The 51,789-nt window shown below is 38.5% G+C and overlaps 3 protein-coding genes, 1 long non-coding RNA gene and 1 pseudogene across 9 annotated transcripts; 1 reads left to right on the top strand and 4 right to left on the bottom strand.

Moving 5' to 3' along the window:
- Positions 1-4,177: 4,177 nt before the first annotated feature.
- Positions 4,178-7,165, bottom strand: LOC113293290 (metal transporter Nramp3-like). Its single transcript, XM_026541981.1, has 4 exons — positions 6,424-7,165; positions 6,079-6,215; positions 5,343-5,995; positions 4,178-4,847 (listed from the first exon to the last, which is right to left on the bottom strand). The coding sequence occupies exons 1-4, from the start codon at positions 6,990-6,992 to the stop codon at positions 4,626-4,628; spliced, it is 1,581 nt and encodes a 526-aa protein (XP_026397766.1). The 5' UTR covers positions 6,993-7,165; the 3' UTR covers positions 4,178-4,625.
- Positions 7,166-8,460: 1,295 nt separating this feature from the next.
- On the bottom strand, positions 8,461-11,496 carry LOC113293298. 4 transcript variants are annotated; one of them, XR_003332205.1, is made up of 5 exons: positions 11,209-11,496; positions 10,361-10,645; positions 10,082-10,210; positions 8,927-9,181; positions 8,461-8,797 (listed from the first exon to the last, which is right to left on the bottom strand). It is a non-coding gene; the product is annotated as an uncharacterized LOC113293298 (long non-coding RNA). The 4 variants fall into 4 exon arrangements; XR_003332189.1 differs by having other exon boundaries at positions 10,361-11,496; XR_003332195.1 differs by having other exon boundaries at positions 10,082-10,194; positions 10,361-11,496.
- Positions 11,497-40,205: 28,709 nt separating this feature from the next.
- Positions 40,206-42,194, bottom strand: LOC113293281 (annotated as a pseudogene).
- Positions 42,195-43,184: 990 nt separating this feature from the next.
- On the bottom strand, positions 43,185-45,316 carry LOC113330937. Of its 3 annotated transcripts, none has more exons than XM_026577745.1 (8): positions 45,138-45,316; positions 44,824-45,053; positions 44,626-44,722; positions 44,437-44,511; positions 44,132-44,364; positions 43,976-44,045; positions 43,556-43,862; positions 43,185-43,482 (listed from the first exon to the last, which is right to left on the bottom strand). In XM_026577745.1, the coding sequence occupies exons 3-8, from the start codon at positions 44,690-44,692 to the stop codon at positions 43,401-43,403; spliced, it is 834 nt and encodes a 277-aa protein (XP_026433530.1). In that variant the 5' UTR covers positions 44,693-44,722; positions 44,824-45,053; positions 45,138-45,316; the 3' UTR covers positions 43,185-43,400. The 3 variants fall into 3 exon arrangements, with proteins under 3 accessions (XP_026433530.1, XP_026433515.1, XP_026433524.1); XM_026577730.1 differs by having other exon boundaries at positions 45,142-45,316; XM_026577739.1 differs by having other exon boundaries at positions 44,626-44,683; positions 45,142-45,316.
- A 635-nt stretch (positions 45,317-45,951) lies between these two features.
- Positions 45,952-50,053, top strand: LOC113347033 (agamous-like MADS-box protein AGL104). The gene is made up of 9 exons (XM_026590610.1): positions 45,952-46,136; positions 46,240-46,293; positions 46,434-46,449; positions 46,556-46,617; positions 46,750-46,792; positions 49,286-49,347; positions 49,440-49,539; positions 49,647-49,700; positions 49,812-50,053. The coding sequence occupies exons 1-9, from the start codon at positions 45,952-45,954 to the stop codon at positions 49,905-49,907; spliced, it is 672 nt and encodes a 223-aa protein (XP_026446395.1). The 3' UTR covers positions 49,908-50,053.
- The last annotated feature ends 1,736 nt before the right edge of the window (positions 50,054-51,789 follow it).

The following is a 51,789-nucleotide window of genomic DNA, read 5'->3' as shown; positions in this document are numbered from 1 at the left end:
TGGATTTCTCACGGTGTTACATGCACAGTCGTATAACATGAATTTTCAAATGTCTGATTTCTTACACACTTGTGAGTGATATTCACGTGTTCTTCTCAAATCGGGCGAGGGGAAGCCGAGCCACACCAAATCAAATCGAGACGGGGCGAGACGAAGCCGAGTTTTACCAAATCAAAAATATAGTTAAAAGAAAAAGATGCCCGGGTATAAAATCTAGTTAGTTTATTTATAGGAGAAATCTTCATTACTGCTCTCATCGCCATTCTTGTCCCTCCCTTGTCTCTGTATCTTCTAAAGATCCCTATATAATGTTATAAAAGTCCAAAAAAGAACCATAATAACAATTATCTTGGGCCGAAAGTTTCTCTCTCAATATGTCAGAAATTTTGGTTAGTCATTTCCAGGACCCCCACCTACGGAGTTGCTAGCCAAGGAATGGCTGGGGTTGCTCTAAATGATCCATGTTTCATACTGGCCTTCTGGGGTCTAGACGTAAACTCTAACCATAACTTACTGAGTGATACGCTGATGGTAGTTGAGTTGCTGAAGTGGTGTTCTCCATAACACTGTTTAGAATTCAATTTTATTCAACAATAATCAAAAAGAGTTTAATCAGTCCCTATTGCCGTATAACCTTTGTGTCGAAATGTTTGATCATAAGTGTGATTGCTATTAACTGGACCATACAAGAAAATTTGACAAAATTCAAAAATTAAACTCTTGCAACAAGATAAATGATGAATGAAACATTTGCTGCTGCAGCAAGGAATACTATTAAACCAAACCAAACAATAAGCATAGATATTTTAATCTTAAGCATGCAACTATGCAATAAGTACTAACTCAGCTTAAGCTATCAGTTAAATTGAGGAAGGAGATGGACAGGTTAGCATCTAGTCGAGGTAGCTCCACCGGAGAAAATAAAATAAAAATCTAGCCTACAGTTGTATTATCCTTTCCCAGCCGTCAAACCATTCACAATCCGGCGAGATTGGGAACCTTATGGACTCCTTGGTGTTTCGGTTGTAATAAAAAAAGCTGTCTGCACATTCAGATCGCAAGAAGATTAGATTTGTCCCGGTAAGAGCTTCAATTGAAAGATCTGGCTTCCCATTCCAGTGGGGAGGCATATCAATAACCTCTTCAGTCCACTTAATGTTACCATCTGCATCTTCCTGAATTGTCCATAGAGCAATATTTAGTTCCCATATCCAATCTAATACAGCTATGCCGGAACCGACGAAGTCAGGAATTGGAATAACTCTGAACTTTTCAGTAACAATTATCGAATCTCATTATATTTTCTAGTTCACCATCTTTATAATCCTGCCGGAACCGCCAATATAAACAACCATCTACATAAAAAGGGTCTTCACAATCTACAGCAATGGGTGGAGTTGCGTCGATTCTTCTCCATGTATTTTTCCCAACAGTAAAGACGTCAACAACTTGCTCTTTAGGTCTGTTTGATATCTTTTCACGCCAATCGTACTCATTCGAACCTGATATGCAGATGACTTTATGTTCATCACTCTGCGGATCAAATCCAAACGCAATGCTGCTGTATTTCCCTAGTTTCTTGTTAATTTCAATCCAAGGCGATGTTTCTCCGGTGATAGGATTATATATGAGAAATGCGTGAGGCATTTTCTCGGTAAAACATACCAAACCATTCACAATTTGTTTTGGTAAAAGATAACGTGAAAAGTGTCCACGATCTAGTACAAATCTGTTAATACTTACTAATCCTCTGTCAGGTGAAGCAATTTTGAACTCCAAAGTCCCTCCTTCCGAGCTGTATTGATGAGGTTCTATAACTCTCATAGACAGTAGTAGTCTATGATGACTGGTATCAATTCCTTCACGATGGAGTAAATCTTTCAAATATGTCCATCGCATATCTAGCTCTCTCCGTTTTTCTTCTTCACTCTTTTCCAACCACAACTCATGGCTCGATTCCACCCAATCCTCCCACCTCTGGTCTATCTCGGATTTCCTCCCTCCAGATCGAACTTTCATATCCCATTGGTGACGCGTTTTTGCGGTAACTTTGGATAATTGATGGGGGAAAGCCATTTTTACTAGAGGGAAAGCTGACTTTAGACTAGCTTATTTGATTTTGGGTGGAATTAAAATTAAACAATCGCCCATCCATAAGGACCATAACTAACCTCCAACGTCTCCCATTGCTCTGAATGTTCATTTTAGTTGAGCATTTTGCAGTCCAGATCATAATCATCTACAAATTTTAAAAGACGCTCCAATGGGAACCCACGGCCACACTCCATGCCATGGAGACTGGACAGAGTTTTTTATGTAATTGAAGAATACATGTCTCCAATTGGAACCACACTCCAACATAGAAAATTACTGTTTATTGCGAAAGAAATCAAACACAGATTGAAAATGAATTCTGGTACTTGCTCGCGTACCACTTTTTATTTCGCCAGTCGATCACAAAGAAGACAACTACAACGGTAATCGAAAAACATCAAAATATTAGATTCATGACTCAAAAGCCTTAATCAGTCATCAGAATTATTGGACGACGACCAAAGGGAGGAGTCCCTTAGTGATGAAAAATGGTGAGTTTGTCCGTCACAATATTTGTGCAGAGAACCTGAAATTGGTTTTCTGGAAATCACAATTTCATGAAATTAAACTCAAACTTGGGATCATCAATCAAATTGATTACAGATTTCAGTCAAACACCATTAAACAAACAGATTCACAGCTTAAAATTCTTTAAGATAGCCATCAAATTGATTGAAATCGATCAATTTCAATATCATTTTATTAAAAATCAGTTCCCTTTCATCGTCGGCCTTCAGTAATCTAGTGTTAACTCCGTTATGGTGGCAAAATCAGTTGGCATGAACACCTTAATAACCCTCTGTAGATTATTGAGAAAGATGAACTAAACACCTTGATATAATCCTTCACTCCAAGCTATTATAAAAACAACCAAAAGACCACCAAACACATTCTGAATACTGAGTATGCGACTAATCAGTTGGTTCTACGTTCTACATTTTGATGCAAACAAAAATTACTTTCCACATTTTAATCCAAAAAGTCACAACAACCAAAACTCAGTAGATTGTTGAGAAAGATACACGTATACCCCGTGTTCTTAGGAATCTTCTTTGCTCATCTATGGGACGCATGTTCATAGTTAACATTTCCTTGTTACATTACCTTCAGTTTTACAAGTTGGTTCCTTGTCTCCGGTTGACATTTTTTTTGTTTTTTTTTCCTTTTTGTCATCAACGCTGTGTTAGCCAAGAACAGGGGTCATTCCAGTTTAGAACATTTTGGAAATAATGGAAGAATTTTATTTTTAAATCCACCCAAAGTCAAACAAGCTAGATTAAAGTCAGCTTTTCCTTAGTAAATGTGGCTTTCCCCTGACAATTATCTAACTTTGGACCCGTCTTTCAGTAACGTTTCCAAATCACAAACGATCTCTTCGTTATTGAGATCTCTTCTATCTTCTACCACAGTACTGCTAAAGCAACGAGGAAACCCGAGTCCTTCCACAAAGTAGGAATTACCAACAAATCGAATATTAGGAGAAATCTTCGTCATAATTAATCTCATCGCCATTCTTCTTCTGCCTTCTATCTCTCCCTCTCCAGAACCCAAATAAAAAACGCCAGATAGAGAGACCTGGCCCGAAAGTTCCTCTCATGTACATGTGAAACGTTGGTTAGCCACTCGATCCTCCCAGGACCCCAGCTACGGAGTTGCTAGCCTGTGATGGTGGTGCCGGGACTGCACATCCCTATGTAGATTCGTTTGATGCTGTCTGCTGTATTTCGCAGCAGCATCAGCCATAGGTAAAAATTCTGAATTCCTACTAACATGTCTAACTGAATGCAGGAGTCTGCACGGGGAAAACTTGATAGCTGAAACATACCACTGCCAGTGCTCATTGCAACTGTTGGCTAAAATGTTTGATGATTTTGGTGCACAGTATAAATAAAAAAAACTGGACCTTACATATTGCAATCTGTGTTGGGAGGGAAAAACAAATGCTTCAACCGAACAATGGGTTTATGATTAAGTGACAACGGCTGCCATCCGCCATTGCTAATTAGTGGTTTATACCTCTGAATCTCGTGTCTGACCGTGACAAACTCGATAATCAAAATAAACCGCAGAAATGGCAACATAATGAAAACATTTCAAAGAGTGAAGTATTATTTTTATTACTAGCCTTTGAACCAACAGACTTGGCCTAACATTGGACTATTTTATACAACTCCTGCACCTAAAATTGTTACAGATATCCCTACATGGGAATTTTCCCAGATTTAAGTACTAGGGGGGTTTTCTACTATACTGTTATACAAGGAGAAAAGCAAAATGCATCAATCTTGCTACCTGAGGAAACACAGAGCAGTAATCAAGAGATGTGATTACCCAAATTCTGACCATATAAAAGCTTCTTCTGCAACAGAGCAAGACTAGCACCTCTGAGATTGAGATTCTGCCTATGGCATGCGAATAATCTTTTGCAGCAGACATTTGAGCAAAATTTTATTAAATATGACCTCCTTCAAATCTACATGTACAGTTGGGATACACAGCTTTTTTGCAATTTTGATGCTTGGAATTGGTTATCAGTTTCCAGTGACAACAGATCCTTTAGGCCAAATCGAGTTCAGCAATGTGGACACAGTATCAACTCTTGCAACAAGATAAATAATAAATGACGCGTATGCTGCTGTAATAACAAATACTATTAAACCAACTAACAGACCAGTCACTTCAGCACGGAAAAAATCCAGCAAAAGGTAAGCATTTATCACCATCACAAGAGCAGCCACAATCCATGCTGCCATCTATAACAAATAACCACCAGGCATAGATTAGCAATACTTCTCTGCAATTCAATCTATATTCTATAAGTATGCATATGTATTAGAAGGCTCTGCAGTTGATTAATTTCCAGGAAGTAGATTGTAATCCTACCCACAGATGGGCAGTAAAGTTCGAATAATTTTGAGCAAATACCCAACCTATTACAAAAAATAGAGATAAGCGAATATATTCCTCCAAAAATTTCTAACACACATGTTTTAAGGTTTGCTCAAAGAGATTATGAAATTAGTAGTTTGCTCTAGATGAAAATGATGTTGAATAAACTTCTATAATCAGGAGGGACTGTGATTAACTGCAAACAGTAATCGTCTTTCTGTACTTGGGTCTTACTGAAGTGAAACTATCACAAAACATAACACCCATATTCAAAGTACTGCAGGTACCACATAATTCTAACATCTCTTACTAAACAGTTATATGAGGAACCCAATATCAGAAAAGTGATAACAGCTTACCTTGGTTTTGGGGCCAATTTTAAAGGTGCCCATAATTTGCTCCTTTGAAACCAAGTATAGAAGTGGAATAACTGCAAATGGAATTTGAACAGACTGAAGAACATTAAGCCACTCATTCAGAACATCCAGAGAATCTTCGGAGCGGTTGAAAATAAGAGCAACAACTATCGTTGGGACGATTGCACAACTTCTTGTAATCAATGCCCTCAACCATTTCTTTAGACGGAGATTGAGAAAACCTCCCATAATAAACTGCCCCGCATAGGTTCCAGTCATGGTACTACTCTGCCCTGCAGCTAATAAACCTATAGCCCAGATGTAAAGAATTGGAAGAAGTCCTCCTCCATACTTCTCCTCCATATATTGCCCGGCATTTATCAGGCCAATGCTGTTGGCTTTATCTGTACCGTAAATCCCCTTTGCAAACACAGTTGTCACAAACAAATTGATAATGAAAGAAACCATGAGAGCAATAGTTGACTCAATTGTATAATAATTCATAGCTTCTTGAACCCGTCCTTTCTTTGTAGTATCGATTTTCCTTGACTGAACAAGTGCTGAATGCAAGAAGACATTATGAGGCATGATTACACAGCCCACAACACCCACCGCTTGCCGTATAGTTTTAGAGCTAAGTTTTGGAATCAAAATACCTACAATTCAGACCAAATTCACCTTCAGGTTGAAGCTTTCAGTTACAGAACAATAACAAAATAAGTTTATAGTGACACCATACCTATCAGAAGTTCTTTTCCACTAGGCTTTGTTTCACCAAACATCCATGCAAATGAAATTGCCATAGTTCCAATAAGTACAGCAAAAACAGCTTCTAATTTCCTCACTCCATAGTTCTCAAGAAACAAGAAGATGAAACTGTTCATAACAACAAACAAAATTCAGATATTAAAATTATATTTTAAACCAAAACAGCAAAATAAAAAGTCCAAAATTAAATTCTGGCAATACCCTTTACAAGAAAACAACAAACAGTTGTAGACAAAAACCCTAACTTGGCCAGAATACAACCATAACCAATCAAATAAGCTGAATCATAGAAATAATAGAGGGGATTTTTGTTTACCAATCAATTGCAGTGATGAGAACACCAGCCCAGAGAGGCAAATATCCATTACTCAAAATCTTAATAGCAATAGCACTACCAATAACCTCTTGAATATCAGCCCCAATTAGCGCCAATTCAGCCATTCCCCATAACAAAAAACTTGCCCATCTAGGATATTCTTCTCTACAATGTTCTGCTAAATGTTTCCCTGTTGCAACACCAAGTCTTGCTGATAATAACTGTATCAATAACCCCATAACTGTAGCCCACAACAATAACCACAGTAATGTATAACCAGCAATAGCTCCAGCCTGTAGATCTCCTTCTAAATTCCCTGGATCCAAAAACCCAATACTCATTAAAAACCCAGGTCCCGTGAATAACCATAATTTCTTCCATGAAAATGGTGGTGTCACAGAATAATCTTCGAATTCTAATGATTCTCTATCTTCAATTGCAATAACAACTTTCTCACTTGTTTCGTATGCTCTCTCTTGTTTTTCATCCTCTGGTTCTGGTATTGGCTCCTCCCTTAATAACAAACTATCTTCCTCATCTTCTCTACTCACTTCTCTAGGAGGAGCCATTAATGATGTTTCTGTATCAGAATGAGAGACAATTCGTTCGTTTTTTAACTGTAAAAAATTCCCTCCTCCCTCTGTTTTTCTCTCTGAAAAACAAGAACAGAGGATCTAATACTTATCCTACGGTGGTGGTAGACTCCTCCTTGTCTTTATTGAAAGAAAAGCGTCTTCGTATTTAAGTCCATTCTTTATCAACTTTTTATATCAGAAATGCCAATGTTCTTTCCACACTACTGATCTTATCATAATTAAAATACTCCCTAAAATAGCATTTCAATTGGACGGTCCATATCAAATCAATCAGGGGAATGGTGTTTTACAAATGGATCCACGTGGGATTGCAAGATGAAAGTGGAACATGAGTAGACTTGTGAAGTGATCGTGGTTGCACGAGTCATGTTGGGGTAAGAAACAAGATTTTTTAGGGCGAAGATGTTATGCCAATTATGGTAAGTTATTTAAGTAAATTAGATGTGGGCACATAGGGATGAGAAGAAAGAAGATCATGCGATTAATACGGTTTTGTTGTTTCAAGTTGGAAACTACGCGGAAAGTGTGGATTTCGTTTTCTGGACCATTACGATTGTGGAGGTATGGACGGGTATTAGTGATATTTTGGCCCACTACTAGTGTACGAAACGAATTGATGGTGTTGCTGTTTCACAAAGAAGACGTAGCCAGGAAGGGAACACACATTTAGACAAAGATACAAGTAGAAACTTAATAAAATTTGATGGATGGAGGGCGACAGTAATGGAAAGGGAAGGGGAATAATACCCTAATCTTATTTTAGAGAATGGTGATGATGATGGTGGATAATGAGGACATGCTTTGGGGTTTGTTAGACACTTTGTCATTTTTATGATAAATTTTTCTTGTTATTGAAAAGTAGTCTGTTGTTGCCATTCTTTTGGGTACTTTGGAGAAGTGGCATGCTTTGTGCAATGATGTTAATAGATGGTAATCTTATTCGTTTCACACAAAATTAGTTGCTTACTCACAAGTTGAATGTCAATTGTCGGGCGTCATTCATATGCATCCTTTTATTACTGGTGAAGTGAGGCTGGTGAGTGATGAGGTAGTAATTCAATGCCTGACGAGTGACGAGCAAAACAAGCGGGCATTAAATTATTTTAGTTAATAAAAGACAGTATTTACAAGTGAGATATCACATAGATCGACTTTCTTTTTTATTAGAAAAAAATAAGGTAAAACACGTTACGTTACCGAGAGATTACATTCTCACTCTTGTAGATTATCGGTGAGTTACAATATTGACTGTTCTAGGAAACTTCATGCCATTCCTATCGTCTAGGGACTAGGGTGATGCTAGTAAGGAAAGATGGATATATGTTATCCCAAATTTTTGTTTGTGCGGTAGACAAATTCCTTTATTGGTGACTAGCAAAGACGCACGGCGATGCACCTGCCGGCTTTTCGTTCTGATACAAAACCTACAAAACATAAAGAGTAACAAACTAAAAAACTTATTTGCTAGTAGGCTTCTTAAGTATCCGTCTTCATACAAAGATTTTATGATGAAAATTGAAACATAAACAGTTTCTAATGAGCAAAATGATAAGGGACAGACTTCCAGTTTTGTATAGAATGCTTTGGGATATACAAAAGGAACTTAATAAATTTCACCGCACTTGATATCAATCGAACAGTGCAGCACTGGATGCACTTTGCTATTTACCCAAAGGCTCGAGATGCCTAAACTGGAAGAGTTCATTTCTTAACATTCACATCTTGTAGATCCCTGCTGTCGTCCTCCACTGGGAACATCAATGGTGTCATGAAGGTACCTTTATCATCAAAACTATCAAATGTCAGGAAAGATTTAACTTTTACACTATAATTAAGAGAGTACTGAAATTTATCTAAGTACAAGATTCTAGCTAAAGACCTGCAAAATATATTCGTTACTAATTTACCTTTTACCTTCAATGCGATAAGCATTACTCAGTTTGGTCAAGAAGTGCTAGTGTTTCGACTTCAGCTATTGAATTTCGTTTTACTTCATATGCAGCACGGCCCTGCTGTAAGTGACAATCTCTTTGCTTTCGGGATTGCCTTGCATATGTAGCACGACGCCGCTGTAAGTGAGCATCTCCTTGTTGAGATTGCCTTTCGATAATTCTTGGACTTCGACGTGGTTGGAAACCCAGAATCTTACCTTGTGAATCCATCTAAAAATCAAACCAAAGCAAAAAGAAAATTAAAATCTGTCATGAACAGGTGCGCAGAAGATTTTGCATAAAAAAATAAAACAAAAATATTAAGTTCTGTAATAAATCCTCAACAGTTTGTTGAAGATTTGTTGAGCTTCTAACAACATCCACTCTGAGCAATATTCAGTCATTTCTGATTAAAAGCAATAGATGAACGACTGAAATTGAATTCTAATTAGAAACTCTAGTTGTCTGTTGTCAATAATATAAACCTCCAAACACAGTTTTAACTTGAAACACTTGTTCTATTTTTAGACAATGAACCTATAAGCTTAGATTGCCTTCATGCGCATCTCAATATCCACATAACTTCTTTCATTAAATTTGATTTTTTTTAAAGAAATGGTTGGTAGACAAATTAAATAAGTAGACACTCTTCTTTCGTTATATTTGCAGCATATAACCTATGAGGGAAAGTCACATTTGTTTATGGATAAAGCTTCAGTACAGCTCAAATGATGACATATACATTCAGTATTATGAGTAAAATGTCATAGTGTTGCAACTAATGTATATATGCGAAACACATGCATACATCAAAACACGGTAACATTCAAAACACAGGGTACATTAGCATGCAAATTTGATCCGTACGTAAGCATCATTGATCAAGAGTTAGGTTATAATACAGAGTGTAAGCATTCATCACACTGTACAATGGAAAAGAGAATCCTCAAGTTAAGAAACCACTATTTCAAATGTAAGCTTTGTTTCTTTTTTGTTTCCTTGTAAGTTAAATTTAAGCTTCATGGAAGACAAAATATATTTCCCTGTAATTATGGCACAACACGTTGGTCATAATCGCTCCGATGATACCCTATGTTATAGAATATGTAAGCTTTGATAGATAGGGGATACCTTGATATTTCTTCACAAAAGTGGAGCATACAGCTGCCAACACCGGTCTGGGTTGGAGTCGGCCCGATTGGGTCATTACCAACGTGATTAGCAGCAGAACCCCAAAATCCAATCTTAAATATAGACCCCCTAACATGTGATTTGTGAGAATCAAAAAGTGTGGAAATTCCTAGCCAAACATTCACATGATTTGAAGAAAAAATATGACCCAAACTGCTCAAAACATACACAGCTAATATGCTAATAAGCAATGGAAAATTATACACAGCTGAAACATACCAGAACTTGTTGATGCTTCATGCTCATTTTTTGTTGGATGTGTATCTCGTGCTGCTGTTGGCATACGATAAGCGTCGAGTCGTTTTTGAAGAAGCTTTTGTCTTTCATTTTCCGTCATTGCTGCTCGTTTTGCCTTTTCAAAAATACGCCCATTCTTGAATCGAACATATCTTTGTTGTTATTGTTTCTTCCCAGCTTTCATGTCTTTCCGAGCTTGTATTCTAGGACTATGAATACCCTTTATTTGTAACAGAACCTGAGCTTGTAACTCATTTAATCTAACTGCTATAATTTTTCGAACAGTTAGTCCGCAGAACCAAAATATTGAAAACTGAAGCTCAACAATTGACAAAGGTAAAGGTGTAAGAAATCCATTAAGAAGGGGGAAAAGATTATTAAAATGCTAATGTTATATACTACCTCTTTACAAACTGATTCCTACATTGGCCGTTTTTCTAAAGGACGGTACAAGGGAACTTCAACTCAACCAAGTTGGGACATTGGGTACTATTACCTTTTTGCAAGTACATTGATCTATTGATGATGTTCCAAGCACATTACATTGCTTACTTAATGAATCTGGAATTTTGGTTTGTAATAAGAGTGGAGAAATACTGGTACCTCAATGTCAGATTGAATAGGATATCAGCAGCTGTAAACTTATCAACGAAATTTCACTTTAAAAATGTTTTTTCTATTAGGAAAACCAAAAAAAGTTGAAGCTTACAAATAATGGTGTCAGGAATTTCTTGAAAATTGTCAATCTAATTATTAAAATTAGTTAATCATCGAAAACCCATTCGAAATTTAAAGGTCAAGTTTCATGAAAATCCATTGAAGTCACTAACCTGCACCTGCAATTCTGTTCTCTTGTCTTTGATTTCTTTGATGTCGTTCTATGTGTGAAAACAAACAAACTCATTACTAATTGAACCCTAACGATCAAATGATTAACCGAAAAAGAGAATAGAAAGTACTCCAAACTTAATGGTACAATCAAGTGAATTTTGAAGCAGAACCCCTAAATCAGGTAAAGTAACTCGGAAAAGAGCAATTAAAGAGATTAGATCAGATATGGAAGGAGGGTGAATCAAGAGAGAGAGAGCTCAGTTCTGTACGAAGAAGAAAAAGAGAAAACGGAATTGGAAAAGAAGAAGTAGAGCGAGAGAGAAGAAGGAGAACGGAAATTAATCGCAAATATATGGTGAAGTTAAGGGTATTTTGGTAAAAAAGGAGGGCCACGTTTGAAAAATCCCCCTTTTCTTTATTATAGTAAGATTTACCGCCTCATCCGCCACCTTGTCCGCAGCCTGGTTTGCCTCCATGTAAATATGTGTAATTTTTGTATAGGGGATCTCAGCCATTAGGTTTTGGATTTCCTGAAGCATATCCTGGAGGTACCATGGAATGTTGTTCTGCTGGTTGGTTAGGAATTGTATCAGTGCCTGTGAGTCGGTTTCGAACCAGACCTTTGGCCACATTTGTTGTGCTGCTAATCTTGTTGCCACTAATAGCCCCCATGTTTCCGTTGTAATTGTTGATGTGACTTCTAATGGATTCGCCATTACCATAAGAACTTTTCCTGTGTTGTCTCTACAAATGCATCCTGCTCCTGCTGGTCCTGGGTTTCCTTTCGCTGCTTCATCGGTGTTTATCTTAATCCAGTTTGGTGGTGGTGCCTGCCATCCCATCCATATGGTTGTCGCTCGGTATTTTGTTGTAACTGGTTGTTGTGTTGTGTCGTGTCATCATTTGGATAGAGTGGTATGAGATTTTTATGCGCCTATTTGTATTAATTCTTCGAACATTGTCAAGATTATACTCACTACTTGTTCCGGTGTTTGCTTTATGTGCCAACAATTGGAATCAATAGCCCGGGTTACGTTCTTGGAATTTAAGGTATTCATAATTTTGCAGCGGGGGTATTTTTTCCTAAAGTTATTTGAGGTAATTCTGATCTCAAAGTTTAGTTTTTTTATCTATATTTGGTTGTTTGTGAACAATGGTTGATCCGAAAAAAACAGTTGATCTGATAGTAGAATATTCAGAGGCCACAAGTAAAGATAAAGAAACAAAAGAAAAAATACTTCATTCACATAGATGACAACTCAAGGTAGAAAAGTTTACGGAAACCAATAACTTTGGTTTATGGAGATCGAACGTAATGGAAGCTCTTGTTCATCTTGACCTAGAAGAAGCTCTATAAGGTCGGCCAGTAGAGATGACTGACAAGCAGTGGAACAAGATGAATAAATTATGTCTTGTTTCGATGATGTTTAGCAACGTCAGTAAGAGTTAATTATCAGCACGAGACTTCAGCTAAGGATATTTGGGAAAAGCTAGAGAAAGAATACCTTATGAAGAACGTGGCAAATAGGATACATCTTAAGAGAAATTTTTATCGCTATAACATGAAGAAGGGTGCCTCTCTAACTGAGCACCTAGATTCATATAATAAATTTCTTGCTAAGTTGGTTAACTACGATGAGACAATTTAGGACGACGAACAAGCTTCGTGTCTGATAAACTCTCTTCCTGAAAGGTATGACCAGTGATTAAGGCTTTAATGCATGATAAGATGACATACGCTGGGGTCACTACAACATTGAGTTGTGAGGAGTTCAGGAAAATGGACCGTGAAGACCTGTCAAGTGAAGCTAACAATGAATTGCTTCTTGCAAGAGGTCGTTCAATAGACATGAGAAAGAAGACTGATGATCATGGAAAAGTTAAAGGGCGTTCAAAGTCAAAAGCGCGTCTGCAGAAGGATGAATGTGCATGGTGTCATGACTTTGGCCATTGGGCTAAGGATTTGTTTTGGGGTAAAAACCGATTCTGCTGGGAATGGTAAATTTGGGTGTGCCGCCGAGAAACGAATCTAAAACCTAAACAAATGCACTGTACGGGATTACTTTAAATTCGAGAGATCAATATGTACAATTCTGGTCTAAACCAAGAAATGGTCGTTCCAGACTTGCTTCGGTCACAAAGTGGAGGAGAAGGGTTGATCTTAGGGAGGGAAGCGAAGAAGGTGTTGAGATCAAAATATTGAATTTTAAGGGTGTGGTTGTTTTATGACTTGTATCAGAATTTGGAACTGGCTTGCGGAATGTAAGCTATCAGTTCTTGGTGTTTTTTTGGATACTTATGTTATTAACCAAAACTCTGTTGTTGGTCGAAATAGGTTGATACCCTAATTATACAAGTCATTGAGCACCCCTGATCTCATAGGAAGTGGAGATAGTTAAGTAGTGGATAAGTGGGGTTGTAAAAGAGATCTACCGTCACGTTCCCATTGTGAGGGGAAACTGGTCAGCCTTACACTCACTATTCTCTTACTACTATTTAACCGTCCGCTCTTTCCTGACACTTTCTTATAATGGGCGCGTTGCATGCCGCACGCTGTAAACCGCCAGACCAATACCCTGATGAGTATCCCCCCAGTTTTGTGACATGTTTGATGTCTCGAGTGTTTCGTGGAAAAATGTGCAACAAGTTGCTGAGTGGGTCTAATATACAAGACCTAGTTATTCTGACCAATCGCGTGCAAGCTAGGCGGCATAATGGCATATTGGCGCCTGCATAGTGGCACAATGGCATAGTGGCGCTTGCATAGTGGCACAGTGGCAAACTGGCGCCTGCTAATGGCACAATGGAAAAGTGGCGCCTACCAATGGCACAATAGAAGAGTGACAAAGTGGCGCCTTCCAGTGGATGAGTGGAGAGGTGGCGCCTACCAGTGGTGTACTGGCACCTGCCAATGGCGTAGCGGCAAGGTGGCGCCTGCCAATAGCGTAGCGGCAAGGTGGCAAGGTGGTGCCTGCCAATGGCGCAGAGACAAGGTGGAAAGGTGGCGTCTGCCAATAACATAGTGGCAAAGTGGAGCCTGCTATATCTTGGCATATTGGTGTTAGATCCAAATATGGCTCAATTATATTTGCTCTAGTTTCCACATCGAACTTAATGCCTAGGTGATGCTATTTGGCGGCATAATGTCCCTGACCGAATTAGGGTTTGGCATGTCAAAACCCTAAATGGCGTGTGCGGCTATGTGGCGCGACGCCATCTTGGAAAGTCCGGCCTTGGTCGTTTTGATCAAGGAAATCATGGCAAGGCCATGACTAAAAATAGGGTTTCCTTTTGGTTTAACCAAAGACATTAAAACAAGAATTCTATTCTGATCAGGATAGCCTGATTAGAGTTTGAATATTACTCCATTAATGGTGAAGAGAGTATGAGCCAAATTGGACTATTTTAGGCCGTTTGATTAGATTTAGCTATAAAGTTATTTTGGCCACGCTAGGATTTGGCCATGGGTTTCAATGATCCTAAAACATCATACATGGATCTATTATGGCATTGGCCATGAACAAAGAGTGAGGTAGCACGCAGCTGTGCCATTGTGGCACGTTAGTATATCGCCTGCCGCGGGATGGCATGGCCTGCCAATTGGCGCACTGGAGTGATTTGGCAGGTTGTCTAGCCAATCGTCATGGCGCCTGCGATGATCACTAGGCGCGGTTTGGGATGGTTTGTAGGCAATCTTAGCACCTTGGCGCGGATTGCAGCAGCGGTGTTGGCACGTTGCTTGCGGAGGCATGGTGATGCCTATTTGGGCGCGTTAGGAGCGGCTAAGCTTAATAAATCAAGTGCCCAAATCGTGCGGCCGTGATTGTGTTTTTGGAGACTGGATTGGGCCGTCTAGATTAGGTTCCTAATAGAATTAGGCGCATCAACCAACCAACTTACAACTTTATTAAAAGTGTGTGTGGCGGGTTTTGAGCGATCTGATTGGTCGATGGCAAAAAGAAGGGGGGGCAAGCAACATGTGGCCGACCTCATTCCAAATGCGTGTGATTTAGAGCGACTTGATTGGTCGATGGGAAAGAGGGTCGGCAAGCAATGTGGGGCCGGCCTCATTCTAAATGTGTGTGGCGCATTTAGAGCGACCTGATTGGTCGATGGGAAAGAGGGTCGGCAAGCAATGTGGGGCCGGCCTCATTCTAAATGCGTGTGGCGAATTTAGAGCGACCTGTTTGGTCGATGGGAAAGAGGGCCAGCAAGCAATGTGGGGTCGGCCTCATTCTGAATGTGTATGGCGCATTTAGAGCAACCTGATTGGTCGATATAAAAAGAGGTTGGCAAGGGCAACATGGAGCGTGGCCAGCGGCCACATAAGGCGCCTGTTGAAGCGTACCGTCTAGTTATGTGGCGTGGCCGCGCCTCTTTTGTTTTCGCTCCCATTTGCCACAGTTCTTCTTTATTTCTTGTTTTTTGGTAGGACTTTGCTCCTACTAGCTTCATGGTGGATTAGTTCCCAGCTTATCTTGGTTTCGCCTCAACCAATAGGGTTCTAAATATTTGCACAAGGCGCAAAAAACCTAAAGTTTGCACATTAATTAGGCCGAAAACTTAAATCTTATGAGTTATCACAAAATTGAACAAATTTAACAAATTTCGTGTGTTAACACAAAATACTTTTATTCTCAGAGAGCAGCTAGCTCGTCTTCTGATTGAGCATTTTCATGCAGACCTTAATTTTGATACTTCGGGAAATTCATGCTACTCAACTACGAGTGAACACTAATTGTCATGTCATACCAATACTAAGGGTTCAGCTGGGGAACATAGCATAGTAAAATACTCAATAAACTATACACTAATGAGTAATGCAGGCGAGAGTTTACAGAATTTTTGGGATTGTTGCTACATGCACCATTCTGAATAAATATACTGAGTTGCTCAATACATGTGTGAGTAGAGAGGCTCGGACACTCATTATTTTTAAATGGCTCAATCCTTTTGCAGACGGCGCATTAAATACAGGGTTTTACAATTTTATCCCTGAACTAGAAACCACCATCAACATTAAGTCCCCTGCTTAGCACGTAGTAGTGACATTGTTGCGGGGTAAGCACTAGATGGTGACAGACGAAAATAAAATCGAAAAGGCGAGACATGTAGAGATTACCAGGAATAGTCTGATCGTCCTTTGGCAATAGGTATGAGCGGCTAGTGATCTTGGCGCGCTTCTAGTTCGGCCTTGAAGCGATGGTCTTGGCGCGCTACTTGCTCAGCCTTGGAGCGGTGGTCTTGGCGCGCTACTTGCTCGGACTTGGAGCGGTGCAGGTTGAGCGGATGGCTTGGCCACGGAGCGTTGCAGGTTGAACGTCTGGCTTGGCTACGGAGCGTTGGAGGTTGAGCGGCTGGCCTGGACACGAAGTATTGTAGGTTGAGTGGCTGGTGTTCCTCGTGCTGGCGCGCTGCTGGTTCGGTCATGGAGGTTGGTGCCATGGAGCGTTGGCGTCGCGGGCCTAACTGCCTTATTCCGTGCATGGTCCAAAAGGAAAACCCTCCTCTACTCGAATTCCAAAAGTGTTATGCATATAAAAGGGTGTGCTAACTTCCTCCCCTTTTATTATTCGCTCGTCTGCTTCTTGTGTTCATTTGCAGCAGCTCGATCATAAGCGTGCCAATCGTCAGCGGCAAGGTAAGTTCATCTTGTCTTCATATTTTAGCTGTGAGTGTAATATCCATGAGTAGTTGATCAAACTTGGACATTTAACTTGGTGTGAATGACTTTCTTTGTTAACGGCGTCAACGGCAACAAAGCAATCTCCAATAGTTATAATCAGCAGCAAGGCGAGCCAAGAGAACTCAAGGTAGGTGCTCTTTTCTATTTTGCGCATGTATCCACCCAACATGACCATCGATCTTCTCCAGAATGTGTAATAAGGTTCTGAATCCAGAAGAATGAGCATCTAACCTCTCCAGTGGATTTCAAAATTTACCAAAATCCATTGCACTCCTTGGATGGATGGATGAAATATATGCCGGCAATGATCATGTTAGGGCTAACCTTGGAGAGTGTAGCTGCGTTGTTGATTCGTGCTTGACTTTAAGTTATTCGGTGTCTGGACTGCGGAGTCGGTGTCTGGAAGGCTTATTCTTTCCTTTCTGATTGTGATGATGATATGCTGTGGATGCTTGTATGTTCGAAATTTTTCGGAGCCGTTGGGCGAAGTAGACGAGCTGAGAGGCGTTCAGTTGCCGACGTGCTGCTATCAAGTCTTCAAGAACTTCATTCCAAGCGACATCCTTTGAACCATCTTATGAATCTTGGACTATTGTATCGAATGGGATGCGATGAGCAGTCCCCAGTTACACTTTTGTCTGGTCATAGATTCGATGGTGTGGCCGGCTATGTGAATATCTATACGGCGTGCTTTTGGAGTCTTTGTTGCACGTGTATGGCTTCATGTTGATAAATTCTTGCGGCTCGTAAAGCTTCGACAGTGACGATGTTGACATCAAAAATAACCTGGTTGAGGGAAGTGAAGGAATCCCATGCTGGTAGTCCCCATGTGTAATTATCCTGAGCCTATTTTCTCATGGAAGATGTGTTTCTACTGCGTTCGCTGGTAAGGTGGTGACTGCGTTTAAACTTCTAAACCTGAAGGAGGATTCAGTCCCCAAGTGTAGCCTACTTTGATTGTATCACCTTGAATCTACGCCTATGGGATTTGATACAAGCTTATTGTACTCTCCTGGATGTGATGCTGGGATGCTTGGACATGGACGAAATATTCTGGATAACAAAGAGGTAGAAGTGAGAGAGTTATGTTGTTAATCGTGGCTCCCCTGTTTCTTCAAGAAAAATGTTTCAGCCGCGTCTATGGAGTTATCTCATGAATCTTTGATTTTTGTCGGGGATGGACTGCGATGAGCAGCCTCCAGTCACACTTCTCTTTAGTTACTGAAGTTGTTTTCTCTGAGTAGGCATGGGATCCGTCTCGGCCTTGTAAAGTGTTGCAGGCGCTTTCCAGATAGAGAGGTGATGATATCCTTACGCTACACCTTTGAAGAGTAGATAACCTTGTCGTGGCTATGACTTTTTTGGTTGACCGTGTCTTCTGAGCTTTGACAGTGAAGGGATTCCGTGTAGAGCCTCAATCCCCAAGTGTGGTTTACATGTTTTTATCTTGTATGGTCGGTGGGTTGACCATGATAAAGATATCATCATCTTGCATCCGTACTGGTGGCTCAATTACTTCTTCCATGTGAAACTAAAATATGGAGAAGTACGGATTACCTTCGTAGTGGTTGTTGCTATGGTGAAGCTCTGGATGGTATCAACAAACGAGCAGCAAAGGTTCTTGGCAGCAACTGTGATCAGAAGAGACTACATTTTTGTGGGAACAAAATAGGTTGGATGGAATTGCATGGGCGTCCATGGAAGAAAGGGGATTGGATGGGCGTGTAAGCGAGTAAAACTGTCCACGACCACAGCTTTGGCGGGATGGGATAAAAAAATTTCCACAACTACGAACCTTGGTTGGTTGCGATCACGATCCTTGACAGGGAGGAGTGTGGCGGCTACGACACGATCCTTGGCAGGAAGGAGTGGGGGATACCGACACGAACCTTGGCAGGAAGGAGTAGAGGCTACGGGACGATCCTTGGTAGGAAGGAGTGGCGTCTACGGGCATGAACCTTGGCAGGAAGGAGTGGCGTCTACGGGCACGATCTTTGGCAGGAAGGAGTGACGGCTACGGGCACGATCCTTGGCAGGAAGGAGTGGCGGCTACGGGCACGAACCTTGGCAGGAAGGAGTGGCGGATACGGGCATCAACCTTGGGAGGAAGGAGTGGCAGATATGGCACGATCCTTGGAAGGAAGGGATGGCGGCTATAGCACGATACGATCCTTGGAAGGAAGGAGTGGCGTGATTCCGCGGACTTTGGTAACACACAAGGATTTGCTCAGATATTATGGCCCAAAAGAAGGATTCCTCCTTTTAATATAACTCGTGCCTGTGAGGTTATTTCTTCTTATCCTTCTCTTTTCTTATTTCGGCGAAGTAGATCTTTCATGATTCTCTGCGTGCGGAAGCTTTCCTATTGTTGCTTGCCTGCGACCTTAGTGTATTGACTTGATGAAAATTTCAGATTCGTGTCATCTTGCCAAAACGGCCGCAAAATATTTTTCCGGTATCGGTATGAGGTGATTGACCTCTCATTCTTTTGATAAGAGGAAAATCTAACTTTTGCAAAAAAGAACTTATTCATCCGGAGTCTGTTTGGTGGGTGAAAAGTACTTGACACCGATAATTCAGAACTTTCCGGGAAGAATTCTGTAGGTTTTCAGCTGTCACGTAGTCGTGAGTTTCGGCTTCTATTTATAGCTCATTCATAGGATTGATGTGCCCATTTAGTATGTTGTAGAAGACTTCCATATGAATCGTTTGGTATATGTATCACTCCCAGATCCTTCACCAATTAGCACCAATTTCAATTCTTCCAGAAGGCAGTGTAAAAACGTTTCTGACGAAGTTCTTGCAAGACGACCCGTAACCTTTCTAAACCATATGCCATGTTCGTGGGTGACGCTGCTGATGAGGTGTCTCTCTTTGTGAGTTATCTGTTGATTTGTTAGAACCAACAATATACTTGGAAATCGAGGGCTTTAATTCTGGATCTCTTGATGTAGTCATCAAGATGCCTGTTATTTTGCTGGAACATCCCAGTGTAGGTTCTTTCGGTAGGAAATTTGGAGAACTCTTCAACATTACCCGCTTTCCTGGGCAAAGGAAATATGGGAAACGTGGGTCCTTTTGGTGCAGTAACTTCTCGGATCTTCCTTTACATGAAGTTATCTCGGCTGTGGATTCTTTCCTGAGATGATGGTGCGGGCACCGTTATCTTCTTGAGGATGCTCTCTTGACGTGTCGGATCCAGTAGATCTGAAGATGTCCCGGTCTTTCTCTTGCTTGGGTCGGCATAATAGGCGAACCCCTATGAATGATTTGAAGATGTGTCAAGCCTCCTTTGTTACTGTAGATGTACGAATTTCCAGAATTGCGCCATGGTCTGGATATACACATTTTGCTGATGAAGTGATAGCGGATACTCCTGACCATAAAATGGTAGTAGTGGTGGAATCGAGATAGACCCTCGCTTTCGTGATCTCTGCAGGTGTATTTATAGGACTCCACTGGTGTTGAGATTTGTTGTCGACTATCTCCATACTGGAACAACGGCTATGCGAATCTTCCTTTTATCTCCCTGAGTGTGGACCCTGGAGACATTAATATCGGTGATAACTTTGAGGCGTTTCCGGCTTGCTCCATATAACACTTATGGTGTTGCAGATGTGGCTGCTCCATTCGGACCTCGAGAGAAGCCATTGTGCCTTCCTAAGTAGTAATCACGTCTTCACGTGTCTTCACACGGCTTTATGGTCCTTTCATCTGGGAGATTTACTGGTGCTCAGCTATCCAAGGCATTTCCAGTAGCACTGCGTGAAATAGCATTTTTGTGAAGCTTCTTAGCGAACGGAACACCAGAATTGAAATTGGTTGTTTAACCTAAATTGAGTTTAATGATTGAATTGGATCTAAGATCCACCCTTCTGAAATTGAGAAAAATGGAATGAATCCTGAGAAACTGATTTTGCAACCAAGAGATAATCTCCCACTGTGGTCGCCAGTTGTTTTGAGGTAAAAACTGATTCTGCTGGGAATGGTAAATTTGGGTGTGCCACCGAGAAATGAATCTAAACCCTAAACAAATGCACTGCATGGGATTACTTTAGATTCGAGAGATCAATCTGTACAATTCTAGCCTAAACCAAGAAATGGTCGTTCCAGACTTGCTTCGGTCACAAAGTGAAGGAGAAGGTTTGATCTTAGGGAGGGAAGCGAAGAAGGCGTTGAGATCAAAATATTGAATTTTGAGGGTGTGGCTGTTTTATGACTTGTATTAGAATTTGGAACTGGATTGCGGAATGTAAGCTATCAGTTCTTGGTGTTTTTATGGATACCTGTGTTGTTAACCAAAACTCTGTTGTTGGTCGAAATAGGTTGAAAACCTATTTATACAAGTCATTGAGCACCCCTGATCTCATAGGAAGTGGAGATAGTTAAGTAGTGGAGAAGTGTGAGTTGTGTAGAAGTGGTTTACCATCACGTTCCCATTGTGAGGGAAACTGGTCAGCCTTACATCCACTATTCTCTTACTACTATTTAACCGTCCGCTCTTTCCTGGCACTTTCTTGTAATAGGCGTGTTGCACTTCGCACACTGTAAAGCGCCAGACCAATACCTTGATGAGTATCCCCCCAGTTTTGTGACATGTTTGATGTCTCGAGTGTTCCGTGGAAAAATGTGCAACAAGTTGTTGAGTGGGTCTAATGTACAAGACCTAGTTATTCTGACCAATTGCACGCAAGCTAGGCGGCATAATGGCATAGTGGCGCCTGCATAGTGGCACAATGGCATAGTGGCGCCTGCATAGTGGCACAGTGGCAAAGTGGCGCCTGCTAATGGCACAATGGAAAAGTGGCGCCTACTAGTGGCACAATGGCAGAGTGGCAAAGTGGTGTCTGCTAGTGGTTGAGTGGCGAGGTGGCGCCTGCCAGTGGTGTAGTGGCACCTGCCAATGGCGTAGCGACAAGGTGGCAAGGTGGCGCCTGCCATTGGCATATCGACAAGGTGATAAAGTGGTGCCTGCCAATGACATAGCGGCAAGGTGGCAAGGTGACGCCTGTCAATAGCATAGTGACGAAGTGGCTCATGTTATATCTTGGCATATTGGTGTTAGATCCAAATATGACTCAATGATATTTGCTCTAGTTGCCACATCGAACTTAATGCCTAGGTGATGCTATTTGGCATAGGGCGGCATAATGTCCCTGACCAAATTAGGGTTTGTCATGTCAAAACCCTAAATGTTGTGTGTGGCTATGTGGCTCGGCGACATCTTGGCAAGTACGGCCCTGGCCGTTTTGATCAAGGAAATCATGGCAAGGCCATAACTAAAAATAGGGTTTCTTTTTGGTTTAACCAAAGCCATTAAAACAAGAATTCTATTCTGATCAGGATATCCTGATTAGAGTTTGAATATTACTCCATTAATGGTGAAGAGAGTATGAGCCAAATTGGACTCTTTTAGTCCGTTTGATTAGCTTTAGCTATAAAGTTATTTTGGCCATGCTAGGATTTGGCGATGGGTTTCCATGATCCTAAAGCATCATACAGGGATCTGTTATTGCATAGTCCATGAACAAAGAGTGAGGTAGCACGCAGCTGCGCCGTTGTGGCACGTTAGTATATCGCCTGCCGCGGGATGGCATGGCCTGCCAATTGGCATGCTGGAGCGATTTGGAAGGTTGGCTAGACAATCGTCATGCCGCCTGCGATGATCACTAAGCGCGGTTTGGGATGGCTTGTAGGCATGGTGATGCCTATTTGGGCGCGTTAGGAGCGGCTAAGCTTAATAAATCAAGTGGCCAAATCGTGCGGCCGTGATTGTTTTTTGGAGACTGGTTTGGGCCGTCTAGATTAGGTTCCTGATGGAATTAGGCGCGTCGACCAAACAAATTCCAACTTTATTAAAAGTGTGTGTGGCGGGTTTTGAGCGATCTGATTGGTTGATGGCAAAAAGAGTGGGGGAGCAGCATGGCGCCGACCTCATTACAAATGCGTGTGGCGCATTTAGATCGACCTGAATGGTCGATGGGAAATAGGGTCGGCAAGCAATGTGGGGATGGACTCATTCTAAATGCGTGTGGCGCATTTAGAGAGACCTGATTGGTCGATGGGAAAGAGGGTCAGCAAGCAATATGGGGTCGGTCTCATTCTAAATGTGTGTGGCGCATTTAGAGCGACTTGATTGGTCGATGGGAAAGAGGGACGAAAAGCAATGTGGGGCCGGCCTCATTCTAAATGCGTCTGGCGCATTTAGAGCGACCTGATTGGTCGATATAAAAATAGGTTGGCAAGGGAAACATGGAGCGTGGCCAACGGCCACAGGCGGCGCCTGTTGGAGCGGACCGGCCAGTTATGTGGTGTGGTCGCGCCTCTTTTGTTGTCGCTCCCATTTGCCACAGTTCTTCTTTGTTTCTCGTTTTTTGGTAGGACTTTGCTCCTACTAGCTCCATGGTGGATTAGTTCCCATCTTATCTAGGTTTGGCCTCGACCAATAGGGTTCGAGATATTTGCACAAGGCGCAAAATACCTAATGTTTGCACATTAATTAGGCCGAAAACTTGAATCTTGTGAGTTATCACAAAATTGAACAAATTTAACAAATTTTGTGTGTTGACACAAAATTCTTTTATTCTCAGAGAGAAGTTAGCGCGTCTTCTGATTGAGCATTTTCATGCAGACCTTAATTTTGATACTTCGGGAAATTCATGCTACTCTGCTGCGAGTGAACACTAATTGTCATGTCATACCAATACTAAGGGTTCAGCTGGGGAACATAATATAGTAAAATACTCAATAAAGCATACACTAATGAGTAATGCAGGCGAGAGTTTACAAAATGTTTGGGATTGTTGCTACATGCACCATTCTGAATAAATATACTGAGTTGCTCAATACATGTGTGGGTAGAGAGGCCCGGGCACTCATTACTTTTAAATGGCTCAATCCTTTTGCAGACGGCGCATTAAATACATGGTTTTACAATTTTAACCCTGAACTAAAAACCACCATCAACAAGATTGTTCCAACCGTAAAGATAGAGAAAAAGATAACAACAAGACCGAGGTGGACATTGCTAAGGCAAGTGAAGATTCATATGAAGCTTCAGATTTCTTGCCGACTGTGATACCATCAACTTGTATCATAACTGACAGTACGTGGGTACTAGATTCTGGTGCTACTTATCATAATTGTCCTCATCGGGACTGGTTATCAAGCTTTGAAGAGTTTGATGGATAAGTGCGTATGGGGAATAATCATACTTGCAGGGTGATTGGGATTGATAGTATTCGAATCAATATGATGATGGTACCATTCGGGAGCTGAAAGAAGTAAGGTTCGTACCTGCCGTGAAGAAGAATCTGATTTTGCTCGGAATTTTGGAAGGTAAGGGCTACAAGCTAGTCGCTAAAAATGTCATTCTAAAGGTAATCTCTGGATCGCTGGTAATCATGAATGGTACACAACATCGCAACCTGTACTACTTAACTGGGAGTACAGTAATGGGAGGTGTGTCTATTTTAGAACACATCGAGACTGTAGCTATGGAGACCACGAAGTTATGGTATATGCGGCTTGCACATCCAGGTGATAATTCGTTACATTATTTAATTTGACAAGATTTGTTGAAAGGTGTTATTGCCTGCAAATTAGAGTTTTGTGGACATTGTGTGAAAGGAAAGAAGATAAGAACAAGCTTTGGCACAACAATCCATAACACTAGTGGAGTTCTTGGTTATGTTCACTCAGATGTTTGGGGTCCCTCTAAGAATGCATCCTTGGGATGGAAACATTGGTTCGTGTCTTTGTGAGGTGGAAAAAGGTAATTGAGACTCAAACTGGCAGAAAGATCAAGGTACTAAGTTCGGGCAATGGTGGAGAGTACAAAAGTGATCCATTATTGCAAGTATGTCGGGATGAGGGAATACATAGGTATTTCACAGTTAAGAAGACACCGCAACAAAATGGGGTAGCTGAACACATGAATCGTACTTTACTGGAGAAGGTACGATGTATGTTATATAATGATGGATTAGGTAAAGCGTTTTGGAATGAGGCAGTTACATATGCGTGCTTCCTTGTTAATAGGTTGTCATCAGCTGCATTAGAAAGTAAAACTACGATGGAGAAATGGTATGGTAAATCAGATTATGACTATGACTTAGTTCATATTTTTGGCTTCCCTGCTGGTATCATGTTAGTGAAAAGAAGCTTTATAGCAGTGTTGTTAAAGGGATTTTTATGGGTATGAAGAAATGAGTGAAAGGGTTCAAAATTTGGAATCCAGTCGAGAAGAAGATAGTCATGAGTAGATACGTTACATTTGATGAAGTGTTTATCGTGAAGTCTTTGGGTTCTCAGCAGGTGGAGAACACTACCAGCACCAGTGAGTTTTTGCAGAAGGTGGATATTGATGCAACTCCACCACTTCCAGCCAAGTCGGTATCTGTTACTACTATTTCCGAAGGTGTAGCATCTACAAGGGAGGAAAATACTGAAGTTCCAAATGATAGTGATGAGGTTAATAAAGAAGAACATGGAGTAGTGGAAGATACAAAAGCTACGGTCTCTGAGACCATAGAAACTAGCAAACCAAGAAGACAAACCAGAAAACCCGGTTGGATGGAAGATTCTGTAGCTTATGCATTACCAGTTATTGAAGAAGGCATTCCTAATACCTATTTTGAAGCTATACACAGTATAGTGCGTCAAGAATGAGAAGCTGCTATGCAGGATGAGATGGAGTTTCTTTACAAGAATGGCACATGGGTTCTTACGAAGCTTCTGAACGGTAAGAAGGTCATTGGATGTAGATGGGTATATGCTAAGAAAGAAGGATCTCAGGTGAATCAAGTACGCTACAAGGCAAGGTTAATTGCGAAAGGTTATGCCTAAAAATAAGGGATTGACTACAATGAGGTGTTCTCTCCAGTTGTGGAACACTCATCAATCCGAATTTTGTTGTCCTTGGTAGCAGAATATGATTTAGACCTACTTCAGTTAGATGTCAAGACGACATTCTTACATGGTGATCTAGAAGAGGAGATCTATATGAATCAGTCGTGTGGGTTCAAAGTTGCTAGAAAAGAAGATTGTGTACGTAAGATGAAAAATCGTTGTATGGGATGAAACAGTCTCCAAGACAGTGGTGCAAGCGATTTGATCATTTTATGATTGGCCAGACATATACAAGAAGTCATTATGACCATTGTGTATACTTCAAGAAGCTACGTGATGGGCCATTCATATATTTGCTCTTGTATGTCGATGATATGTTGATAGCCTCGAATAACAAGAAAGAGATTGAGAATTTGAAACACAAATTGTCAACTGAGTTTGAGATGAAAGATCTAGGAGAATCTAAGAGATTCTTGGCATGGAGATTCAACGTGACATAGAGAAGGGTAAAGTATGTTTGTCTCGGAAGGGATACTTGAAGAAAGTGTTACAAAAATTTGGTATCTGCGAAGGAACTAAATATGTAAGTACTCCCCTTGGTCCTCATTTTAAGTTGATTTCTGAGATGTCTCCTACTACTGAAGAAGATCGTATGTATATGGCTCAAGTCCCATAAACTAGTGATATTGGTAGCTTGATGTATGCGATGGTATATACGAGGCCGAACATTTCACATGCAATAAGCATGATCAAACGTTATATGCATAATCCTGTTAAAGGACATTGGCAAGCTGCGAAATGGATTTTGAGGTACCTTTATGGTACAATGATGTTAGCTTGGAGTTTGTGAAGAAAGATGGGGACAATCAGTTATGTGTTGTGTTGTTATGTAGATTCTAACTATGCTGGTGATTTGGACAAGAGGCGTTCAACTACAGGGTATGTATTTACCTTTGCTGGAGAACCGGTTAGTTGGAGATTTTGCAGTCTACCGTGGATTTATTAACTACTGAAGCGGAGTACATGATAGTGACAGAGGCATTTAAGGAAGCTATATGGTTACAGGGTTTGCTAGATGACTTGGGTGTTGTGCAAGAACAACTGCTTGTGCATTGTGATAGTCTTAGTGCGATTTACTTGGCTAAGAATCAAGTGCATCATGCTAGAACCAAACATATAGATGTTCGATTTCACTTTATTAGAGAAATTCTGGAAGAAGAAGACATTCTACTTGTAAAGATCGATACTAAAGACAATCCAGCTGATATGTTAAAGAAAGTAGTATCTGGGGTCAAGTTTCGCCATTGCTCGAAATGGATCCACATTCTTCCGTTTTGATGAGACCCCTTGGGGTGGAGGTTCTTAGGAACCTGGTGGAGGCCTTCTAACAAGGCCATTAAGTGAACTACGGTCGGTTTGATTTCTTGCGGAGGATACGTAGGAATCCTTTGGTTCAATTGACGTTGAAAGACGAAGGTGGTTTCATATATTGATTGTCTCATGCATGAATGCATGATCCGAGGTGGAAAATTGTTGGTTAGTCGGTCTGTGGAGTTTGAGTTTGGTTAAAACTCAAAATACTTGGTCTGAAAGCAAAGGCTTTCGGAGTCGGTGATTGAGTTCTAGTCGGTCATGAACTTCCTAACTTGTAGGATAATCAATGGGGGTCGGTTTAGGGTCCTAGTTTGTAGGAAACTCAATGTATATAAGACCTATATAACTAGTATAAATAATCTACAAGAGATAGTAGAAAAACACACACAAAATTCTTCTTACTCTCTAGGGTTTATATGTTTTTCTCCCATAAGATAATATATAAATCTCTTATTTTTCCCGGGGATTCAACCTCGTTAAATTCTCGTCCCTTTTCTTCTCTAGTTTATGTTCTTTGCAATATTTAGAATACAATTGTGTACCTGTGCAAATCGCTTCCGCAGGGTTTTAGCGCAACAATTGGTACCCTTCTTGTCTAGAACATCCTTCATATTTAGTGGTGGTGGTGGTATCGTTGTTGATGTTGCCGTCATATCCTGGAATGTGGTAGGTGGTGCTGGTGGTGTCGGTGGTATCGTTGTTGATGTTGCCGTCATAGCCTGAATGTGGTGGTGGTGTGGTGGTTGCTGGGTATGATTGGTTGTTGTGTGTGTGGTTTGCTGTTGTAGCTTGCTCACTCTTGTAGATGTCACTCAGATGTACAACTCTTCCCTCAAAAATAACAAAGAAGCTAAATTTTGGTGCAGAATTTCATGTTGCATGGGTATCCTAATATGCTACTGCTCTGTTAAGGTGTTATAAAAAACCTGGTTAGTTTGAGGTCTAGTTGTTTTATTTGGGGCCAGTCACTTTCTACCTTGATTTTTTTTTATTCACACTAGAGAAAATCAGCATTAAATCAAAACTGATTAAAAAGATATTTTGTCAGCTATGACTGCTGCGGAAAACTTAGAAGGCATATTAACCTGTCGTCCTCTATACTTGTAAAAGATTAAAAAAAAGTCTACGATATTATTTCCTTCACGATGAACAAAGGTATATTTTCATGTGCTAAAACTATTAAGTAAATAAATTGAATCTTTTTATGATGTTGGCATTGGTCCAATTGATTGCTCTTCTTTTCCCATTGATATCATTCACCACTCTTTGGAATGCCTCCTTCTAAATGCAGTTGAGTTATGCCTTTTCTATTTACCCATGGTAAAACTTCGAATGATGCGAATGCCTTCCGCTTATTCTGGATTTAAGCTTGTTACAGATTTCCTTTAGCTCCATTGCTTGAACCTGAAACATCACGACTTATCAGACCTAGTCCTGCAAGATTATTATGTTTGCAAAAAGTTGCATCAATATTAATCTTAATGTCATTTAAATCAGGTTTTCTCCATTTTTTATTTTGAGCATTTACGGCATTATAGTTCTTATGTGAACAATAGGACCCTGAATTCTTTACCAATCTAACATATGAGTTTTGATACTCTAACATATGAGTTTTGATACTCAGTATAGTGTTGTCAGTTATCATTTCAAGTTATCAAAAACAACACTACATCTAAGGTTTCATATATGTCACAGAGTAAAACAGATATACTGAAATTGAGTAGTATTATTGGGTTTGTTTTGACTTCTTTATCAAACCAAGATTTGGTCCATTGATGAATATTCCCCCCTACAAGAGTTGTAAGCGATTAACATCGATAGCAGTAGAGAATATGTTTCCCTCAAGAAAAAGATTATGATGGGATTCAGTATGGTTTATGCAGAGGGAGAATTTATCAATCACGTGAGAGGTGAATCTAGAGATTTTTCCCTTAGAAGAAAACACTGGTGCAGAAATTTCCATATGAAGTGTTGAACTTTTATGGAAGATTAGTTTCCCACAAAGATTTCCAATCCATATCATTTCCAGTATTAGGTCTATGTTGAGTTACATCAGGAATTTCTCACCAAGAAGATTATATGGAGAAATAATCACTAGCAACTGGTTTTCATCTTAATGTGTCATTTCCAGTTAAGGGGGTCCTAATATCTAGAATTTCATTAATAGTTTATGCATCAAATAACTTGGAAAGTATTAAGATTCCAGGTTTTAGAATCAGTATCAATTAAACGAGAGACATTATAATATTAACATACAGAAAACTGGATCTAGGAGGACCATCCAAGCTGGGAATCCAATTATCTTTCGAGATTGAAATATCATTACCATCTCTTATTTTCTAAGAATTTTTCTTTTTTTTTGTTGAAAATATCAATCCAAGCATATATTCCCCTCAAAATCCAAGAGCCCTATTTATTTAAAACACAATTAAGAGGATTAAAATCGCTGAAGTATTTATGTTTTATAAAAGTTGCCGAAGGAGATTCAGGATTCTCTATCATTCTCCATGCTAGCTTAGCTAAAAGATCCCGATTAAGAATTGCAGATTGGTTAATGTTAGGCCACCTAGATTTTTAGGAAGGCAAACATGTTTTCATTTCTTCATGTATACTCCATTTCCCCCTTGTTTTTTATTTCACCAGAAATTTCTTTGCACTACATCCATTTTATCAGTACTCTTTTTTTGGGACCAGGAAAGACAGTCATATGATGACTAACAATATTTCCTATAACATATTGGTTAAGTGTGGTGTTACCTGGCTGAGCAAGCAATTTGGATTTCCAAGGAGCAAGTTTGCCGCTGAATGTATCTAACAAATGAGAGAAATATTCAACCTTATTCTTTTAGACCAGAAGTGGTATTCCAAGATATTTATCCTGTAAGGCCATTCTCTTAATATTTAATATGTTAGGGATTTCGCATTTGATGTTATTAGGTACCTTAGGACTAAAAGCTAGTCCTGATTTCTCAACGTTCATAGATTCTCCAGAGTGCTTACTAAATTGTTCTATCATATTAAGAAGTGAAAAGGAGAGGGTAACAAGTACACCACCAACTTTCTCGTTCGACAACTTGTATGAACAAAACCTAATACAATCACAAATAGGTCAAACCAAAGACCCTTGAAGAAGATTGTATATATAGTTTTTGTCTTTCTCTTCCACAATCAATATTTATAGACCAAATATCCGTGTACCTCATTTTGTAGAAGAGTTGTTAGACGATCTCAAAAGTCAATATCCAAGATTAATCCAATCATATCCTAATTATAACAATTATAAAACTTGCAATCTATCTTTCAAGATATGAATTCAACAAGAATAAGTCTTATTTTTTATCTCAAATAATAATGACTTAAACTATCAAGATTGATTACGCACTACTAGTGCTATTCATATATAGATAAGCAGTATAATGCGGAAAATAAAGAACACAAAACACCAGAAATTTTGTTAACGAAGAAAACTGCACCAACATAAAAACCCGGGACTTCATCCAGCTTGTACACCACATTGTATTAAATCACTACATACACTAGCCCAATGTCAGAATTTGTACTGAAATGTAGTTAAAATCAAATTAACCCTCAAAGAAATTCAGTTGCAGTCGTGTTTTTTTATGTCTCTTGAACCTCGCAAAATTCTAGGCATTTGATTCCCTTAGCTGACGTCGTTTACAGCTTAAAAGTTTCTTCAACCTGAGTGAAGACTTTTTATTCATATCTGCCTCTAATAGACAATCCTATTGGTTTCCATTTTGATATGTTTCAGTCTAGGTTTGGAAATCTGTTTGCAGTAGACAAAGTCCAACAAACTTCACGAATACGGAATACTTACACTTTGTTAGCAGAGAAGCCTGGATTACTCACCACCTCTCCAGAACAATTCAAACAAATCATAGAAGAATTTAGATATCTATCTTGAGGAATCACAAAGTCTGAGATGAAGAGAACTTTGTGATTTTTATCTATGTTGTTGCCGATCTAAAGTTCGTGAACTTCAATAACCAGTAAAACAAGATCCTGATACAAAACTATCAGGTAAAAGATAGTCTGACCGGGTGATAAGAACGAAAGTGCGACACATTTTCACCCATAACTACATTATCTAGGACTCATTTTATCACTAATAATCTTGTTTTAAGTCTTTTGAAGGAAATAAGCTCTCGTGAAGAATGTTGCTCGAAAAATGATGTTTTGCACCCCCAGGGCACCACAGAAAAGTGTTAAAGGCACCCGTAGGAGTTGGTATTGGCACCCGGGAAAATTATTAAGGAGCATCCCAAATTTTTAAGGGGTACCCAAATTACTATCGGCACCCCAGCAGCAGGATAAGGGGCATCCTTCATCTTGTTTGTTTGTGAAGTCAGATTCAAGGGGTTTGCAAACCTACTCCTATTTCAGAACTCATGTGTAAAGGGTTTACAAACCTCTAAAATCCGTGGAATTCAGACTGACTTAGGTCATATAGACAAGTATTGTACCTTGCGCCAAGCAATTCTAATCTCTCACAATTAAATTAGAAATATTCCCAATAGCCATAGACAGTACTCATTGTTTCTTGAAAAATTTCCAAATGATCAACTTGAAACAAAAATAGTTTGTGAATAATAAATTATTTTAACTACGATTTCTAAGGATCCATGAACATCCATTGCTTAAATCATATTTCGAGAGTTTAACCAAGACAAGCTTGAACTCGAAATTTCTTCTTTTCAATATTAAGTCTACTGAAATCAGACAACATAGTCTTGTAAGATAGAATAATATATTCCATGAGTAAATACAATAGGTCAGTCTTCACATGCCTCTTTGTTGATGAAGTTTTCGCAAATGTCTTCATTTGTTCTTCAGTCTTCAAGGATTATTCAATGATGTATGATATCAACTACCGTACTCTAATCCTAGTCCGAGACTTGACTTTAGTAAACTTTTTATACATCTAACACTGGGAACAAGCTTGAGATAGTAAAACTTGTGAGTTCGATCTAGCAATGCTCTAATAAGAGGCAATCGTCTGCAAAGAAGAGATGAGACACATCTTGGCTATATTTAGTGGTAGTACAATTATGAATAGATTGGTTAGACTCAACAAGACATGAAGCTCTAGACAATGAATCCATGCAAAGGATAAAATGGTATAAGGTGATAAGGGGTCACATTCTCTCAAACCTATTTAAGATTTGGATACAACACCAGGAGAACCATTCATCAAAATAGATGTAAATACTGTGGATATGGATTGATGAATGAACACACACCAATCATCAGAAAACCCTATAATTTTTAAGTTATCTACCACAAAGCTCTATTGTATTTTATCAAATGTTTTACTCATGTCAAATTTTTCTTCCATCCAACCGTTTTTGTTTTTGGTCTTTTTCATGGAATCAATCAATTTATGGGCCATCATATGTTATAACTGTATCAGCTAAGAACGCAGATTGAAAAGGAAATATCAAACACATTATTCAGTAAAGGTTTAATCCTAGTGACATGTTATTTATAGATGAGTTTGTAAGTAACATTGCAAAATCTAATTGGTCTAAAATCCACATCACTAATGGGGCGATTTCTTTTAGGTGTCAAAGCAGTAATTATCATCAAGATGATTCGATCAGAAGATGCTTTTAGTGAAAAAAAATCTTGCATCAGTTTAATAATACAATTACCTAGAGTTTCCGACCTAGAGAAGGGGAATATGGGGTGTCTAAACTAGTTGAGAATACCAAACTACCCCCAACACTAATCTTATTACTGAAACATAATCATTCATATTTACATTTCTAACATTAGTCTCTTACACAAAATCAAAAAACAAAAACTTATTATTTTTTCAATTTTTTTCCAAATCAAATAAAAAATCCTAATACAAAAAATTATGAATCTTAATACAAAATACAATTTCATCTTTTTTCAACTCATCCTTGTATCATTCTGGAATCGTGTTTAACAAATGAGTTTTTGTATAAAACCATTCCTCTTACGTTAAGTTTCGATCGATCTAATTGTTTTCCTATCTAACCAGAATGTCGAGCAGATGCGTTCTTGATGTTCTTCGCAGATTAAGAACATCAAGCAGAATTGGTGGATATGTCAATGAGCATCAGCCGATTGTTCTCTATTGTTGCCCAATTTTTATGTATATTTTTTAGGGTAAAAATTAGCTATATAAGCCTATATATATGTTGATTCTGGTTTTTGAAAAATAAGAATCTGTGAGTATGGTTGTATCCTACATCGATTGTTGCCATCTAAAATGCACATTTTTCTGGATGTTTTTGTAATTTTATAATCGGCCGTCAAGAGATACCCGCCATATGTACCGATTCTAGTTTTGATTTAAAAAAAATAATTAAAGAACACAATTTCGGAATCGGCTGATATGAGACTCTATATATGCCAATTGACTATTAGTATGATTTTCTGAAAAAACTGAAATCATACTTGATTTGAGAATGCATATGATCCAATACGCATTCTCACACCGAGTACGAGATCTTACTTAATCTTAGAATGCGTATGATTTCATACACATTCTCAAAATGAGTACGCAATCTGAATATCACAATCGATTAATATGGATGTTTATATCCACCAATTCTTAGTGAGAATTGTTCTTCATGAATGAAGAACTCAACCTAGAATCGGCATGTAGGCACAAACATCCGTTGATTCTTGGGTTCAGACACAACCAACCCAGGGCCAAAGTATTGTAGATCATTGCCAGTAAAAGGTGAAACATCCGTCACAACAAAGCAAGTATCATGCCCGTTTTCCAGTTATAGACTAGATTAACAAGATGGAACAATTACTAACCGGTCGAATTAACATTAATTAATCAAGAATAAGTTTTTTTTTTGTATACAATTAATTGGGGATAAATTAACTATTAAAGAAAATAGTTGGATAAGGATTTTTTGGTTTTACTTTAAAATGATCTATTTTTATCTTTTTGTGATGAGTCTTTAACAAATGGGGGTAGGCCTCAAACAAGCTAGATATGAAAAAGTGCAATATTAGATAGACATTTAACTTTGCGTTCAGAAACAACCGATTCAATTCAAGGTCTGGTACAAAAACGAAAACGAAGTTATATCAAGCTAAGCTAAAGATAATGTTAAGATTGACGGAGCTTTTGATGGAAAATGACAAGAGTGGAGGCGCGGTGCCCTGCCCTGGATTAGAACGCTAACGAATGAGCGACATATTACCTACCAAAGCTGTTACAGCTTTCTCTATGTGGTCGAATTTTCTGACTAATAAAACTTGATAAGGAAAGGGAATTCTTTCTTTCTTCTTTTAATATTTTTGTGCTCATCAACATATCCTTATTCCTATCTTATTCAAATCCACTGTAACTATCAGTATTTAAAAAATTAAAAATCCTACTTCCAGTTAGTTTATTGATTCTCATCAAACAAGTATACCTATAATGTTTAATTGATTATTAGTTCCTTGCTCAAATTACAAAGTTGCACTTGCACATAATAACCGCCATATATAAGCACCGACACACGTTTTTATACATTTTTTTAAGTTTAAAATCAGCTCGGATCATGACCCATGCTTGACGAGTATAAGTTTGAAAGACTTTTCTTTTCCGATGGAGTGGGCATCTACCATCTGAACTCCGAAGTCAAGAGAACCAAAATTCTTTAGTTTGTCAATGGAGTTCTACTAATCACTTAGAAGATCACATACAAGAAGTTAAAGCAGAAGCCATCAGCGTGCGGAAGATAACATCCAAAACCGATCTTGTATTTTGGCAACCTAAGTGACAAGTTGAAGCTAGACGCACCATACACCGAACAGGCGGTATAGGAGATTAAAGCATGTCTGCTGGTGCACTCTATTTTGGCTTTTAAGTTCAACGGTTGGTGAGCCCCTAGGCAATGCTAGTCCAGTACATGTCAAGCATATCCTCATCATACCAAACGTTGAAATCAGAGCCCCAAAGCCTATTGCCACCACATGAATGGCCAGACCCTCACCATGTCAACCTTTTCTTCCTGACCCAAACGGCATCGGCTTGAATCCGTCTCTACTAATTCCTTCTTCAATAGTTCCAATTAGTTGAAGTGACTGTTCCACTATTTAATACAGTATTACCTTCAAGAGTTCTCAAGAAAACTGTTTCTTGTATATGCAAACAGAGTCTACACCTCCTTAAAGGACTATGAGTGTGTACCAAGGATGACATAACAACATCAACACCTCTTGGATTCATTTTGAAGTTGGCAAATCTACCAGTACAATATAAGTAGAGTTAAGCAACAGGGCAGTTGCCAACTTGTCAGTAGTTTGTAACAAGTAATTACAAAACATGACTGGAAGGACCAGAGCCCCACGCTATCCGTTCGTTCTCTCAAAACCGTGCTATTTAGGTGGGCATGGGGATGGAGGGAACAACCCTGTACTCCCTCCGTCCCACTATTAAGTGACCTATTTATTTTTAGATTTTATCTCACTATTAAGTGACCTATATCACTAAATAAGGAGATATTTCTTAAATTATCCTTTTAATTGATTATAAGAAATATATGAAATATGCATAATTTGATAGGCATATTTATATTCATTACGTAGATGTTTTAAAATGCTTTTCAATGGTATAAAGTTTGCGAACATCCGTGGTGTAGTTTGAGAGATAAATCTTTTCAAAATTTCACTAATTATTATCCATAAGGGTATAATTGTAAAATATGCTTAAAAATACTCTTTTCCCTTGCTTGCCTTAAAAATTGTGCAAACTTGAACTAGGTCACTTAATAGTGGGACGGAGGGAGTATAAATTATCTGTAATCGAAAAGAAAAAATCATTCTTGAGTGTGTTTTTGTTAAGATACGGTACTACACTGACATATGTCATTAGGCCTATTCCTATGCACATGCCAAAAACTGATATTTGGCATATATGCACCCACTATGGGTATGCCAAACCCATATGTCTATATGCCAGGAATAACATATAGGCATACACGATGGAGTTTCCAGCGAGCGATAGAGTGTCCATCGCTCGATGGTCATAATAGCGCTCGCTGGTCTTAAAGCGCCACCGCTAGTCAAGCTATCGCTCGCCGATCTGATCATCGCTTATCAGATCTTCATCCAACGGCTACTATTTTCCCTTCTATAAATATCTAATTTCAATCTCATTTCAACTCACACCAGAATTTCTAAATCTCTCTAGAATTTCTCAATCTTCTTATTCAAATCCAAAACAATCACACCTTCTCTACAATTCTTTATTTCTTTTAATATGGATTCACAATCTCAAAGTCAAGGCAAAGGAAAAGCTAAAAAAAATAACAAAGTTCGTGGTGCAAAATACAACATGATAGAGGATGAATGCATTTGTCGTAATTATGTTTTTTTTACCCAAGATTGTATCGATGGTGCACAACAACATGGTAACACCATGTGGGAAAATATATTTCGTAAATATGAAGAACAAACCATGAACATCAATGGTCGTGATGCAAAAGGATTGGCAGAACACTTCATTGTAATCAACAGGGAAGTAGCCGCTTATGTTGCATTGATAATGCAAGCCAAGAGAGCAAGCAAGGGTAGTGGTCAGGTGGATGTTGATTTTGAAAGACAGACTCGTACAGATTGGCAGCGAAAACATGGTAAACAGTTCGCTTACGAAAGTTGTTATCATATTTTGAAGGGATTGAACAAATATAATCCAGATTTCTTATCAACTAATCAACAAGTACCTGAAAGGTCACCATATAATTCTTCTCCCTTAACACCAAATTCTTCACCATTTTCACCAGGTCCATCAAATTCTTCACCAGATACTGCAAGAAACCCAAATGGTAACTTAGTTTTTAATAATTATGATGATGGTAAGAGAAAACTGCCAGGGAGGAACAATGCAAGACTAGCTAGAAAATTAGCTCAAGAATAAGGGAGTTTCGGTGGATTTAACATGGCGGAGTTTATGGAACATCAAAAGACCGTCGAGAAGCAAAGAGCAGTTGATAGGAAATTTCAAAACAGGGAGAGTAAAAAAAGTCGTCTTTCTCAAGAAAAATATGGGTTTGACTATGATAAGCATAACATTCTTCGAACTAACACTTCAATTATAAACGCCCAACAAAAACATGTGTGGCAAATTGAATTTGACAGAATTCAAGCACAGATTGAACAATAAGCTGGATTTACTAATAACAATGGTGATGATGATGAGGATGAGGATGGAACTGATGATGAGTTTGATGTAGTAGTTCCTCTAGATGATTGATGTATTAAATTAAGTTTTAATTTAAAGTATTGCATTTTAATTTGATATGTTGTTGTTGCATTCTACTTAATATTAGTTTGAAATGAGAAGTTGATTAATTTGAAATGTTGTTGCTCATTAAATTAAATAAGTCTAGTGCTCATTAACTTAAATAAAAATACATAACTTAAATAAAAATGCATAACTTAAATTAAAATAAATAACTTAAATTAAAATCAAAACTAGTCATAAAAATCCAAGGTGACCAAACTTGTGGTACAAAAACCCCACTCAAATGCTGGGATCCATTAAAACTCAATCGTAAACAAAATTGATACAAAAACCCCAAAATTTTAAAAATTGATACAAAAACCCCAAATTTAAATGTTGGTTTCATCAAATTTTATTTTGGTTTCATCATAAAATTTGATGAAACCAAAATAAAATTTGATGAAACCAACATTTAAATTTGGGGGTTTTGTGTTAATTTTGTTTTGATGGGGTTTTTGTGTTACTTTTGTTTTGATGGGTTTTTTGTGGAAGGATGGTGACACCTCTGGGATTATAACTCGCGGACCGAATTAAAATACATAACTCATTGTCTTCCATGCTCTGCCCAAAGATTCAATCTCAGATCTTCTCTTAAACTGTCATATAATTTCGGTTCTGAATGTAATTACTCATTTGAGCATAATTCCTTCTGGTTGAATCTCCGGACTCAAATATTCATCTTCATAGTTAGTCAATTCCGGATCACGACGGGTTTCCTGAATTACCATGTTATGAAGAATTATGCAAGTGAGCATTGTCTTGTGCATTTCAGGAAGACTCAACCCACGATATGGGCCACAAATGATAGCGAACTTCCTCTTTAAAATTCCAAAAGCGCGTTCCACATCCTTCCTCGCTGCCATTTGGGCATCGTTAAAATGCCGGTATGAATGGCCCAATGCACCGGCAGGAGGCTGACGGTAGCATTGAACCAAGGTGGACCATTTTGGCTAGATACCATCCACAAGATAATAGCCATGAGTGTACTGGTGGTTGTTGATCATGAAACGGACTTGGGGACAGATTCCATGCTTCAAATCTTCAAACAGAGGCGACTTGTGCAAAACATTGATATCATTTTGTGAACCCGGAAGACCAAAAAAAGTGTGTCATATCCAACAATCATAAGAAGCATCAACTTCAAGGATAACTATTGGTTTTGGATAATGACCCTTATATGGATCGGCCCAATAAACAGGGCATCCTTGCCATACCCAATGCATACAATCGAGACTACCTAGCATTCATGGGAATCCCCTTTTCTCATTCTCCATCAATATTTCTCTAACATCTTCCTAGGTTGGTTTTCGTAAATGTGTTGGACCAAAATGATTAATCATCACTTCACAAAACAATGAAAGGTAAGTGAATGAAGTTGTTTTACCCATACGAAGGTACTCATCGTTCGCATCCGCTGGAGTGCCATAACCTAGAATCCTTAAAGCCGAAGTAACTTTTTGTTCAGGACTATGACCTCTAATATTGAGTGCATCAAACTGATAATTAAATTGAGGTTCTACTCGACAAAGCTCTTCAATAATCTTTATCACCAGATGACGAGGCATACGGAATCGACCTTGAAAATTTGATCGGAGTGCACACAATTGGGAAGAAAATAATCGTGTATCAGCTTCTGATGGTAAAATTTCCTCACTCGATACGTATACCTTCTTGAGAATACTTCTTGTGGCTCTGAAACTCTAGGTATTTGGCCCGTATGTACAAGCATCAAAGTGTCGATTAGTTTATTATCTTCAACTTCCTCATCATCAAGTTCTTGCAACCTCCTTCGATGCATTTCTTGTTGTAATCTAAACCGTTTCATAATAACATTCCTCTCTTCATTGGATCTCGCCATTGATGATTATCAAATTTAAAATGAGAATAGAGATAGAAAAATTGGTGAAATATAGGTTGAAGTAGGTGTGAGTACCTTGGAGAAATACGAGGGCGTATACATAGGTACCAGTAGGGGGGGAAATAGCTGTTGCAAAATATCTAGTGGTCGATAATATTAATATCGCCAGCGATACTTTTTAAATCGCTCGGGTTAATGTATAACGTCAGCGATAATCATAATATCGCCAGCGTTATTCACAATATCGCTCGCTAGAAAGTCTATCGCTTATTGGTTTTCCCATAGTGACGCAATTGGTTTGCCATGCCACATGTGCCAAACAACTTTTTTTTTTTTTGGCATGTGCATAGGAATAAGCCTTAAGATAGGGGTAGTGTGAGCATGTGTCTAAGGCCAAATTTAAAGGTCTTTTATGGATAAGATATGATCATCGTTGTCAGCATTACCCATTCTTTGTGATAAATACACCAAGTAAAGAAAAACAGTTTTGCAGCATAAAAATCAGAGCAACATTAAATCTCCCAAGCATAAAATATTTAGTAAAAGATTCTGATTTGAGGAAAGAAAAAAAGAGTTTTCTCCCTGACAAGTATTTTTGTCTTATAATCCACATTTGGCCAGACAAAGAAGTGTAAACAACTGCTAAATACGCCAGTGATCGGGGATGGCTTGATTAAAATCGAGCTATGCTTGCATAATGGTGAGAAACGAAATTGAACACACAGACTTGGTTTCTAGCGGTTGGGCTCAGCTCATTGTTAGTCAAGTCCCCTAGGCCATGTCCACCTATTCTTCTCCATTTATTCGTTCCTACTTCAGTTTTGAACACAACCCATCCCTCCTGCCTCAAATGACATCAACCTAAAACCCTTCTCTCACTCCTGGTAACTTTAGTAGTAGTAGTATTTGTAATTATATCTGCAGCACAGTTATGCAGTTATTGTACCAATGTCTAGTATGCCATCTTATTCATATAATATACCCTTCATAGAGATACAGAGTGCTTACAATCAACTAACACCGTGCAACAAAGTATATATAACCCGAAGCAACCTATGGTCCTATACCCTAACTAGCAAAGCCCAAAGTGGTACTAATTCACTTGAGAGAGGAGATTGAGCAAGTTAAAGCGAGGTTTACATTTTGCTTCCAGGGGTTGAGCCTTAGGTAATGTTAGACCTACACCCTCAGTCATATCCACCATTTCTTCTCCGTTTACCCTCTCCCAATCCAAACACTGAATCAATGAACCTAATGCCAATCCCATCACACGCATTGCCATGCCTTCACCAGGACAACCTCTCCTACCTGAACTAAACGGCATCAACTTGAACCCTTGTCTAGTTCCTCCTTCTGCTAACCCTTCGAACCTCTCTGGCTTGAATTTATTCGGTTCGTCCCATGACTTTGGATCATTTTGTATGGCCCACAAATTCAATAATAACATTGTGCCTCGTGGAACATTGTAACCTCCTATTACAGTATCTTCAGATGACTCATGTGGTACTGATAGCGGTCCAGCTGGGTATATCCGCAGGGTCTCGAGGATGATGGCATGGAGGTATGGTAGCTTACTGAGATCAGATTCGTTAACGAGTCGATCTTGTCCAACGTGCTCGTCAATCTCTTTCTGGGCCTTCTTGAGAACATGTGGATTGTTGAGTAATAAAGACATTGCCCATTCCATTGTTCCTGCTGAAGTGTCTGTTCCAGCTGACAACAGTGCCTGCACAGATACATTTTGTAAGTTCATTTGGTGGTCTAGAGTAGATCTTGAGCCGAGAAAGGCCGAACCATGTGACTGAAAATGAAAGACTCCATGAGGCTTTTATTCGTGTTGCAGCAATTTGTTTCATTGTGCAAAGTCAAAAAGTGAAAGATGAACTTGAAAGTGAACCTAACCCAAGAAAATGTACTACTTTTGGTGAACCTAACCATTTTTTATTAGTGAGCTAAAGTTGAAATATCTTACCCCTCCAAGGCCTCGTATCATTTGATCGCTATAGTAATCCGGTTCATCATTCTGAAGCGACAACAAAACATCGATCATAGTCTTCTGTTCTGTAGCACTCGAATCATCATTCTTATCACCGATTGCCATCAGTTTGTGACGCTCTTCGATCAATCGCTGCAAGAAAACATCTCTCTTTTTTGTCAGTCTCACTATCCTTTTTTCCGTCTCATTAAGCCCAAACCATCTCAAAAACGGCAAGAAATCTCCCACATTATTAGCTCCACCCAACACAAATGTTTCCTCTACCAACTCTCTGAAATATGCCGCTTCTTCCACTTCTTTCACACCTTCACCGTAATATCTTTTCCCGGCTATCATCCTCATCATAATATTCAGAGTCATGCCAAATAAAGCTGCCTTAAGGTCCACCGTCCGGTACTCATCATTGCCGGATGTCAGCTGCTTAATCATTAACCGGGCCTCATCAACACGGACGTCGAGGAACATCTGCAGACGACTAGACGAGAAAATTTCAAGTGCTGTGATCCGTCGAAGATTCCGCCAATTATGCCCATATGGTGCCCATAGTATAATCTATACCCAAGGTTTTACCAAAAAAGAGTTGCGGACGGTTTGCAAAGATTATATCGTTCTTGTTTAAGCATTCCTCGGCAGCAGACGGATCCGACACGACTAGAACTGGTCTGGAACCGAATCGCAGGTATAAAATTGGACCATATTTGTTGGAAATTTTAGCTAAAGCTCGATATAATGGTTTCTTGGCTAAGTGGAGGTGGCCAAGAATTGGAAGGGATGGCGGACTTGGTGGAAGATTTTTGGTTTTCTTCTTCTGGATTATTAGAAGAATTGAGAGAAGAAAGAGTAAAGGTGAAACAGTAAGGAAGATGTAAAAGGGTTCCATTTCCATACTTGAGAAGATATGCTGAAATTCTTTTGTGAATGAGAGAGATCTTAGAAAAAGGAGTTGGTTAAATACATATAAGTTGGATTCTTTGAATGCAAATCTATAGGTGACTGGTGAAGCTTAAATGGCGTCAGCATCCAGATCATCATATTTTTTATTTTTAGATTGTTTAAGAAGTTAATAAAGTTGGTAAATGGATCTAGAAGAGTAATTTGTCAGCAGATTAAGTTTAATGTGTATGTAGACGAGATATAACGCAAAAATTGACCATGACATGACCACAAGACAAGTTGTTCGTTCTGGTTTAACTAGTCATGTGGGAATTGTACGTCTGAGTGCTTTCCGTGTAAGACCAGCCAATTCGAGACAATTACAAATAGCAAATGCCAAATTAGCTAGTAAAAATTCAAGCAGTAGCTTGTTATTATCAACGATTTCAAGTTTGTGTTTAAACCAAAAGATAATGTTGATATAGTATTATGTGTCAGTGGATGATGATGTATCGAGATGTGGCAGCTTGCAGTACTACATATGTTGTACTGTAGAGAATTCAACTGTATGGATCTACAAACGTTTGAATGGGAAAGGCAAGGTAAATTTAAGCAGAGTCACCAGACACTTTAAGGGTAAGAAAGAAACAAGAAAAAATGTAGAAAAAGCAGAGTACTACTGTATTATTCAACTAGAAAAAGCAGAAAAGAAAATGAATTAGTGGTGCTTTTGTGGTGCTTGGATATGGATGGACCTATCTTATGCAGTTTGTCGCATACATACTAGGGTTTTAAATCAGCAACTCTTTCTAGGTCAATGTTGGCTGCTGTAGTGCTGTGCAAGTCTAATGTTGTCCAAAGGAGGTTAGCGTGCCGTTGTAATAATGTTAACTAGGAGTTTGCTTTGAAGGGGTTTCCGTTGGTAACCATCTTAATTATGCACTGAAAAAAATGATGTCTTACGATCATGCTTACAGAATGCAAATTTGTTGCAGCCAACGCTTTCATTGCAAAAGCATTACAAGCGTGTCCCTCAAGATAGAAGTCAGGAAATCCAGAATATTTAGATCCAAAGAAAAGTTATATGACCAGCCAAAATTAACATTTCAAGTATAACTCTTGCTTGTATTTTTATTATATCATAGGCTTAAAGTTTAGTCGCTTCTAACAGAGTACTTCGACCGAATTACTCAACCTCTTTAACGCATAATTGATCTCCCCAGTGCAAAATATATCAACATTACAGCATAGCCAACCCCAAGGTTGGCCCTAAGAATTATACAATTTTCTTATCCTGTGAATTAGCCTTCTACATACTGGGCAAAACCTGCTCTCCCCTTCCGAAACAATCCTGCAGGGAAGAAAAGATACATTTTAGCATTTTTAGTGAAAGATATTTCAAGGGCCAAACAAAGAAAAGATACCTTTGAGCACAAGGATAGCAAGCGGCACAATGACCACAAGGAATGAAGAAACAATTGCGCTGTTTGTCATAGCAAATTACGCATATTTTCCCATCATACAAATCGTCAGAAGAGTTAGACGTTTGTGATTCGAGATCGTCTTCATCACCTGTTCCGTATATGAATGAACCAGGTTTCCCTGCCGTTGGTGGTATTAATGGGTCAGTCTCATTTGCCGACCTTAGTTCCGGTATGGGTTCGATATCCCTCGATGTCTCCCACGCTAGTATGTACTTTAGGATCAGCGACAGAAAAATCACTAGAAGTCCTACACATATTAAGAAAAAGCAATTAAAATTCTTTTAAAACTAACAAAAACGAAAAAACTAAAATAATGAGAGAATTCAGTAGTCTGGTTTCTTTTACAATAATCAGATTTACCTAAGATTGCAATATATGTAATCACACGAGCAACGAAAGAAAGTTCGATATACCATCCGTTTATATCTCCCTGAAACGAATTTGCAAGTAGTTTGTTAAGGGAATCTAAATTAACCTTAGCGGATAAAAACTTGGAGCTACTATTATTATGCATACATTGTTCGGTGTGGCTAGGACGAGAAACTGTTCTTTTGGGAACAGAAGATTGAGTTGACATAATCCGTTTACTGTCGAACACTTGTTGTTTGCCTTTGTGATATCGTACATTGTTGATGAAACATTGACATCAATCTTCATTACAATGGGTCTGGCTTTCATGTTTATGACGCATATGTAGTAGTTGTCGCCTTCATCAATTAAGTACTTAACCTGTGTCCTACGACTCGTACCTGCAGTATATTGAAATCATTTTCGGCGTTTTTTGACCAAGTAAGAAATATTAGTAAAAGTTAACGTATTACCATCAGTCGAATTACTGGAGAAGATGGAACCAGGGGGAGCTGTCACAGGCTCCAGAGTTGCAAAATTATGTTGTCCTGAAAAGCACCAATTCATACATAAACATTCTAAAGATCGCATTGGGATTTTTTTTTTTTTTTGCAAGGATTCATCAAGTTTTGGTAAGAAAGTATGTCAGATTTATTACATACCCTTGTATAAGACCACCAATATGTCATTAAAATCACTAACATCAGCTGCCCATTTCATCTGAATCATTGAGCCTTTGTTCAGCCATAATGAGAAACCCTGATATATTCAACCCTTTTTAAACGATGGTTCAATCAGTCTATAACGATATTTCCTTCTAAATCCTTTTCGGGAACTAGAATGAGATTTCAGTAAATTACCTGACGTCGATAGGGCCTTACATGTAAAAACCTCGAAAAATTCCAACAATTTACATTCAAGCTCAATTCAGGCTCTTCTGAAAACCCATAAACTGAAACCCCTGTCTTCCAATCATCTTTAACTTGAATTTGTTGCACAAAAATTGAACTAGCCTTGAAGAGTCGGGAAGAGTTCGGTCCAAAAGGCAAATTAGAATTTCCGTATGCCCCGTACCGGACACTGACTGAAACTGCACAAGTTGTTAAAATTCTGTCAGAAATTTCCATGAATATGAAGATTAGAACGAGGTGGAAACAAAATAGTGAAAGATTACATGCCGCATATCCATAGAGTAAAAGGAATTAGTAACCAAGCCCATATTTCTTGTGATCTATGTGAATAAACTGAATATGAATGCATCAAAGCTGATCGGTGCATGGCGGAGGAGCAAAACATCAACCGGAAGAAGAATGTGAGTTTTCTTAGAGATTAGATGAAGCAGTAAAGGGTTTAACGAACATACTTGGAGACTGGAAGATGAGCATATAGACAAGAAGGAGGGTATAGTGTGTCATTCCCAACGACTATTCTTTATTTGTGTGTTTGGCGGGTAATTTGAATAGTAGGTAAAGTAACTGTCTCTTCTACAAGTTTGGTGGGTGCACGAGGCCCATTTCAGTTTAGGACGGGGCTTCACCAACTTATAATATATATGGCGCTGGTTCATCCACATATTTGAATCCACCTACCTGACAAACTGGAAATGGCATCCTAGTTCATGGTCCAGTGTCATCAGTTCATCGCAAAAGATATATATATATATATATATATGAACCGCAATCCAAGTAGGTGTACGTCGTGTGTACACCATGCCGTTTTCTTCCAGCTTAGTATAGTCTGGTGTGAATTGCGGCCTTATCTAACGTATGTCACCTTTTTGTCTATTCTTGCATGACTTCTCTTTCGGTGCTTCCTCTTTACAACTTTTTGTCTTATAATACTATTCTGTAACTGTTGTTTCCCTAAATTCTTCAAATTTTGTTTCTCTGCCATTTCTTTACTCCTCCTTCAACAACTGTGTACTAATATATATGCACCTGGTTGATGTTTTGTAGAATTGGATTGAAAAATATATGTGGTTATTACAAATGGGAAGGACTAAAGTAGAGATTAAGAAAATAGAAAATCAAACAAATAGGCAAGTCACCTTCTCAAAAAGAAGAAATGGAATCATTAAGAAATCTTATGAGCTTTCTACTCTTTGTGATGTTGATGTTGCTGTCCTCATGTTTTCGCCTTCTGGGAGACTCAGTCTCTTCTCTGCCAAGAAAAGGTTCAATCCTTTCTACCTTAGAAAAATTATGCAAACAAGTACTCAACTCAATTTTCTTTTATTTTTTGATCGCCAATACTTTGAACTGGCTTTGTTCTTATAGGATTGAGGATATTCTATGGCGCTTTGTTAATCTCCCGGTGCATGAGAGGGGACAGTAAGATATATTTTGATTTAACGCATGGCTTTGACAAAAAAAAAAATGCGTACTTTTTTATTTACTTACTTTGATTTTCTTATATGAGCATTGACAAGTTGTGCGTGTTTTTGATTTTCATGTACCATGAATTTGGAAAGGCTGAAAAATCATGAGGTACACAACTTCTTGATACTTTCTGTGTCTCTTCCTGATTTTGTGTAATACCGCTCCATGGTACAAGATCAATAATATGATTGTGTGTGAATATATATTGCTGCAGTTTCTCCTACGAATCCTCGAAAATTTGGAGCACGAGGAAGAATTACTCTCCCAAGCATCAAGGTTGGTAAATTCGGGCCGACTAGTGATGATTAGTCAAATAAGAAATGCTGAAATTTCAGTACCAGCTAGGAGTAGAATAAACTGTCGGCCGGGGGTAATCATTTATTTATTTATTTTTCTCGTTACTTGTAGTATCACCAACAGTCCTGCGAACGACCAACCAGAGATAGTTGAGGTACATATAATAATCTTTATAGCACTTCATTTATTTTATTTTTGCAAATTGGACTTTTATTAAACAGACTAACATGGGGTGTTAGCAACTCTTACAACATTTCTAGTAGAGCCATCTGTAGTAGGAATATCTAAATCTCTTCTGATATTAGATTTATCTAGAGCATGGAAAATACAAGACTCCCCCAGAAACCTCTCAATTAAAAACAGTTCTGAAACATTTTGCTTCCTTTAAGAGGTCAGCTACATTGTTTGTCGTTCTAGGAGTGAAGAAAAAACTCAGAAAAGAGGGACAAGAACTAATTTCTTGTTTTACTTCCTCCATTATAGCCTAATTCTGCAAAGAGATGGGAGATGAAGTCTCATTTAGGTAGTCAAAAATATTTTTGCAGTCTCCTTCAATACTGAATAAACAAAGATTTTGCTCCTTTGCCTATTTAGGTGCTTGCAGTAACCATATTGCTTCTGATTCTTTTGGAGTTGTTGCTGCGAGAGGCCCTGCTCTTCTTTGCTCAAATTTTCCTGCATCATCTCTATGGATAAGAGAAAAACCTGCTGGTTCATTTTTTGATTTCCAAGCTGCATCTATATTAATTTTGTGTTGAGATATTTTTGGCGCATTCCTGGGAGCTTTTGACTGTCTAGAAGAGGTTTTAGAGATGATACTATCACTATGTTTCTCTCTGTGCCAGAACTTCAAGTATCTCTGAATTTCTAAAGCAATGTGTAGATTGGCCCTCTATTGCATCTTTCCTTCCATATGAACCAAATCTTATAAGGGAATAGTTGTACTAGGTTTTCCATCCAGTCTCTACACACATCTAAAAATGTAACAGAGTTACAGAAATTAAGAGTAACATGATGAAGGTTCAGATCCCAAACTGATTTAGCATAATGACAATGGAAAAACAAATTTTATAAAGATTCATCGGCATCACAACTAAAAAACATAGAGGTCAGACATCTCTCATAAATCTTGAGAGCTTAAGGTTTGTTGAGACTACATTCTGGAGACATTTTCATGTGAAATTTTTTATTCTTTGAGATAGATCTAATTTCTATAGCCCTTTCCAAAAAGAGTCTGACATGTTTAAATTGTTAGAGTTAACCGTGTTCTCATTTATAGGGGTGTATTGGATCAGGATTTATCTAGATAAAATTATATATTAGTTATTCCCGAATATGGTGGATTTATAATGTTTTTTAAAGAATCTTTAAGATTTTTATAGATATATGATTCTGGATTATAATGGATTGTCTTAGGAGTAGTTAGATTTTTAAAAATTGAAGTATAATACAAATTAGTAATATATTTGAAAAAAAACCAAGGTCATCATGATTCCCTTAATAGAATTTTTTTTTGAGGTGGTGGGTGGAGGTGGTGGTGGGTGGTGGTTGGTATGTTTGGTGGGGTGGTGGCGATGATGGTTGGTGGTGGCAACGGTGGGCGGTGATGGTTGGTGGTGGCTGCGGTGGGCGTTGGTGGTTGGTGTGTGGCGGATGATGGTGGTGACGGTGACAGTGATGGTTGGTGGTGGCGGCGGTGGTCGATGGTGTTGGTTGTGCTGGTGTTGGTTGGTGGTGCGTGGTTATGGTGGTGGAAAAACATAACATGTTGTGATAAAAAAATTGTCCATAAGAATCCATGAAACTCTTGTGGTTTGGGTTAAGAAAGATACGAGATAATAACATACATATTTTGCTTACAAATATCCATAAGAATCCATATATATCATGTCCCTTAACTATCCTAAGAAATCCTAAACCAATTGAATACCTAGTATATTTGTGGAATCTAAAACAATTCTAATTGAATACCATGGATATTTAATGATTCCTTACATATCCTAATTTAATACCTAGGAGTTTTTAGGCTTGTTAAATATCCATGTAAATCCTAACCCAATACACCCTTGTTAGTTTTGCATACATAGATTTTACTGTGAACTATCTAGATGTTGTTAAGAGCCATCTTAGTCTGTCTGGTCTAGCACTAGCATTCCTATTCAGAACAATTCTGAAGTTACAAATTATTTCTGCAATGATGTCTGGAAGCATTGAGTGAATTAAGATGTCATTCCACGTTTTAGTTGTTGGATCAGTGAGATCCTCCAGAAGTGTTAAATGTGAGTTATTATCATTTCTGTAGTGACTTAGATTAGTCTCTAAATCTGAACCAAGTATTTTCCCAGATATTGATTCTATTACCATCCCCTACTTCCCTTATATTTGAACTAAATGGGGAATAACTCTAAATGCAGATGTTTTTCTGAATTATTTAAGCTTAAGTTGGGAGACCGAAAGTGCTTTTAGTTCAGTTAGAAATCTCCAGGCCAGTTTTTCTATCATGGCTAGGTTAGATTTATGTGCATTTCTGAACCTAGACCTTTTACATAGACAAGAATAAGATTTAGGGTAATAACACTTCATTAATATGCTGATTTATTTGATACATTTTTGTGCTCACAATATTTAACTACCTTGTTGATGATAGTATCTTCAACATGAAATACAAAGAAGCCAATATCAAATAAAAGACCTCGAGAAACAACTTAGGTACATATGTTTGCTGAGTTATTAAGCTTGATTGGTACTGGTTTTGCATAATCCATGGTTACTCATTATACACTAATGGTTGGTAAATATAGGGTTTTTGAAGGGAATCCGACTGAAATCACGTCCTTACTCGAGGCCGAGTATCATGAACAAGTATTAGAAGATGCCTTGGAACGTATCTGTCTGCAAAAGGTAACTATTACCGCATACTTCAAGTTTCGCTTTATATGTGTGATAACAAGTGTATCTGTAAATTATATGACATAAAGATACAAATTAATACTAGTGACTTATGGCAGGAAGCTTTGCAAAATAAGTTTTCAACTGGATATATAGAGTCAAGAATTGATCAGGTACCTAGTAAAAAAATATGTTCGACTACCTGGTGTACATTCCATTAAATCATTTTGTTCGCCTTTTATACATACTAATTGGGATTTTGTGTCTAACGTGTGTATAATTAGGTTTATCCAGAACCAGAGAGTAGAACTTTGATCACTAGGTTGATGACTGGCAATAATAACGTTACAAATAGCAACAACATATTTGACGATGAATGAGGGGTTTCAGCTTCAAATCAAAATGATAAGCAAAGAGACTCAAATATCCAGATTCTAAATTTCTTGAACTCAAATGGGCTTTTACCCGTAAGGTCAGCATACCTAGTATCTATGCCAACAGATCAACACTCGAGATAAGTTTTTGTTGAAATAGAACACTCATAATCCATTTAATGTTTAATTTACAAAAATATAAAAAAATGTTAAGTGATAAGCAATGCATTTAATAACATTTTCAATTTGTGCATGCAGAGATAGTCACCATCAACAACTAGTACCACCACTACAATTAGTAAATACACTAGCACCACCTTCAGCACTCATAAAGGGAAATAGTTGCAGCATACAATTTGGGGAACATCATAGATCGCCAGGTCGTACTAGTAGGGATGAGGATACTACTGAAAGTAAGGAATTGGAGCCCCGGCAGCTGGTTAGACATGGTTATGATGAGAATGTTATCGATGTTAACGAGTTGCCTCGATGGAGGGTTGAACTTATGCATCCTGCATCAACATGTTTTGATTGAATGATCTCTCATGCATGCTCGCAATCCAAGTTTTTTTCTTTGTTCCGAAAAATATATCGTTGTTTGGATACTCGTTTTAATTTAGCTGCTTCAATGGTCAAAAGTCAATACGACGTAAAATAAGTCAGTTGTGGAGCTGGGACTCGAACCTGTGACCTCCTGAAGTGCATCAAATCTTTGAGGAACGGGGATGGCCAGTTGAGCTAACTACCCTTTTTCTTTTGTTAATAAACAAACTTATATTAACATTAGCAGATTTTTATAAAGTGATGATTATTTATGTTACATATTTTAGCTATCAAATCTTGTTTGTTTTCAAGACTCATATCTTTAGAGCTAAGATATATGGAACTTCTTCTAATAAGAAACTTAGTACTTATCTAACCTATCCGCTAATACATTACATTTTATATTTACATAAACAAAAGAAGAAAAAACAAAAAAGTGACTGAGTCGATGAGTAGCAAGAAAAAATTGATGTGCTCTCCAATCAATAGAAGAAAAAAGTTATACTTCATTGCTTTAATTACACCTTGATTGTCATTGTAGAATATTACTGAGTTGTATAGTTGTCTGGTCATTCTGTTGCTGCCTACATGCTTTAGATTCTGCCTCATCTGTACTTAAGCACCATCCATTTCCTCCTGTAAAATCACATGCACCACCAGAGGATTCAGTCGAATAATACCATAAGCAAACTTTTTGGTAATGGAATTAAAAGTTGCATCAAATAAAATATGCATAGGTTCCGCAGCAGTAACAGGAATAGCAAAAAAATTTGAATGGCACTCACCCAAATGCCAAAATTTACATATAAAAGAGCTAACATTACTAACAGATAAATTTGTCTTATTGCTTTGTAAATACTTTATATTCTTTTTTTCTGCTAAGTCAAAAAAATTATAGAAAGCAAAAGTTAATTACAAGATTCACAAAAAAGGAGGATCCCCTCACACAATCTCACACATTGGACACTAATGTTTTTTACAAAAATTACGGTAGCATATTTGAAGCTAACATTTTGAGGATATGTTTGTCTTACCAAGATCTACATTCTTATGAAAATGTGCACATTCCGATACGTATAACTTTGTCATCTTCTACTTTGAAAATCAATTGTCGAAAATCAATGACTTTTCGACCTTTAATATTAAGATTAGTAGATGGTGAGGCTTGGTATCTCAAATTTGCTCATTTTTTGTGGATATGTAGAAACTTGTAAGACGAGCATATCCCCAAAATATTAGCTTCAAATATGCTAACGTCTAAATTTTATAAAAAAAAAATGTCACCAAAAGTGTGAGTGATAGGCACATTTTAGTGTCTTATATAATCTCAATTGTATATATTATT

The sequence above is a fragment of the Papaver somniferum genome, chromosome 1 (genome assembly GCF_003573695.1).
Source record: "Papaver somniferum cultivar HN1 chromosome 1, ASM357369v1, whole genome shotgun sequence".
NCBI lineage: Eukaryota > Viridiplantae > Streptophyta > Magnoliopsida > Ranunculales > Papaveraceae > Papaver > Papaver somniferum.
This window is presented reverse-complemented; position numbering and strand designations above follow the sequence as displayed.

Bases quoted from the DNA above. Each gene is read 5' to 3' on its own strand.
- LOC113293290 (XM_026541981.1), bottom strand. From the start codon at position 6,992: ATGGCTCCTCCTAGAGAAGTGAGTAGAGAAGATGAGGAAGATAGTTTG. The intron at 6,216-6,423 runs GTAAACAAAAAT...TGTTATGAACAG, and splicing joins CTCATCACTGCAATTGATTG to TTTCATCTTCTTGTTTCTTG. The intron at 4,848-5,342 runs GTAAGCTGTTAT...TATTTGTTATAG, and splicing joins AAATTGGCCCCAAAACCAAG to ATGGCAGCATGGATTGTGGC.
- LOC113330937 (XM_026577730.1), bottom strand. From the start codon at position 45,259: ATGTTTTGCTCCTCCGCCATGCACCGATCAGCTTTGATGCATTCATAT. The intron at 44,723-44,823 runs GTAATTTACTGA...TGAATATATCAG, and splicing joins TAAGGCCCTATCGACGTCAG to GGTTTCTCATTATGGCTGAA. The intron at 44,046-44,131 runs GTATGCATAATA...AATTCGTTTCAG, and splicing joins TCCTAGCCACACCGAACAAT to GGAGATATAAACGGATGGTA.
- LOC113347033 (XM_026590610.1), top strand. From the start codon at position 45,952: ATGGGAAGGACTAAAGTAGAGATTAAGAAAATAGAAAATCAAACAAAT. The intron at 46,618-46,749 runs GTTGGTAAATTC...CGTTACTTGTAG, and splicing joins TTACTCTCCCAAGCATCAAG to TATCACCAACAGTCCTGCGA. The intron at 49,701-49,811 runs GTACCTAGTAAA...GTGTATAATTAG, and splicing joins TAGAGTCAAGAATTGATCAG to GTTTATCCAGAACCAGAGAG.